Below are 71637 nucleotides of genomic sequence, written 5' to 3'. Positions count from 1 at the left end.
GGTGCCCTGTGCTTACACCTCTTTCCCTTGGAGCTTGACCTCAGTCACAATGTACTTGAAGAAGAAACTGGAATTTTATGAGTGCAGAACAGGTCAGTTTCAAAGTCCACTCCTCCAAACTCCTCTCTTTGCCCGTGCAGCTGACCAGAGAGTGATGCAGGGGGGTAACATGGCTCTCTGCTGCCTGGAGATTCCCCTGCCAGGAGCTGTTTCTCTCTCCCCTACATCTCCTCCCTGTCAGTGCTCACAGACCGCATGCCACCCACTGTGAGCTGAGCTCCGGGCACTGTCCAGGGCCATCTCTGTTTCTGCAGGTCCTGAGGAGCAAGCAAAGGTGATGGTGTTGTCTGCAGGTAGAGTGGCAGAGACAACTGCCATACCCAAGGAGGCAAAGACCTTGGCTGTGTTGGAGACTTTCAGCTTTGCCACAGCCCTCAGGCAAAGATGAGGCTTTCCTAGTGTGCCACACCTTGGCAGGCTGTAGACCTCTACTATGCTACCCCATCTTGCTCTCTTCTCAGCACCTTTCTAACCTTTACTTTACTTTTGCATGTGGCTATTATATGACACACAAAGCCTTGGGCTGATCCAGACTCCCTCAGGGGGACCTCGCGGTTCACAGTGGCACTGCTCTTGGAGTGACCTTTCTTTCTCCTTGTGTCCAGTCTACACCTCACTGGCTGCACTTTGAAGCACTCCTCCTTTCCCCTACTCTTTAGCACACTTACGAAAAGCTGGGACAGAAAGATGAGCATTCCTGTTTCACCTTGTCATTCTGGTTCAAGGCCTGGGAGCCTGAGGAACTGCCCACTGCTTACTAATCACTGTGTGCCACCCAAGTCAGACTGGTGGGTCAAATGAACAACTTGTCAGTTTTCAGTGACAATATTTAAAAAAGATACCTTTCTGACTCACACAGAGCCTATCGCATCCCAAAGCACTCCTTGCCTGGGACTTGCAAGGACAAGAGTGAGTCACACACTCAACATTTCTCACCTTACAGAGGGAAGCAGGTGACCAGCTTCAGAGAAATGCTCTGAATAGCCAAATCTCATCGTATCTGTGTTACAGTGACTTCTTCAGAAAGCTTTGAGACCATCCAGCCACAGTCCCTTTCCATTCCCTGCAGGAAGTACAGTCTGTGTGTGAGAGGGACAGGTGCAGTTTTTCTGCAAAATATTACTCTTTTTACTACTATTATTTTTTCCTATTACTACTACCACTTGTATTTTGAGGAACTATTATATTTTTATTAACACAGCTGATCTCTCTTCTCCTGTGTCTCTGTCCTTTCTTCTTCTGCCTCTCCTGCTTTTACAGAGCTCTCATCAGAATGATTCATTGACTGGTCGAGTCACTCCAGGTGGAAAAGACCTCCGGATGCCATGTAGTCCAAGCCCTGTGCTCAGTGCAGAGGAAACTAATGAGGTTTCTCAGGGGTTGCCCTCAGTTTGACACTCTCCAACAAGGTGCAGAGAGTACTCCATCCCCTTGTCCAAACTGTCCATAGTTAAACTGTGTAGCCCAAGTGTTGCTAACAGAGGGGTGTCACCGGGAACCAGCCACTGGTTGAATTTTGAACCACGGATGACAGCATTTTGGCCTGATTGCCTCTGACTTTCCATCCACCTATGGTCCATTTCCCCATTGCAGATCTCACCAGTCTGGCCTAAAGGAGTCTATGTGTGACTGTGTCAAAGGCCATGCTAAAGAAAAGGTACATAAAAAACCCTGCTTGCTACTTGTGGACACGGCCATTTATCTCCTTATGCGTGGCAACCAGGCTGGTCAGGCAGCCTTAGTCAGTCCGTGCTGGCTTTTTCAAATCTCATCCTTTGTATGCTTGAAACTGGCACCCAGGAAGATTTGTTCCATCACCTCCCCAGGGGCTGAGGGGAGGCTCCGCAGCCTGTACTTTCCCACACCGTCCTTCTGTTATACAAAGGAATAAACAGGGGAATCAAATGTGAAATGATAAATGAGATGACTAGACTGTTGCTGTTGTAGGTATTTTTGTAAGGCCCTACCCTTAACAGAGTCAAAAGTTTTGTAATCTTGTAAGTTTAAAATTAACTACAGAAACTACGAAAGAAGATTTTTAATAATGTGTTATTGTTTCACTAGAAGGATGTCCCTTTCCAAAGCAGAACCAGAGAGTGATGTATCGAAAGAATAGCTAATGAGGTCTGAAAAGCTGCTGAGGTTGCCGAAAGGAACAGGCAACTCGGGGAAAGGTAACTGCGGCAGGGGGAGATCACAAACATTAACTCACAGATCACCTACCCCATTTCTACCCCACACTCAAAGGATGAAGAGACTGTGCAAGGGTACTAATTTACATGCTGGACAAAGAGACTTTAACCAGGCATTTAATAGAATAACAATGCATATGTATTAAGAAGATGAATCTGAGAATGTTAAGCGTATAAATTATTGTCGATTTGTGAATGAGGTGTGCTGTCTTGGGACAGACACCCACATCTGCGCTAATATTAAATAAAACATCTCTGCTCTCTGTGTGCATTGGCATCCCTCACACCAGGTAAACAAACCCTGATTTTTGGGACAACTCTTCCTGCCCTTCTTAAAAATGGCTGCAATGTCTGCCTCCCCAGACACCACAACCCTCCCTCAGCACCCTGACACTTCAAAGGGCATCAAGAACAGCCTTGCAGTGACACCAGCCAGTTCACCCAGCACCCCTGGGTGCTTCCATTAGTTTCCCAATTCCCCTGTTCCAGCCCAGCCCTGCTGCCCCACATGCAGACCCACAGCCGCACTGTGCCAAAACCACATGGGGTTGGGCGCATCAAGGGCTGAGAAACATCCCTCCAGCAAGGTCCCTACAGCAGGCCCTTGCTGCCCTATCCCACCACAGTCCTTCTACTTTGGCAGGCCCCCTGCAGCACCCAGCCCCTGCCCAGACCCAGCCATGTTCCACACACAGTTCACAGGCAGCCCTGCTCTGGGTTGTGCTGGGGTCTGGATCGGGAGAGAGGCCAGGAAGGACTGGCCCAGCAGGAGCAAGGAGATGGCTACAAAGCAAAACTCACCCAGAACCTGGGGATAGTGGCCAGAGCTGGAAAGGGCTGATGGCAGAGGTTGGGGGGTGACAAACGCCCTGGGACACCTTCCCAGGCTGTCCGTGTGACCAACGACACGAACTAGCCTCCTCTCTCCTGTGCCTGCATGTCTCATCTGCCTTCCCAAGACCTGGCTCTGTACAACAAACCCACTTCTGTGAGTCCTCACCCTGTACATTCACACAGCATTGCTGAACATTGGACTATTCCTCTCCCGGGCACTTTCCATCCCAGTCCAGCCCCTCCCAGTGACAGAAGAGACTGCTCTGAGCTGGTGCAGCCAGAAATGTGGTTTTCTTTCCCCTTCATTCCTGCTCCACACACACTCCCCCGCGCTGCTCTTCTCTTGGCATGTCACTGTTCTGTGGAGAACTTTCCCCATGTGAATGCTTCTGTGCTGGCCTGGTTGGCTGTTCTGATGCTCTGCAGGGTGAGGTGGCTGTGGTGCCCTGGGGCCATGGGATCACTAAATATTGGCTGTGCTCCTCAAGCTGGAAACAGACCCAGAGAGACAGGGATCATTGCACTTCAGAACCATCTCACTGGGGACCTGTGGCTGTGGCATCATGGCTTCAAAAAGTCATGATGTGTTCAGATGTGTTCCTAGATCCAGGCCATGGCTCTTCCTTGAAGGTGATGGGAATCACACTCTAGGCTCCCTTCCCTGTACCCATTGCATCTCCCCTGCCTCTCTTGGGATTGCAGAGCCATCATTAGCCTGTGTATTCTTTGGATTAGCCCTTTGTCTTTAGGTGACTCCATTTGGCTTTTGAAGCTGCATTTGCTGCCCACACCCAGGCACAGGGGGTCTGAGAATATCCGCTGTGTTCTCCTGGTGGGACAAAGGATGACAGGCAACTCTCAGCAGCCCTGTCATGTGTGGGACTGTCATGAGCAGATGCATCCGGACAATTCACCATCTCCAGTGGCACTGGTCATCCACAAATTAGAGCTGAGTCAAGCCCTCCTTCCCTAACACCTTACCCTATGAACTTATCCCCATGAGCTCATGGAGTACCCAGGCATAGCAGCAGGCCCTTTTAGAGCACAATTTCTTGTGGGTATTCCTGACTCCAGCTAAAGGAAGAAGGCCTCAGTCTTTGCAAACTGCACTGAAGACATACCCATTTATTGGAGGCTACATTGGAGGCTAGCTCTGACATACCAATCAGCACATTTAAAGAAGGGTCATATGGCCTGGGTTCGTGCTGCTGGATAAGTGGAATAAAATCAATTGTTTGTGTACAGACAGAATAATCACAGGACAAATAACCAAAGCAAAGAAGGTGCCTGAGAATAACTGGAAATCACTTGTGAAGAGACATGGGTAGCTTAGTCCTACTGAAATCTGACAAAGCAAAACACTTTCTTCAGGGCATCCTTGAGCTCCTTGTTCCTCATGCTGTAGATGAGGGGGTTGACTGCTGGAGGCACCAACGAGTACAGAACTGCCAGCACCAGGTTCAGGGATGGGGAAGAGATGGAGGGGGGCTTCAGGTAGGAAAATACAGCAGTGCTGATAAAAAGGGAGATCACAGCAAGGTGAGGGAGGCACGTGGAAAAGGCTTTGTGCCGTCCCTGCTTAGAACGGATCCTCAGCACGGCCCTGAAGATCTGCACATACGACAGCACAATGAAAACAAAACAGGCAAAGACTAAACAAAGACTAAACACAAGGACTCACACCTCCCTAAGGAAGGAGTCTGAGCAGGAGAGCCTGAGGATCTGCGGGATTTCACAGAAGAACTTGTCCACAGCATTGCCATGGTAGAGTGGCAGTGAAAATGTACTGGCAGTATGCAGAACAGCATTGAGAAAACTACAGCCCCAGGCAGCTGCTGCCATTTTGAAAGAGGCTCTGGTGCTCATGAGAATCCTGTAGCGCAGGGGTTTGCAGATGGCAACATAGCGATCATAGGCCATGAGAGTGAGAAGGAAATATTCTGCCCCAAGCAAGAAGAAGAGAAAAAAGATTTGGGCAGCACATCCCCCATAGGAGATGGTTCTGGTATCCCAGAGAGAATTGGCCATGTATTTAGGGAGAGTATTGGAGATGGAGCCCAGGTCGAGGAGGGCGAGGTTGACGAGGAGGATGTACATGGGTGTGTGCAGGCAGTGGTCGCATGCTACAGCGGTGATGATGAGGCCATTGCCCAGCAGGGCAGCCAGGTAGATGCCCAGGAAGAGCCAGAAGAGCAAGAGCTGCAGCTCCTGGGTGTCTGCAAATGCCAGGAGGAGGAAATTCGCCACAGAGCTGCTATTGGACGTCTGGTGCGTCTTTGCACAGGAGCATGTCCTACAAGGAAAAACACAGTGACAAGTTAGGGTAAAATCCTCTGTGGAAAAATCTTCTTCATTTTTTGTAGAAATTCCCCACAGTGCCTCTTTCCTTTCAGTAACACCTTTGTGCAGCTCCCTTTTCCTCAAGCTGGGCTTGGGATTGGCTGTGGCTGCCAGGAGAGCAGGGGTTCTGCTGAGGGCTCTGGAGAAGCCACTTCTGCCCTGAAGCAATTGTTAAGTAGGAACATGGAGGGACTTCAGATTAAATCTGCTCATGATGGAAAAGAGCTTTTCAGTATTGTTGACCTCAATTCACTCGTCTACAAATAAGTGCCCTGGGGATTTTTGCTTCCTTATGTTGTATGAGTTGTCCCACCTCACTGTACAAGCCTTTTTGAGGCAGAGGTTTTTTAACGTTTCTGCTGTACTGAAAGTGAAATATAGTGGGTCCTGAGTGACAAGGTGGTTGTCCCTTAGTGCAGGGTGTGGAGAGGTGTCTTCTCCATAAAGTTCCTAGATAACATGGAAATGCTCTGGGAGAGCTGTGCCCTGGTGCAGGGCAAGCTGCAGCCCACCAAGACCCCCCAGGGAAAGAGAGGAATGTCCTAAACTTGGATTGTTCTGCTCATTGCCAGCCCCACACCCTGCAGTGCCCAGAGCCCACAGTCTAGGTGGGGATAAAGGCAGCACGAACTGACGGGGAACCATGTACAAATGCCTCCATGTTTCTGCAGCGGGAAGCAGGACAGGGACAGGCACAGGATCACTCTACAGTTTCTCCTCCCCAGGGTTCTGGTTGCTAATGAGGTGACTCAGACAGAAAATCTGCAGCCTTGAGGGCAGAGGCTCTGCTGGTTGGGAGAGGAGACCACGGGCATTCTCCAGGCAAGGCTTCTCAACTGCAGGTGATGGCAGGGAGATCCCCAAATCCCTGCTCCCTCAGCATTTTTGGTAGCAGCTCCCTCTCCCTCCCTCCCTCTGCATATTCTGCCTGGAGCTGTCCCTGCTGAGAGCTGCTTCTCAGTCACTAATTCTGTGCCCTGTCATCACTCACAAAATCCCATCCCACTGTCAGTGTGCTCAGCTCTGCTTTGCAGACGCCTCCCAAGGGCAGGGCATTTCCCATGGCCTTCTCCACGTTAGCAGGCAGCAAACAGCATGTCACAAACCCTGACAGAGCTGGAAAGGTGATGCTGGTGCTATCTGCAGAGCCATGGCTGGTGAAGGCACTTGCTGAGATCCCTCCTAAAACCCATAATGATGGATTAGGAGCCCCTGCCGTCTTCTAAAACGGGCAGCTCTATTTCCATTCCCATCCAGACCAACAAGTGATAACTCCAAGCACAGACTCAAGAAAGAACAGACTTAAGTAGGACAAGGCTGCCCTGATTATACTCCTGTAAAGTCCCCTCCAGAGAAGTCTGGGTATTCAGCAGGAGCTATGAGCACCCATGACCCTTGCAGCACCCCCTTGACAGGCAGAAGGACCCTTCCCTTCTGGGGGTAACTTCTTCTACCCAGAGCTTCTCTCCAAAGTGCCTAGGGGAGCTCCCGGGGCAGGCTGAGTGCTGACCCTGGCAGACAGCAGACTCCCTGTCCTATCATACAGATCCCAGGAGTGAAGGGACACTGCTGTGAAGGACAGCCATGCGAACCCTGGGGTGCGTACACTGGCTGCTAGCTGTAGCAGCCGTCCATGGGAGAAGGGAGATGTCATGCCCTGCCCTTCTGATGGTATCAGCAGATCATAGAATCGTATAGAATTATAGAATTGTTTGGGTTGGGGGAGACCTTTAGAGGTCATCTAGCCCAACACCCCTGGAGTGAGCAGGGACATCTTCAACTACACCAGGATTCTCAGAGCCCCGTCCCACCTGACAGATAATCACTACTCAGAAAATATCCCTTTCCTCTGCGCTAGAGAAGCCAGCAGAGCCGCTGAGACATATCATATCAGCCACGGGATGTGCCAGCTCTAGAAGAGCGCTCCAGGATTCTCATCTGCCTTGCCCTGCAGCAAGAGACTTACCATGTTAAGGACTATTGGGGGATTTCTCCTGCAGTGAGCTTTGAGTTGCCTTCCCACTTCAGAGAGCTGTTAAAATCTTGATCCTTCCTTCCCCCTTGTCACCTGCAGGCAGTGTCTTCAGCCCTGCTGCATTTTGCAGAGGAACTGCTCCTGCGCAGATCTGTCTCACAGCAGTTACCATGAGCTCCCCCTGTCCTAGCAGCCCAGCTCAGCTCAGGAGAAAAGACCCAGCCCAAGCTGTCACTGTCCCTGCCCCGCCCCTGCCCCAGCTCTTTTGAGATTTCCCAGTTACTCCAGGGCTGACAGCTCCTGAAAGGCAGCAGGTTCACCCCTGGGGAAGGTACTTGGAACTCAACTGAAGTAATCACCAATTGTCCTGCTCTAAACAGTGGAAAGACTGATTCCAGCCACGTGCTTTGTCCTACTGGAACATGGTTGCCTTCAAAGGATGTAAATTTCCCCCTCTGGAAAATGCCATTTGCCTGTCCAATAAAAGGACACACAGAGTGGGACGAGAAGGGGGTTGGTTTCCACTGCGTAGGGCCAGGATTCATCTGAGGCAAGGCAGGCATCTCATCCAGAGCTGCGAGCTCTTGGACTAAAGCAGCATTCAGCTCCCCTCAGGCACCCCACAGACCTGGGTGACCTCGGATCTTCCCTTCAGTGTAGCTCTGCACAAAAGCATTACCTGGGTGTGAGTCCCTGTTCTGAGCCCCTTGTCTTTATTCAGTGGGCAGCTGGTTGCTCACATACAGAAATTCACGATACCAAGGTGGTCCATGCTGTGCAAGAGCTTGCAAGCTCTCATGGAAAGTCTCTGAGAATGCCCACATCCTTCCTGCGCATCTGCTGAAGCCAGAGGGGCACAAAGGATATCTTCGGCCATCCTGAATGCTGTGTTTAGGGTTCCTGAATGTGCCTTTGCCAAGTACCTCCCTGGAGCATGCAAAGGTATTCCGCTGACTAAATTCCGGAGTGCCCCAGAAGGGCCCTCTAGGCTCCATCCACTGAATTCACTAGAGTTCCAGGCACTACAAAGCTAAGACAGGTCCACACCTTTGCCCTGAAGACACCTCATTTTAATGGCATAGAAAGAAGTGTAGTGCCATGGCAAGTGCCTGGGGCTCCCAGCACACACACATGCAGTTGGCAAGTGCAGCAACAGGGCCTGCAGGAAAGCCATACTCTTATCCAGAGCATGCAGGGCACATATTCCAGGGCCTTTCAAAAGAGTCTGGTGCCTGTGTACCAGCATCTGAACACCCATACCATTGCACAGAGGCAAGGTCCCTCCTGGCTGCATCCAAGGACGCTGCAGGAATGGGAGGCGATAGGAATGGGAGGTTCTCTCAAGTGCATGCAGCATGCCGAGTAACCATGATGAGTTAGAGACCTGTGTGTAGTTGAGTGCTCCAGTCTTGCTGGGATCATGGGGCAGTGGTGGGATGGCTCCCATGGCTGGGGTGTTGCAATAGAGGCACACAGGTTCTTTACAAAAGATAGGCTGGGAAGACAAGAATGGGGAGCTTCTCTTTATATGAGAGAGCAGCTGGAGTGCATGGAGCTGGCGATAGGTGAGGATCCAAATGAGAGCTTATGGGTGAGGATCACAGAGAGGACAGGTAAAGGTGACATTATAGTAGGTGTCTGACCTGAGCAGGAAACACAAGTGGATCACGCCCTCCAACAGACAGCTACAAGAACCACATGATGATGGAATTCAGGATCCTGAGGGCAAATAGGAGGGTGAAAAGCAAGCTTGCTACCCTGGCCTGCAGTAGAACAGACTTCAGCCTTCTCAAAGATTTGCTTGGAATAGTCTTGTGGGGTAAAGACCCTGTCAAGAAGGGGGGTTCATGAAAGCTGATTAGTATGTCAAGGGCAACAAGAAGAACTTGTAGAAGTGCGTAGGTGATAAAAGGAAGCCTAGGGAATAGGTATGTCCTCTGCTGAATGAGACGTGGGACCTGGTTACACATACGATGGAAAAGACTGAACCACTGAATGTCTTCTTCACCTCAGTCTTTTCTAACAAGACCAGCCTTCATGAGACCCAGGTCCCAGAGACCAGAGGGAAACAAGATGTACGTAAACCCGTGGGCCCTTATTGGATTCACCCATTAGTGCTTACAACTGCTGGCAGGTGTCATTGCAATGCCACTCTCAGTAATCTTTCATTTATCCTGGTGATTGGAAAGAGTGCCCAAAGACTGGTGGAGAGCAAATGTCAGCCCTGTCTTCAGGAAGGGCAAGCTGGAGCATCCTGGACACTACAGGCCTGTCTGTCCCACCTGGACCCGTTGGGAGGGTGTTGGAGCAGGTAATCATGGAAACTGTTTCTTGACACATGAAGGGCAAGAAAATTATCAGGAGTAGTCAGCATGCATTCACTAAGGGGAAGTCATGACTTGATCAGCATCAATGATGAAATGACTGGCCTCATGTACAAGTGGAGAGCAGTGCATATTATCTACCTAGACTTCACTAAGGCTTCCAACACTCTCAGAGAAGCTGATGAAGCAGATGTTGTGTGTATTGAAAACCTTCTGAACAGCCGGGTTCAGAGGGTGGTGATTAGAGGCATGAAGCCTCCCTGAAGGACAGCAACCAGCATTGTATCCCCAGTGTCAGTATTGGCTCTGATATTCTTTAACAATTTCTTCAGTGATCTGGATGATGTGGCAGAGAGTACCCTTAACAAGTTTACTGATGACGCAAAATTGGGAGAAGTGTCTGAGACACCAAAGACTCACAATACTGTTGACCTCATGAAGATCAGCAACGGGAAGTGCAAAGTCCTTGCGCCTGAGAAGGAGCAACCTCAGGCATCAACGTATCCTCAATGTTTTCTACATTGCAGCAATGTTATCTACCCGGACCTTAGTAAGGCCTTTGGCCCTGTTCCCCACAGCATCCTCCTGGAGAAACTATCTACGTATGGTTTGGATGGGTGTACACTTTCCTGCATGAAAAACTGTCTGGATGGCCAAGCCCAGAGAGTGGTGGTGAATGGAGTAAAATCTGGCTGGCGGCCAGTCACGAATGGTGTTTCCCAGGGCTCAGTTATGTGGCCAGTTCTGTATAACGTCTTTATCAATGATCTGGATGAGGGGAATGAGTGCTCCCTCCAAGAGTTTGCAGATGACACCAAGCTGGGCAAGAGTGTTAACCTGCTCAAGGGTAGGAAGGCTCTGCAGAGGGATCTGGACAGACTGGATTGATAGGCCGAGGCCAACTGTATGAAGTTCATCAAAGCCAAGTGCCAGGTCCTGCACTTTGGTCACAACAACCCCATGCAACGATGCAGGCTTGGTGAAGAGTGGCTGGAGAGCTGCCTGGTGGGAAAGGACCTGGAGGGTGTTGGTCGACAGCCAGCTGAACATGAGCCAGCAGTGTGCCCAGGTGTCCAAGAAGGCCAATGGCATCCTGGCTTGTATCAGGAATAGTGTGGCCAGCAGGAATAGGGAAGTGATTATCCTCCTGTCCTTGGAACTGGAGAGACTGTACCTTGAGTACGGTGTTCACTTTTGGGCCCATCACTACAAGAAAGACATGGAGTTGCTGGAGAGTGTCCAGAGAAGAGCAATGAGGCTGGTGAAGGGTCTGGAGAAGAAGTCATATGCAAAGCAGTTGAGGGATCTGGAGTTGTTTAGTCTGGAGAAGAGGAGGCTGAGGGGAGACTTTATCACTCTCCACCACTATCTGAAAGGAGGTTATAGTGAGGTGGGTGTCGGTCTCTTCTCCCAAGTAACTCACAATAGGATGAGAGGAAATGGCCTCAAGTTGTGTCAGGCGAGGTTTAGATTGGATATCAGGAAAAATTTCTTTACTGAAAGAGTGGTCCGGCGTTGGAACAAGGGAAGTGGTGGAGTCCCTATCCCTGGAGGTGTTCAAAAAAAGTGTAGATGTTGCACTTCAGGATATGGTTTAGTAGGCATCATGGTATTGGGTTGATGGTTGGTTGATGAGCTTAGAGGTCTTTTCCAACCTTAATGATTCTATGATTCTATGACAACTCATGTCACTGCCCAGAATACTATCTTGGGCCTTGAAAAACAAGTTTTATGGCAATACAACGGCCCTGAAAGAGCTGAACCAGGCAACGGGACTCCTTTCAGAAACAAATTCCTCAACATCTGGGCCCAGGAGCATGGTGTTGACTGGCTGTTTCAAATCTTCTATCACACACCAGACTCCAGGAAAACTGAACGATACACTGGACTGTTAAAAACTACACCAAGAGCAATGTCTGCTGGGACATTGACGCATTGGGTAACAAATTTAGCAGGAGTCACTTGGCTAATTAACACTAGCAGATGTGCCATATGACCTCCCTTGCCAAACTAAAACCCCTGCGCACTGTGGAAGGAGACAAGATCCCCACAGTACACATCAGGAACTGTCTGGGGAAGGCAGTCTGGGTTCTTCCTTCCTTGGGAAAAGGCAAACGCGCTCATGGGACTCTTTTTGCTAAAGGACCTTTCATCCTAGTAGTGTGGTTGGGGCTGTGTTTTGGGTTTGTGCTGAAAAGAGTGTTCAGAAAAGAACAAGGCATGGGAGGACCAAAGTGCCCTCCACTTCCCCAGACTGCATGCCCTCTAAGTCCTCCTCACTACTTACATCCAGCTCTTCAAGTCCGATTTCCTCCAGAATTGCCTAGGTAAGGAGAGCAAAGGGATGGTTTGCATTGGACCTTGGCAGGGCAGTGGGTGGGGCACAGGTGTCTGCAGACCCACCCACACCCATGGCTTCCCGCTGCTTTGAGCAGGTCTATCCCACCAAGGGTCCTTGTCCACACGAAGGGACCCTTCAATGCCCTGGTCCTTGGCCAAGACCAACACTGTCCCTGAGCAGGATGTGGCCATTCAGAGGGACACGATGAAAAGGGCCCTTGTCCCCAGGCAGCCACTCAGAGCTAATTGTGGGGATGAAGCTCTCCTGGCAAGTGGAGGGATGTTTGTTCCGACAGCACCTCTGAGAAGCCATGTTTGCTCATGATTCGTGGCACAAGGAGTGCATTCATCAAGCTATGTTTGTCACTAGCTTGTTTGACTGAGGGGGGAGTGTGGGGTTGGTTGAAGCAGCCTGGGTGCATTGGAGTCCCTCCAGCCCTGGCAGCAGGCAGAGCTCACAGAGGAGGACAGCACTGGACGTACCGGGAATGGAGCAGGTCCTGGGGCACACTGCTTGCCAGGGCTCCCTCACTCCCTTGGGGACAGGGTTGAGCATAGACATAGGGACAGTGCTGGGGGACCAGCCGGAAAGCTGGGGTGTCACTCTCCTCTGGGAAAGCCTGCTGTCAGGGGAGTCCTCAAGAGTGGGGCTTACAGCAGCCTGGGTGATGGAGCTGTCTACCCAGGGGCACTGCATCCCTTACCCTCTCCCCCTCTGCCTGCCCTGCAGTTATCCCTCGCTTTCCAGGGTGATTTTCTTCACAGCACCCCATTCCCCAGCATCACTATCCTGGGGACCCTGGGCAGCATCCTGTGGCCTGTGTGGGATTGTACGCAAGTGGTTCAGCCCTCCACTCCGAGTGAGGAGAGTCACTGGGTGAAGCTGTGGCCTGGCTTGCACAAGACAAGCAAGACCTTTTCCAGCCATCCGCTATTGATACACACATTCTTTCCAGTTGTGACACTCACACGATCTGCCATCACTGCACACGTCAGGGATGCAGGTGCCCCAAACAGCAGAGGGAATAGCTGGTACCTGTGTTATCAGGGACACATTTACAATGAAGGTGGACGTATTTTGTATCAGCAAGCTCAGGCGCCCCTCTTTTCCCTCCTTCTAAAGGCCCACAAGTATCAGAAGAGATAGACAACAGGACAGGTATTTATTTTATTTCTGCATAATTAGAAGGCCAGCATTATTGCTGGTGGTATGAGTTAGCCCTGAGAGAAGACAGGGCTACTAAAGTCTTCATGCATCAGGTGTTTACTTGTCTCCTTCGGCAGCTGATTGTCCAAAGTAACCACGTGGAAAGACCAGCAAATCCACTAGCCGCACAGAGCGACAGCAGCATGGAATGCGTTGGACTCGCTGCCTCTACTGAGTTCATGGGACATCAACATTATGGTAGCAGATCCATGGATACTTCACAAGGCTGGCTCAATCCTCTGTAAACTCATCCTCCATTTGCTATGTGCCACAGTAATTCATGCTACCACGCTGTGCTTCCCAATCACCATTCACTTCCAAACACATCCAGCAGTCCAGGTCACACGTCTGACAGCAAACTCGAGCTCTGCTTTAGTCCTCTGTCTATGGAGGGTGTTAGAATAATTTATTTTCACGAGACAGAAGCTGGGAATCCAAGGCTGGTGGTAAAAATCTGGTTTAGGGATTGAAGTCATTGGGAGGTTTGTCTGAGTTTCAGTGAAACCAAGGTGTCCCTGCTTTTGTTCCATGAAGATACAGAGGCCTGTCACACCTACAGAGGAAAAAAAATATAGTGAGAAGTAATTCACGAGAACAGTAAATGGCTGAGATTCCTCACTGACCTTATCTGTCATTTTTAAGCGTTATGACTATAGCTATATCTTTACGGGACGTTAACTAGAAATAAAAGATCGGTTGTGGATCGGTTGTGAAAAGATTTAAGGCAACTGACTTGAATATTTGCTTTGGAAATTGCCCAAGGAGCAGGCAGTCACCTGGAAGATTGTCATCTTGACTGTTTCTGCTTTCTGTGCAATTAATTAGATAGCAAAGTCACACAGTGTTAAATTATTTCTCCTATTAAAATATGCTGTGACGTTCTTTGTGTTCTGAAATAATGTTGAGCAGAGTTGATGATTTGTGTTGCACTGTCATAAATGAGGAATATTGACTGAGGAGAGGTCAAGGCTGCCTTTGAGATCAATGCAATTCCAGCAGATGGCATTTGACAGCCAATTAACATGTGCCAACACACTGGTGCTAATGAGCCAGACAGAAGCAGAGGCAGTGACTGTGGATGGATTGGGCAGCCAGCTCCAGGAACTGAAAGAGTATCTCACTTCCTCGCTAGGGCCCTGTGTCTCAGCTGTGGGGAAACTGTCCCAGCAATTGTCCGAGCACAGAGAATAGAATGTCTTCCGCTCTCACACCGACCCATGTCTCAGCTGTTACGAGTCAGCCTTTTTCTCCTCAAGGGGAAGGGTGCCAGTGGCCACCCTGTAGTTCCATTTGCGTGACAAGGGCGAGGACACAAGCAAGTGGGATGGTGAACCTACCTCACCGGTTTCTGTTGGACAGAGTAGAAGGGCTTATCTTACTTTCAAACCCGATGAAGGGAATTGTGCTTTACAGTTACAAAGACCAAGCAATGAAGATGCTGACCAGGGATAAAGGGGCCCTGTCTCCAGCCAGGCAGAGCAAGGGGACAACCGACTTTACTGGACTGTGTGGTTCAATGGCCTGGCACATCAGCCCCGCAGGAGTATAAAATTCTGGTGACATTGATGCACATTATACTCTATCATCAGATAGAGAATTTATCATCAGATTACAAAAGGCCAAAATCCACCTGTCCTTCTGGAGTGATGGGAGAATCCAAAGAACTGTCTTTGTTGGGGGCTGAGGAAAGCTTAACTGGGAAAGAGTGGCAAAAGCATCCTATTGTGACTGGCCCAGAGGCTCCACGCCTCCTTGGCATAGACCATCTCCAGAGGGGGCAGTTCAAAGATCCAAAAGGGTACCGGTGGGCTCTTTGTAGAGCCACCTTGAGTATAGAGAAGATCAAAGAGTTGTTTGTCGTGCCTGGTCCCTCAGCGAATCCGTCAGTGTTCGGGATGCTGCAGGTTAAAGAACAGCAGGAGTCATTTGCTACCATGACAGGACACAAGCAACAACATCACACCAACCGAGACTCCCTGGTTCTCATCCATAAGCTGATTCAGTGACTGGAAAGCCAGGGAGTAACCACCAAGACTCACTCACCCTTTAACAGTCCCATCTGGCCAGTGCAAAAAACTAAGAGACAGCGGAGACTGACAATGGAATATCGCGGCCTCAATGAAGTCACATCACCACTGAGTGCTGCCACATGGGATGTGCTAGAGTTCCAAGATGAACTAGCGTCCAAGGCATCCAAGTGCTATGCAACAACTGATATTGCTAACATGTTTGCATTGATCTCTTTGGCAGCACGGTGCAGGCCACAGTTTGGTTTCACCTGGAGGGGAAATAACTATCACCTGCTGCAGGGGTGGAAACACAGCCCTACCATTTACCATGGACTGACCCAGACTGTGCTGGCTTTGGGTGAGGCTCCTGAACACCTGCAGTATATTGCTGTCTTCAGTGTGTGGGCAACACAACAGAGGAAGTGACAGGGAGCAGAATAATGTAGATTCTTCTGAAAGCTGGATTTGCCATAAAATCAAAAAAGGTGAATGGACCTGCCCAGGAGGACTGTGGACTGGGAACATGAGGGTGAACCGTGTATAACTTGGTGAACCCATAACACATCAGGCCATTTAGGAAGGGATGCAGCATACAGCTGGGCTCAGGACTTAGGGGTGGACTTGACCATTGATGCCATCGCACAGCTTATCCATAAATGTAAAACATGTGCCATAATCAAAGACACCAGGCAGCTAAAGCCTTTTTGCTCTAGAGGACGATAGCTGAAATATCAGGATGGGGAAACCTGGCAGAGACCCTGGGCAGACAGCTCCATCACCCAGGCTGTTGTAAGCCCCACTCTTGAGGATTCCCATGTCACCAGGCCTTCCTGAAGAAGAGTGACACCCCAGCTGTCAGGCTGCTCCCCAGGCACTGCCCCCATGTCTGGGCTCCAGCCTTTCGCCAGGGAAGTGAGGGAGCCCCAGTCTGCGGCGTGCCCCAGGACCTGTTCCTTCCCCAGTACCCCCAGCACTGCCCTCCTCTGTGGGCTCTGCCTGCTGCCAGGGCTGGAGAGACCTCAAGGCATCCAGGACGATTTACCCCACACACACACTCCACCCAATCAGGCACACTAGTGAAGCATCCAGCTGTCTGAATAGACTCCTTGTGACACGGGACATGGGCAAACACGGCTTATCAGAGGCGCTGTCGGAACAAACATCCCTCCTCTTGCCAGGGGAGCTCCATCGTCCCCGCAAATAGCTCTGAGTGGCTGCCTCCCACCTCCCAATATTCCCTAATCCCAGGGTCCATAGTGCTCAAAGAAGAGGGGTCAGTCCCACCCTTGACAGTCCCCAAGGGGATGGATAGGGCTCAGAGACAATTTTGCTTAGAGACCCCTGGACTGAGGCTGGCATCATCCCTGGGGGAGTTCTGGAGACAAAGACTGGGATGCGAGGTGAGCAACACTGGGAGATGGCAGTGCTGTATGGTAGGGGATAGCCAGAGATGGGGGCTATGGCTTAGGGGGCTGTTGGAGGATGTTTTCGTGTTGGAGCAGTGGATCATGAGCATGGGGCGTCCAGCTATAACGGACGCACAGCCCACCCCATCTCACCACCCACCGATGCCTGGGCCCTGCCTTGTGAAGCTGTTCCATGCAGGAAGCTGGAGTGATGTCAGGGAATGTGGCTGGATCCGTGCCGAATGTGGGGGCAACAGTGTGCTGGGGCCAGGCTCGTTGCCAGGGCTGGTGTCTCTGCCAAGCCTGGCTTTGCCCCGGGGCTCTCAGGGCGGGGCAAGGAGGAGTCCTGGGAGGGATAAATCTGCCCCTCACCTCCTCCAGCTTCACCCAGCACCGGCCACACCGCAGAGGAAGATGAAGGCTGCAGTGCTCAGCGTGGCCCTGCTCTTCACCATGATGCTGTGCACCCCAGGAGATGCTCAGGTGAGTTCTCCATGCCACGGGGAGGGGCTCAAGGCTGGGGATGGGTCTTGGCTGCAGGACATCCGTTCCCAACACCTTTCTTTCCATGTTTCCCCTCTGGCCTTTGCTTTTCACCCCGTCCACTATGGCACTGTCCCCAGATCCCCTTCCTTGAACCCCTACTCCCAAACACTCTCCCAGTCCCCTTGGTTTGTTCCTCTGCAGTGCTCTTCCTTCAGCCCCCGCCAGTCACCTCGCTTGAGGTTCCCTTGACCCCTCATTTTCATTGCACCCAGACTTGTCCTTTCAGTACCCCCAGACCAGTCCCTTGGGGTTTGCTCATTTGCCTTGGTGCCCTGTCTTTGGGTCCCCCCCACACCACTCCTCTTTGCAGTCCCCAAATTGCCAACACTGTCCTTGACTGCATCCCCAGCCCCTCTTCCTGCTTGAACGGGGATCTCAGGTGAATCTTGGAGGAGGCAGCAGAGGGGATAGACACGCTCAAATCAGGGGGAAGCCATGGGTGTGAGGGGGTCTGGGGACACCTGTGCCCCACCCACTGCCCTGCCAAGGTCCGATCCAGACCATCCCTTTGCTCTCCTTCCCTAGGCACGTCTAAAGGCAATTGTACTTGGTGACCTGGATGTAAGTAGTGAGGTGGACTTAGAGGGCATCAGGTCTGGGGAAGTGGAGGGCACTTTGGTCCTCCCATGCCTTGCTGGGACGGGGGACACCTGTGCCCCCCCCACAGCCCCACCAAGGTCCAACCCAGGACACGCCTTTGCTCTCCTTCCCTAGGCATCTAATGAAGGAAGCGGACTTGAAGACCTTGAGGTAAGTAGTGAGGTAGACGTGGAGGGTATCCACTCTGGGGAAGTGGAGGGCACTTTGGTCCTTGCATGCCTTGCTGGGACTGGGGACACCTGTGCCCCACCCACAGCCCCACCAAGGTCCAACCCAGGACACCCCTTTGCTCTCCTTCCCTAGGCATCTGATGAAGGAAGCGGACTTGAAGACCTTGAGGTAAGAAGTGAGGTAGACGTGGAGGGTATCCACTCTGGGGAAGTGGAGGGCACTTTAGTCCTCCCATTGCTTGTTGGGTCTGGGAACACCCTAGTGACCAGTCAGGCCTCGAGATCTCTCTACAGCTTTCTGTGCACCACCATACACACTCATGTACCTGATTTTCTCCGAAGGCAAGTTCCCCAAGGACCCCATTGATTTCCCCTGCCTCCCAGTACACCCCAGTACACCTAAGCATGTTCCATAACTCTCCCTTTCTCCCCAGTCCAATCTGCCTCTCCCGGATTTGCATAATCTGCTTGTAAGACGTTTGGCTTCAAGTCTTCGTATCTAGGTGAGAAGCATCATGGCATCTTCAGCCCCACAGAGGATCCTTGGCCCCGTGGGATCCCTGAGCCCTCTGGGGTGGGCACAACTTGGGTATGGGAGAGGGAAACAGAGGGGACCGCCCGTGATCCATGTGCCACGGTGAGCTGGACAGAGATGCCCCCCTGCCCTTCCTTGCACCCAGTGGGGCTCTAGGCACCCAGTGGGTCACAGTGGAGGCCAGGAAGGGCCTCTGGTGCCATACAGACCCCCAAGGTAATCATGAGGTCTTGGGAGGGTTCTGGGAGGTTTAGGGGCATCTTGTGTTAATGAGACACTGGTGGTCATAGGCAAGTCAGGAGAGCCAACTCCAGTCCTTGGTGTTTTGAGGGCTGCAATTGCCTTCTCCTTCCCCGTGTCATGCTCTCATGTCCCAGCAGACACTGTGGGTCTCATTTTGGGTTCTGTCTTTCAGGAGTGGATCTGGTGATGACACTGCTGTCTTGTCCCCCTCCAGCGGCATGAGGAGTTGATCATCCCTGGATGACCCCAGCTGATCCCCTGGGAGCCCTGGCCCATTTCCCTCTCATGATCAATAAACCCCTGCAGCAAATCTATGCTCTTGCATGTGTGTCAATGTCCATGTCCCTTCTCCCCTGCCAGCACCCGGATGCCTGGGTCCTCTCTCGCTGTACCACCATGACGAGCAGAGTGGCTGAGGGAGCCCAGAGTCCTGGTGTGTCTCTGTAAAGGAAATGCCCTTCCCACCCACCAGGTGCACCCAGATAAGGGCAGATTAGGGCAAACTGGAGTGACCCCAGGGGTCTGGGAGAGGCGAAGGATAGACGGTGCCAGCCCTTGGGGCAGCTGTTGTTTTCAAGGCATGGTGGGAAACATGTTCTTACTGGAGCTGTAGTGAGCATCATCCCCCCACAGCACAGTTTGGTGTTGGGGCCAGGAGAAGACCGTGGACAGGCAGCCCAGACCCATGGTCTATCTGTCCCATTCTGGGAAGGGCAGTGGTTCCCTGGCCTGTGGACTCAGCACTCCTGGGTTCACAAGCCATTTCAGAGCCTCATGCTTGGCCCATGCACCTTTCTGGCTCCCCAGCCCACACCCTGCACTGGCACAACCCCCATCACATTCCATGAAGACATGACAGAGCAGAGACTGCCCTCATTGAATACCTCCTTTATTTGCTAGTTTGGGTCAACCATTCCCTCTGTGTCCAATCCTGGATTTTTCTGAAAATTAAACCTAGACTAGCCGAACCCAGGACAGTTCTTTCCAAGCCAAACCACTCTAGGATTCTAGGATTCTTTTCTCATGGTTCCCTTTAGATGGGAAATGTCAATTTGAACTGTGCGGATACAAACATACCGTGAGAACAGTTTCTCCTTTCCAAGTGTCTGGAGGAAATGTGTTTCTGGAAAGGGTTGCGTAAATCTGTACTTACACTGAGGGAGAGAAGGGGTCATCACATTGCTGGTCCATACGCATGGCCTATGAACAAATCTGTGAGGATTTACAGACCAGTGTCAAAGTTCTGGAAAGTCCCTTTTTACACATTTATTACCCGAAGATATTTTCTGCATGTGTTTCTGCTTTTGCCTAAGGTTGTCATTCACCAGTTGATTCAGTTGCCAACAGAGGGCTTACCACTGCCTCCAGGATATGCAGGGGTGCCTGAAGTCCCCATGTGGGACTGAGAAGTGTGACCCGTGACCCACAGGAACATTTCTGGAGCAGCAGCTGGTCACCAGACAGGGCGTGTCAAAGCATCCCGTTTGAGAAAGCTGATTTGTCTCTCCTGAGTAGGAAAGGAAGCCTGGGCGATGGCAGCCAAGGTGTCCCACAGTAGAGAAGATCACTCTCATCCCTGCCTAATTCTACACTTGAATTGGTTCAGTTTTGGAACTTCACAGTAGAACATTTAATGAACTTTGTCTCTTTGCTGCTTCTATGAATTGAGGGAGCTCATGAATTCCCGTGTGACTCCAGGTGTGCAAAAACGTGACTATCGGCAAACAGCAGGGAATGTTTTGGTGGGTCTTGGGATGTGCTCAACAGAAAACCGTTTCCACTGGTCTAAGGCTGCCTATTGTGAGGAGTGGGCTTCAGAGAAGGTAGCGTGGACTTCATACGCAGCAGAGGAATGTCATTTTTTGCTGGACGATATCTGGCTCTGGTTTTGGTTTTGGCAATGAAGAAACATCCTCCTGTGCCTGTGTACAGCTCGTTCTGTAAGTGAAGCAGATGGGAGCTGATGGCAACAGAATGAAACATGCAACTGCAGACTTCAGTGGGACGAAGCCAAGATTTGAAGACGGCTTCTGGAACTCCCAGCTGTACGCAAAGAGAAATCATGGTCTTGGGGTGAGCTCTTGATCTCTCTCTATGTTCATACTCCATTAGGAGATGCTCAGGAAGAGCATCATTCAGATTGCTGATATCTCTTAATCTGCAAGCAGAAAAAAAAAGGATAACTAGAAAGGGAAGGAATCCTTTCTTCTTGTTATTTCTTATTGCTATCTTTTCGCTTTGACTACACGTATGAAATCTCTCTAGTCAGCCACAAAATACCTGAGGAATTAAAGAAAACTGTGCTCAGAGACATGGCTTGTTAGGGTTTTTTGAGTCTTTGTGAGCCCTCTGCTGTCAAATTTCTGAACTGCAGTTATTGAAACATTGAACCAGCCTCTGCGGAAGTAAAAGTCGGCGGAATCAAACCCTTAAGTTTCAGTTGTGTTAGTCAGCCCCCCTGAGGGCCATCACTGAAAAGACCGTGAAAGGAATGACTGGAGAAGGAGACCATTCCTGCAGACTGTGAAACATGAAATCAGAAGAGCTGGTTACAGCTGGAAGGTTAAACGTGAACGTGACTGTGAAAGCCCTTGATGTGTTTCACCAAGCAGGATACCCACGCCTTTACTCCCATACCCTGAAGAGGAGTATCCTTTCCCTCATGCTTGTCTCAGGGGTCATCTTAAGAACAGCGTGATGCTGGAGTGCGGGTTGTGATAGTGGTGCAGGGCAGTGAAGGGACGCATCCCAGGTTTTATGGAGGTGAGGAGCAAAAGAGGTGCTGCAGTACTATGGAAAGGGTGTCTCCCATGGATGTCGGCAAAAGAGAAAGCAGTCGTACCCAAGAAGTCAGTCTCATGAGGTTCAACAAGGCCAAGTGCTGGGTCCTGCACTTGGGTCACAACAACCACATGCAACGCTACAGACTTGGGGAGGAGTGGCTGGAAAACTGCCTGGTGGGAAAGGACCTACGGTGCCGGTCGACAGCGGGCTGAACATGAACCAGCTGTGTGCCCAGGTGGTCCAGAAGGCCAATGGCATCCTGGCTTGTATCAGGAGTAGTGTGGCCAGCAGGAGTAGGGAAGTGATCATGCCCCTGTGCTCGGCACTCGTGAGGTCTCGCCTCCAATTCTGTGTTCATTTTTGGCCCCCTCAGTACAGGACAGACAGTGAGTTGCTGGAGCGTGTCCAGGGAAGAGCAACAAGGATAGAGAAGGGCCTAGAGCACAAGTCTTAAGAGGAGTGACTGAGGGAACTGGGGCTGTTCAGTCTGGAGAAGAGAAGGACGAGGGGAGACCTTGTTGCTCTCTGCAGCTACCTCAGAGAAGGCTATAGTGATGCGGGTGTTGGTCTCCTCTCCCAAGTAACTAGCAATAGGATGACAGGAAATGGACTCAAATTGTATCAGAGGAGGTGTAGATTGCATATTAGGAAAAATTTCTTTACTGAAAGAGTGGTCAGGCATTGGAACAGGCTGCCGGGAAAGTGGTGGAGTCGCCATCCCTGGGGGGGTTGAAAAAACATGTAGCTGTTGCACTTCAGGTCATGGCATAACAGGCATGGTGGCGTTAATGATTTTAGCGGTCTTTTCCAACTGTAATTTTTCTATGATTCTATGTTTCTATGAGGACAGCTACCTCAGTGCTGTGGGGGAGTTTCCAGCCTGACCAAGGCCCTTGGTTGCCCCCACCACAGGCTGTCCAACACTGTCCTGTGCCTGTGCCAGCTTCCTGGCAAACATTGACCATTCCCCTGCTTCCCCACCTCCCTGTCCCTCACAATGTCCCACGCTTTACTGAGGCCGCTCTGTCCTCACTGGCTGTTGCTTCACACACAAAGGTGTGCTTCTCAGAGGATTTGCCAATGCCTGAGAGGTCTCCGGAACCTGCCAGGTTCTTTCAAGGCCCTGCAAATAAACAACGTCACCTCGTGGGGACTACTGAGCACAGTCGTCACCAGCAGCAGTCGTTCCCCATCTGCCAGGCTGAGGCGTGAACACATGGTGCAAATGTCTCTGTCATCTGCCATTTGCACATGAGGGTGCTGTCCTTTTGCCAGGTCCCAGAACAAAATGACTTCTCCTTCTCCTCTGACAACAGACGTCAACTTCTTTCCATTTCTAGGCTCACACATGGTTATAAGGATTTACTAAAGCCCTCAACCACCACTGTGTCATTTACAGACACTCCCTGAGCCACGTTCCCAGACATAATGTCTTGGGTTTTTGTAGCATGGTTTTGGGAGAGGGGGCCCTGCAGGGGCGGCTTCTATGAGAACATGCCAGAAGCTGCCCCCATGCGGTGCAGAGCCAGCTCTAGCCAGCTCCAACATGGACCTGCCGCTGGCCAAAGCTGAGCCAGTCAGTGATGCTGGTAGCATCTTTGTGATAACATGTTCAAGAAGGGGGGAAATGTTGCTGCGCGACAGCAGCTGAGAGAGAGGAGTGCGAATATGGGAGAGAAACCACTCGGCACTCATTCAGGCCAGTGAAGAAGGTGAGGGGAGGAGGTGCTCCAGTTTCCCAAATAAGACATTCTCTTGGAGCCTGTGGAGAAGACCATGGTGACAGCTCATGGAGGTCCATGGTGGAGGAGATGTCCACCTGCATTCCATGGAGAATGCCATACCAGAGCAGGTGGCTGTGCCCTGAAGGTAGTTACAACCCTGTGGAGAGCCCACTCTGGAGCAGGTTTCTGGAAGGAAGCTAGGGAAGAGCCTGCAGAGTGGCAGAAACAATTGGGAAATGACCACAACCACCATTCCCCATCCCCCTGCAAAGGTCAGGAATAGGCAAGTCAGGAGTGAAGCTGATCCTGGGAAACAGGGACAAGTGGAGGGAATGTGCCTTTAGATTTTGTTCTAATTTCTTATTATCCCACTCTGAAAATTAGACTTCTTTCCCCAAGTCGAGTCTGTTTTGCCTGTGAAGGTAATCAGTGAGCGATGTTCCTGTCATTACCTTGACCCACAAGCTTCTCATTTTATTTTCTCCCCCTGCCTTCCTGAGGAAGCAGAGTGATAGAGCGGCTTGGTGGGCACCTGGCAGCCAATCACGCTAAACCTATCATGCATACACCCAGCCAATCACTGCTGCTCATGGCCATTCACGCTTCTGAAAATTTCTTGAGATTTTTGGAACTTGTTGGCACTACTTTCAGTTTTCTAGGCTTCCTCCAAAGCTCAGGGTGATCTTTCATGTCCTTGAATAGGGCCTTTTTGACCATCTTGTGTGAAATGGTTGTCATCTCATGACATTCTCTGTGGAAAGAAGAGTCACGGGAAAGCACCAAATGCGTAACAATGGATGCTGAGGAAAGTGCTAGGAACAACCTGATGAATCACAGAAGCAGAGAATGTTTGGTGTTGGAAGGCACCTATGGGGATCACCTAGTCTAACCCCCCTGCCAAAGCAGGGTCACCTAGAGAAGGTAGCACATTACCTTGTCTAGATGGGGTTTGAAGATCTCCAGAGAAGCAGACTCCACAACCTCTCTGGGCTACATGTTCCAGAGCTCCGTCACCCTCAAAGTGAAGAAGTTCTTCCCCCTGTTCAGCTGGAACTTCCTGTGCTTCAGCTTGTGCCCATTTCCCCTTGTCCTGTCACTGGGCAACACTGAAAAGAGTCTGGTCCCTTCCTCCTGACAACCACGCTCAAGATATTTATAAGCATTTATTAGGTACCCTCTCAGCCTTCTCTTCTTCAGGCTGAACAAGCCCAGCTCCCTCAGACTTTCTTCGTAGGAGAGATGCTCCAGTCCCCTCATCATCCTTGCAGCCCTCTGCTGAATTCTTTCCAGTAGTTCCTCATCTTTCTTGAACTGGGGAGCCCACAACTGGACGCGCTACTGGATGCTTCCCGCATGCCTGTCGCTTCTTGGCAAGGAGTCTGTCCTGAGAAGTGGATCCAGCCTCTGCTACTCTGGAGAGAGAAATCATGGACTCATAGAATCAGAGACACGTTTGGGTTGGAAGAGACTGTTATGCCAACGGGTTTCAAGGAGTCTGATAAGCGGCAAGGGGGAGGAAAACCCTCCCATTAAGTCATGAGGATCAGAGTGGACCCCCTTGCTTTCTAAACTCTTTCTCAGAGAGGAGCCTAGGTGCAGCTGAATCCAGTTCTAGTCCCAGACTTGGTCAAGGATTTATGTCTAAGGGTTTAGACAGGCAGCCACTTATCAGAGATGATGTTTGCCTGTCAGAGCCCTTCCAAGGTCTTTCACAAAGTTGAAACAATAGGTCATTTTTTCAAGGGACGGGTATCACGGATCTGGGATTGCCATTGATAAATGGCACCGTCTACAAAAATTCAGCTCAAGTTAATAGTTTCGTGCTTTGGTTAACAATGTGTTGGCAGGGATACGTCCAACAAAGTCAGAGGCACGACTCTTTGCAAAAGGCGACCCTTTTTAGGGGGAAGAGACGTTCAGACTCATTGACTAGTCCGTCAGGTACGGTTTTTGTTTGGCTCCTCTTCCAGAAGAGGGTTTTCAAGTGGCTGTTTTTATACTTCTGATATATCTTTGGCAGTTCTTGATGAGGTGGGACTAAGTCAGTTATCATGTGACGATTGACTCCTGGCATGGTGTCTTGTGTTGTCAGAAGCAGGACTTGGCGATTTGGCACGCCTTTGAGGTGGGGAGCTTAGTACATGCTTACGAGGTCTTCTGTATTTAAATTGAAGCAGCATCTGACTCTGCAGCCTTCTTTGCATCCTAGGTGCCACCCAGTTGATAGTGGTGGGCCATCACCTGTTACTTCTGTCTGATAAGACAAGCAAAGCTCCTTGTTCAAGTCAGACCACTCCCTTTTGTTAACTCTTCAGTGCTTGACACACGAGTGCAAGCAAGTCTTTCTTTGGCATCGGCAAGGCCAGCAAGACCACAGGGACCTTTCAGGGTCATCCAGTCCAACGCCCCTGCAGTGAGCAGGGACATCTTCTCTAGACCACGTTGTTCAGAGCCCCGTCCAACCTGGCCTTGAATGTTTCCAGGGATGGGACATCTACCACCTCTCTAATAAATCTGTTTCAGTGCTCCACCACGCTCATTGTAAGAAGTTTCTTCCTTACATCGAGTCTAAATCCACTCTCTTTTACTTTTAATCCATTGTCATACAGTTTCAGATTCATCACTTCCCGTCAAACAGTGTGTTATTATTCAAAATATCTTCTGATGCTTCAGCAGGCGCTTCAGGGTCTTTTGTGGTTGCCTGTTGCTTGTCTAGCGCCAGCTTAACGCACTTCGCTGGGAACCATTTAGGTCCTTCATCTGTGGAAACACAAGCATACCTGCGCCCCACATTAATAGTTCCCTCTCTGTAAAGATAGAAAATGAGTTAGGATAGGAGGCGATTCTCGAGATGCCGGAAGCGTTAGGTGGTTCCAGGTGAACAAGGCTTTGTGCAAACAGTCATGTACCCAGAGGTTAGTTCCTGGGAACTTTCTATCCTGATCAGGCAGTTATTTACACGAGGGTCTCTGTTCTACTTCTGTCCAATCTGTAGCCATATCACACGCCAAGGTCAGCCAATGAGGTTGCTGATCGCCCGCCGTCCATGAGCTGGCTGGCAGTACACAACTGCTGCTTTTTACCTCCTGATCATGTACTCGGCTCCTTCAGCACATCCACAAGTCCTGTTTACTTCAGCATTTTTCTCTTCTGTTTGTTACAGCAAACTGCTTTTGTCCCATTCCTCTACACCTCCCCCGTTTTTATTTAATGAGTTTAAAGCAAGCGCTACATTGACATGCATAAGCATCACTATTGGCATTATGGTCCATTAACAGCCCTGCTACAGTGCAATATTAAAAACAAACATAAGAATGCAAATGGTAATAAAAAGACATATAGATGTGAAGTGCATACCATAACCTGTATTCATAGTAATCACCTAGGCTAAAATCGATGTATCTAAGGGTATAACTCATTAACTATATACCATACCTGCAGAGCTCACCAAACAAAACACGCAAAGGCAGTTACTTAGTCCAGACAAATCCATTATATCACAGAAACCAAATAAATCCATCAGATCGCAGAAATACAAACACTGTGACAACAAACACATAAAATCACACATTTGTAGTCGTGACCACACACACACAGGCACACCAAGTTTTCAACATAAATCTAAATATCGCAAAGACTTATGAACAGACAAGGACTTACAATAATTTTCAACTTTTAACAGACAAATTCCCAAGCCTCAGTTTCAGGAAGAGTACTCTCTTTTCAACTCTGTTTTAGGAAGGGCACTTTCTCTTCTCCCCAGGGATACAGTGCAATGCTGTGAAGCTTTCACTACGACTAACAGGCAGGCAACAAGAAACAATACTGGAAGAATGCTTTTGTCTTATTAATGGTTCCTGCTCAGAACTTTTGTGGTCCAGGGATCAGAGGTTCTCCCCGAGAATCCCTTGGTTCCGGCTGGAGGTCCTGCGATCCCTCGGACCATTGATGTTCAAGAGCAGGGTCCTACCTGGGTACCCAAAATCTGTTACTAGAAAGCAGCAAAATAATTTACTTTCCAAAACTTAACCCCAGAGCCCCAGAAAGCAGGCACTCTCGAGAACTCATTAGCATACATTAATATCATAATCAGCTAAAACGGTTTGCAGCGATAAGGATTCTCTAGTTAATTCTACAAAGTCCTCTGTAGCCAGCAGCAGGTAAATAGCATCCGAATCTCGTCGTGTGAATTGCTGACAATGATCTGACCCTGTGCTACTAAGGACATGATCATGTCTACCTTTGTGGTTAATGTTTTCCTGGGCGTATGAGACAAAAAGATCCATTCAAGAATCTTCAACTCCTGTGCATTAGCACACCACCGACCTAAAAGAGCATAAGGCCGGGAGAAAAAACAGTCCATAAATTACATACAAGTTTGTCGGTAAATTGACATTAATTCTGGAGGTAAAGGCAATTGCAATTCTATCCGAAACTTTTTGTAAGACAGTTTTTGCTGTTGGCGTCAATCTTCGGGAAAATAACAAATCTGAGTCCCTTTTAATAAGGTAAATAGAGGGGACAACTCTTCACTCGTGATGCAAATATTTCCACCTTTCAGGCGCCAGCATTCTCGTCTGCACAACAAGTCACTGGAGTTCCGGGAGACAGCGGCGTAGGCAGAGGAAGTGAAGGATACAATTGCGGTTCAGGATCTGGTAACATGGGACGATCGGAAGGGGCGGCGGCAGCGGCTGGCCAGTCTGCGGGCGGTGGCAGATCAGCACAACCGTCTCCGCGGCCCGGTGGTGGTGGCGGTGACTTTGACGGTAGGGGTGGAAACTCCTGCGCCAGCGGGTCGCTCCACGCGTGCTCCTTCTCCTGGACCTCAGGTTCCCCTACCTCCATGGGCCGCCGACTCTGACCCCCTCCTGCTTTCACAGGCAGCACGGGGATGCTGAGACCTACGAACAGCAGACTAGTCACCAAGCAGGACCCTCCCTCGGGCATTAACGCAGCAAAAGCAGAAGCTGCGGCTCCCCTCTCAGCTCTCATAGCTTTTAAAGTCTCATGGATCAACCTCCACAAAGTGGAGAATTGGCTCGCTTCCTTGGATCCCATATTAATTTCTTCCCACAGTTTCGCTCCTATATCACCCCATGTCTGAACTTCAAAGGCAGCGTTAACATAGGGGATTAAGTCATTTCTCCATGCCCAAAGCAGCAGAGACTTCAAGGTAGCTGAGTCATATTGTAATCCTCTCATGGAGAGGATGTGTTGGAGGAGCTTAACCACTGCTGACTCTTCCTTCGTCAGAGTGGACCCCATCTCCTCCCTGGCCACCTGCTTGATCAGGGCAGGATTTTTTCCTAATTCCGTGCTAGCGTCTTCCCAAGTGCCGGGGCAGCACTCACCTTCAGCCGGGTTCCGCCCCCTCAGTCTTCGGTCTCCCTGGAGAAATCAGCCGTCCATGCTAATGCCGATCTGAGGGTCCCTGTTCGGGCGCCATTTGTTGCGACGGGATCTAGGACTCTATCAATATGATCAATAACAGTCAACTTTATTAGCAGAGCATCTGGATTATATAGACAGCACTCGGTACAGCACTCGGTTATGATTGGTCATTATTTATAGAACATCTATTTATAGAACACCCGGATTACATAGACAGTACTCGACTATGATTGGTCACTATTCATAGAATGTCTGTTTACGCGCAGCCGGCCTTAGAGCATCTGTTTATCCACAGCCAGCCTCTCGATGTCCTTGAGGCCTGTACTACTACAGCCCGATCAAGTCCATATTCAGAGTGTCTGGGTTTCTCACAATAAATCCCTGTTCTTCCAGGAATCCCAACAGGAGCAGATGTCCACCGTGCCACCCGTGGAGGAACCTGTGTTGGAGCAGCCTCCTGGCAGAATGCTGTGGCCCATGGAAAGGAGTCTACACAGGCACAAATTTCTGACCGGAGCTGTGACCCGGCAGGGGACCCATGCTGTAGAAGTCTGTTTCTATAGTGCAGTGCTCCTGCACTCCATGGAAAGGACCCATGCTGGAGCAGTTTGTGAAAAACTGCAGGCCCTGAAAAGGTCCCGTGTTAAAAAAAGTCATGAAGAATGGACTCCCATGGGAGGGATTCCACGCTGGCACAGGGCAAGAGCGTGAAGAGTAAGGAGCATCAGAGACAAAGCATTACTACATGACCACAATCCCCATTCTATATCCCGCTGTGCTCCTCAAAGTGAGGACATAGAAGTATGGGGAGTGAAGTGGAGCCCAGGAAGAAGGGAGGGGTGGGAGGAAAGTGTTTTCGAATTTGTTCTTGTTTCTCTTTACCCCACTCTGATTTGATTGGCAGTAAACTAATTTTCCCCAGCTGAGTCCATTTTTCCCGTGATAGCAAATAGTGATCTCCATGTCCCTTTCTTGACCCGCCAGTTTTTTATTGCTTTTTGGTCCCCTGCTCTGTTAAGGAGGAGGAGTGATAAAGCAGCTTGGTGGGCACTAATGGCTAGCCAAGGTCAACCCGCCACAGAGGGTTACATACACACCTCAGGAGAGACAGGCTGGAAGGCTGCGGAGTGGTGTTCCTTCAAAATGAAGAGCTGTATAGAGATCCTCCATGTGGCTGGTGACAAGTTGGGTGAGTCCACCTTTTGATGAGGGTCAAAGGAGAGGCCAGTAAGGGTGGCATCATTGTGAGACATAACCTGCAGTCAGGGTGAGGAAGGGGAATATAGTCTTTTCTAAGCAGCCTAAGGAAGTCTCTGGATGTAGAATCCTGGGTCTCACAGGGGACTTTACTGAGCCTGGCATTTTCTGGAAGAGCAACACAGGGGGATGCATGGAATCCAGGCAGTTTCTGGCCTATCTTGAGGCTACTGCGTAGCACAGCTGACAGAAGGGCAAAAGAGGTTACTGCAAACCTGGATCTGATACTTGCAAGTCAGGTGGAGCTGGTCAGGGATGTGAAGGCTGGTGTAAGCCTTGGTAGTCTTGACCCTGAAACACTGAGGTCCCGGCACCCAAGGGAAAGGAAGAAGGAAAATAGCACACTACAGATGATGAACATCAGAGGAGCAGACTTTAGCCTGTTCTGGAAATTTTACTGGGGATCTCATGGTCAGCAGCACTGAAGGACAGCAGAGCTCCATACAGCTCATCTAGAAGGACAGCATTCTCTAAAAATAGAAATGGTCTATATAAAAATTCAGCTGAAACATAGAAGGGAATTTAAGGGCTTTAGGGACAGCTAAAGAAGCCACAAAGATAACACAGGATCACTGTGCAATTGAGTAAGAGTAAGTGTAGACAGAGTTGAGATATTCTGTGTGTTCTTTGTCTCCGTTCTCACCAGCAAGGTCTCCCAGACCTCTGTGCCTCTAGGCAGGACTCTGGAGGAGAATAGCCAGTGACGGATGGGAATCAAATCAGGGGTTACTTGAACAAACCATGTAACCATCGACAATGGGAGCCAATCCCTTACGCTGCCAGTGATGGGAAGCGTGATGCCATGGGTAGGAGGTGGCATTGTCAATGTCTGTGTCTCCTGCAGTTGGGCCATCCTGGGACACAGCACTCTCTCCACCTGTAGCATCTGCAAGAGACAGATCTCTGAGTGTGGAGATGGGAAAGGCTGGAGCTACAGGCCTGAGTCCGTCCAAGCATCTGTGAGCACTTGACTTCCCACACCCTGAGTGCATGTGAGGGAGGCAGCTGAGCTGTTGTCTTGAACATCAGTAGTGATGTGCAAGGGCACAAAACTATGGTTTATTCAAGAAAAACTGTGAAGCTGAGTGGCTGCCCTTCCCCCTCCCTGTCCCTCCCCATTAGCTACAAAAAAGAATCATGGGTGTGTGTCAAAAACCTTGAGAATCATTTTATACAACAAATTCTTCAGTGAGGGAGAAACTGCTAGCTGTGCAGCTCATGGAGCTGGGCAGACCAATCAGGAGGTGTATGTGTGGCTTAGCCCAACTTTTGGCTGTGTGAAGAGGAAAAAGCACTGTAAAAAGATGAAAGAGTTGTGAAAGGTTGGACCTGGCTTCAATGCATGTAGTCAGCCCTGGTAGTGGGGGTGCCTGGGGTAATGATGGTGAATGTTTAGAGACTGGTAACATGACAGTATCTTGCTTATTCTTACATATGTGTGTATGTATATACACATCTGTATATATATTTATTATTTTCTATAACATTTCACCTTAGTCACCCTACATCTTGGACAGAGACTGATGGACTGGGACTGGCTGAGAGGATGATTTTCTTCATAACAGTCCATAAGGTGCTGTGCTTTGGATTAATAACAGAAACAGTGCTGATAACACACCAGTGATTTTGCTGTTGCTGAAAGGTGTCTGCACAGCATCAAGGACTCTTCTGGTTTTCACTCTGACCCTCAGTGAGTAGACCAGGGGTTGACCAGCTGTGGAGAGGGAACACAACCAGGAAAAGTGACTGGAACTGACTGAACAGATCTTCCATGCCATACAGCATCTCCGCAGCAACAAAAATGAAGGAGAGGGTTTTTTGGGTGGGTAGTCATTGCTTTGGGACTGCTCACAAATCAGTGTACTTGTGGACAGTGATGAGTGATTGCCTTTGCATCACTTCTTATTTTGGTTTGAGGTGGGTGGGGGTGTGGTGTTCTTTTTTTCTAATGTTCTCTTTCTTTCACTTATTAAGCTCTTTTTATCTTGACCTATGACTTTCCTCACTTTTGCTCTTCCCGTTCTCTGCTCCCATCCTATTGGGGTGGGGAGGGAGCAAGTGAGGGAGCAGCTGTGCAAGGCTTCACTGGCAGCCGGAGTCAACTCACTTCACTCAGTTCATTCAGGGCCCAGGGCACGGATGGTCACTGAGATGTGGTTCTCCTCAAATCTCCACCTTTTCAGTGGTCTTTGCTATGGGAGCCAATTCATTGATAGCCTTTGCCTCCAGGGCACAGTGCGGACTCCCCTTCTGCTTCCTCACCACTACATGTGTCTTTTTTCCTCTTCTCCCTGTGAGTGGGGGGATAAACTCGCAGTATAACTGGAATCTATTAGACACATATGCTGGTTTTAAATGCTGCCTTCTTGGTGTCCAGGGGCTGTGGAGATGTTGCATGAACTCTCCATTAGTTCTTTAGGCTGCAATATGTTTGACAGGGTTCATGGCATGTATTGTTTTCTCTGTGTTTTGGTTTCGGTTGCTGCCGGCAACAAAAGCGCCACGCGGCAACCCCTCCCCCCGCCAGCGTGCGGAGGAGAATAAAAAGAAACAGGCAGAAACTGGTGGGTCGGGATAAGGGCAGTTTAACAGAACAGCAAACAGAGGGAAACAGGAACAACAACGATACAAATAAGGAGAAAACACGACAGAAACAGACCCTCTCTCTCGGACCGCACCGGCGCCGCGCGCTCCCGAGCCGCGAGAGAGTTCCCGCCGCGCCACCCCCCCCCCCCCCCCCCACCGGAACCCAACGTGACGTCCAATGGTATGGAATACCGGGCTCTCTTTGGCCAGGTGGGGTCAGCCCCCACCCCCCGGCTGTGCCCCTTCCTGGAGTCCGGTGAAAATTAACCCTGTCCTGGCCAAACCCAGGACATTATCCACCCCTTATTCCATACCATCTACGTCATGCCCAGGTCCCCCATTGTCCAGTTGATCACCACCACTTCTCCTGTCTCCAGATATCATTCCCTTAGTCTATGGATCATCACTCTAAAGTGTCCATTGAGTTCATTTAATCCATGACTTCAGGCTTCATCTGTCATAATGGTCTTCCGTGGCAGGGGAGGTGATGTGTGGTGATGGGCGGTCACTTGCTGCATCCGGAGCTCACGGCTGATGTATCTGGTGCGGCCCGTGCCCACAGTCTGCAGGAGATGTTGATCTTGATGAAGTTGCTGGATGCTAGTTGTTGAAAACCAGGTCCAGTTCCATCATCGCTGTGCTCTGCTAGGTTTTCATTGAGAAAAAGTCCATCCTTCTTTAATCTGGACGATTCTTACTATGCTACTACTGGTACAACATATAACAATTATAACAGTGATAACAGAGAGTGACAGGGTTATTTAACAATTAACTTTGTACAATTTATGTATGGACTATTCTCGCCCAAAATCAAATCCCCATGAGGTACACGTCGGACTTCCCCATCCTTCCGCATTACCCGCCAGGTACACCCAGGTCCTTGAGCAAAAGCTATCCCCCGGACGGGCTTGCCTTTGCCCGAGGCAGGACTAACCCAAACCGTCTTCCCTAACATGTTCCGCATGTGCACTACAGGGACTTTATCCCCTTCTACGGGGCGCTGAGGTTTTGACTGGGCAGGACCAGCCCGGTTGGTGGACCCTCTGGTGTTAACCAACCAGGTGGCCTTTGCTAAATGGGTATCCCAGTTTTTGAAAGTCCCACCCCCCATTGCCCTCAAAGTGGTTTTTAGCAGCCCATTGTAACGTTCAATCTTTCCAGAGGCTGGTGCATGGTAGGGGATGTGATACACCCACTCAATACCATGTTCTTTGGCCCAGGTGTCTATGAGGCTGTTGCGAAAGTGAGTCCCGTTGTCCGACTCAATTCTTTCAAGAGTGCCATGTCGCCACAGGACTTGTTTTTCCAGGCCCAGAATAGTATTCCGGGCGGTGGCATGGGGCACAGGGTAGGTTTGGCACAATGGCCTCGACCATTGTGAGCACATAGCGCTTGCCTTGGCGGGTTTGTGGCAGTGTGATGTAGTGAATCTGCCAAGCCTCCCCATATTTATATTTTAGCCATCGTCCTCCATACCACTGAGGTTTTACCCGCTTGGCTTGCTTGATTGCAGCGCATGTCTCACATTCATGGATAACCTGTGCGATAGTGTCCATGGTCAAGTCCACCCCTCGGTCACGAGCCCATCTGTATGTCGCTTCTCTTCCTTGGTGGCCCGAGGTGTCATGGGCCCACCGAGCTATAAAGAATTCACCCTTATGTTGCCAGTCCAGATCCACCTGAGCCACTTCAATCTTAGCAGCCTGATCTACCTGGTGGTTGTTTTGATGTTCTTCAGTGGCCCGACTCCTAGGGACGTGGGCGTCCACGTGATGGACTTTTACAACCAACTGCTCCAGCCGGGCAGCAATATCTTGCCACAATGGGGCAGCCCAGATAGGTTTGCCTCTGCGCTGCCAGTTGTTCTTCTTCCATTGCTGCAGCCACCCCCACAAGGCATTGGCCACCATCCAAGAGTCGGTGTAAAGATAGAGCACTGGCCACTTCTCTCGACTGGCAATGTCTAAAGCCAGCTGGATGGCTTTCACCTCTGCAAACTGGCTCAACTCACCTTCTCCCTCGGCAGTTTCCGCGACTTGTCGTGTAGGGCTCCATACAGCAGCCTTCCACCTCCGCTGCTTCCCCACAATGCGACAGGATCCATCCGTGAACAGGGCATACTGTTTCTTATCTTCTGGCAGCTGGTTATACAGTGGGGCCTCTTCAGCACGTGTCACCTCCTCCTCTGGCGATGCTCCAAAATCTTTGCCTTCTGGCCAGTCCATGATTACCTCCAGAATTCCTGGGCGACTGGGGTTTCCCATTCGGGCGCGCTGGGTGATCAGCGCGACCCACTTACTCCACGTAGCATCGGTGGCATGATGCGTAGAGGGGACCCTCTCTTTGAACATCCAGCCCAGGACCGGCAATCGTGGTGCTAGGAGGAGCTGTGCTTCAGTGCCGACCACTTCTGAAGCAGCTCGAACGCCTTCATATGCTGCCAGAATCTCTTTTTCAGTGGGAGTATAGCAGGCCTCGGATCCTTTGTATCCCCGGCTCCAGAACCCCAGGGGTCGACCTCAAGTCTCCCCTGGTGCTTTCTGCCAGAGACTCCAGGTTGGGCCATTCTCCCCGGCTGCGGTGTACAGCACGTTTTTAACATCTTGCCCTGACCGGACTGGACCAAGGGCTACGGCATGAACTATCTCCTGTTTAATCTGCTCAAATGCCTGTCGTTGCTCAGGGCCCCATTCAAAATCATTCTTCTTCCGGGTCACGTGGTACAGAGGACTCAGAATTTGGCTGTAATTTGGGATGTGCATCCTCCAAAAACCCACAACACCCAGGAAGGCCTGTGCTTCCTTTTTGCTGGTTGTTGGAGACATAGCTGCTATTTTGTTGATGACATCCATTGGGATTTGACGGCGCCCATCCTGCCATTTTATTCCCAAAAACTGGATCTCTTGAGCAGGTCCCTTGACTTTACTTTGCTTAATGGCGAAACCGGCTTTCAGAAGGGTCTGAAATATTTTCTCCCCTTTCTCAAAAACCTCCTCCGCTGTGTCACCCCATATAATGATGTCGTCGATGTACTGCAGATGTTCTGGAGCCTCACCTTTTTCCAGTGCAGTCTGGATTAGTCCATGGCAAATGGTGGGACTGTGCTTCCACCCCTGGGGCAGTCGATTCCAGGTGTACTGGATGCCCCTCCAGGTGAAAGCAAACTGTGGCCTGCACTCTGCTGCCAAAGGGATGGAGAAGAACGCATTAGCGATGTCAATTGCCGCATACCACTTGGCTGCCTTTGACTCCAGCTGATATTGAAGTTCTAGCATGTCTGGCACGGCAACACTCAGCGGTGGTGTGACTTCATTCAGGCCACGGTAGTCTATTGTCAGTCTCCACTCTCCAGTAGATTTTCTCACTGGCCATATGGGACTATTAAAGGGTGAGCGAGTTTTGGTGATCACTTCTTGACTCTCCAGCTGACGGATCAGCTGATGAAAGGGGAGAAGGGAGTCTCGGTTGGTACGCTACTGTCGCCGGTGCACCGTTGTGGTCGCGATTGGCACCTGTTGTTCTTCAACCTTCAGCAACCCCACAACGGAAGGATCCTCCAAGAGACCAGGCAAAATGGACAGCTGTTTAATTTCTTCCGTCTCCACAGCAGCTATGCCAAAAGGCCACCGATATCCCTTTGGGTCCTTGAAATACCCTCTCCTAAGATAGTCTATACCAAGGATGCACGGAGCCTTGGGGCCAGTTACAATGGGGTGCTTCTGCCAGTCCTGCCCAGTGAGGCTCACTTCAGCCTCCAGTACACTCAGCTCTTGGGACCCCCCTGTCACTCCCGAAATGCAAATGGACTCTGACCCTTTGAACTCTGATGGCATTAAAGTACACTGTGCACCAGTGTCCACTAGAGCTTGATACTCTTGTGGATCTGACGTGCCAGGCCACCGAATCCACACCATCCAATAAACACGGTTGTACCTTTCCTCTACCCGGCTGGAGGCAGGGCCCCTCTAATCATGGTCAGAGAATTTGCTGCTCACCTGCTGTAAGAATGACTTGGAGGTCCCCTCCAGAGGATCGGAATCAAGGGCAAACTGTCTATCTGGTCTGAGAGCTGGCTTCTGGAAACTGGAGCAGCATTTTTCCTAACAGAGTCCCCTTTTGCGATTGTTTTACCTCGCAACTCACGCACTCGTGCCTCTAGACTTGAGGTGGGTTTTCCATCCCACTTCCTCATGTCCTCTCCGTGGTCACGCAGGTGAAACCACAAAGTGCCCCGTGGTGTATAGCCTCTGTATTCCCTCTCCTGAGCAGGGAAACGCTTGCCCCTAATAGCTGAGACACTGGCCCGTACAGGTGGGGAGTAGGACATGTTCTCTTTGATTTGCCGCACCTCCCAGGCCAGTTTCTCCACAGCTGAGACAATGGAGGAAGAGAGACTTTGCTCATATTGCCGGAGTCTGACAGCCACCTCATCCACTGTTGGTGTCTCCTTACCCTTCCAGTTTACAACTGCCAGTGAGTTGGCATATGAGGAGGGTGCGCTCCGCACAAACTTCCTCCACATAGATGCTGTGCACTGGACTTCACCTGGGTCTGTGGGTAACTGGTCATCGTCTGGTTCATAGTAAACCAGCTCCCACACAGCTAATTCCCTCAGGTACTGAATACCCTTTTCCGTATTGGTCCACTTGCCAGGATGACATACAAAATCGTCACTGAAGGGGTATCTCTCCTTCACCCCTGAGAGAAGTCTCCTCCAGAGGCTGAGGACTTGTTCCTTTTTCCCAATGGCCTTGTCAATGCCCCCAGTCCTGGCCAGGGATCCCAGCTGCTTGGCTTCCTTGCCCTCTCATTCCAAGCTGCTGGCCCCGTTATCCCAGCACTGCAGCAGCCAGGTGACAATGTGCTTGCCTGGGTGGCGGCTGAAATCTTTCTGCATGTCCCGCAGCTCGCCCAGGGACAGAGACCGGGTGATGATCTCTGTCTCTATCTCCCACGATGACCCTGGCTCATCGTCATCCCTCCTGGAGCGATCTGCTCTCTTTGCGTCTTTCTTTAGTTTTACGGGGGCGACTGCTACCGCCACAGGTTGGTCATTGGGCTGAGCCGCGCTGCCTGCAGCTGGAGCTGGGGCTGGAGCAGCTGCTGTGCCTGCCAGAGAAACCGAGGCAGACCCTGCAGCTGTGGTTGCAGCAGCCGTGGTGCCGTTTGGGAGGGCTGTGACTGCCTGCTGGGCTGGAGGGGCCGCAGGGCCGGCTGGGGGGGCAGCGCCAGCTGCACTGCCTGCTGCTTCGTTTCCCCCCCTTTCCCCTTTAAGGCACTGAACAGTGTTGAACAGGGCTCGGTAGGCGTGGGCCAGACCCCAGCACATTGTCGTGATCTGTGTCTCTCTGGAGTTCCCAGGGTGGCAGCACACTTTTTGCAGATATTTTACTAGACTGTCTGGATTCTGTATTTGTTCAGGGGTGAGTTTAAAACACACCGCAGGTGCCCACTGCTCTAGACATCTACCCATGCTGTCCCACACACCCAGCCACTCACAGCTCTCCAGCCCCGGGGCAGGCCTCTGCACGATGTTCTTAACGACTTGCTTAACCCTAAAGAAAACCCAAAACCCATTCAGGAGGCATAACAAAAGGAGAGTGCTGGCCTGAGCATCCCACGGGTACTTGAAATTCTCAAAAGCCGTTAGAACCAGCCTGAGGGAGAGAGGGGGGGCGAAAGAGTGGGGGAAGGTATCCCCTCCAGTTTTCCCCACAGATTGGGTTTGATTATTAACAAAATCTAAGACATAGAATCCGAGGTACGGAAATGAGCGCAGTGCCGCATGCAAATACAAGACTAATTTCATGCACAGTGATGTTATCATATCATAAGTCAATATCGTACAGTACAGCAAAATCATCATCTTAATCCTTTTTCCAGTGATGATGAACAGCATGGCAGTAAACACATACTGCAAATAAGGGTTCAAAAACCACAGTCATCTGAACAAAGTCAGCAACATTTTTACCGGAGACTATTTAACTAACACAGAAAAATGCCTATAACAAAATTTAACAAAATCTAAGAAAGCAGTTTTAACACCCGCTGCTCAGCCCTGCCGTTATCCGTGCCCCACGCTTGGGCGCCAAATTAATGTTTTGGTTTCGGCTGCCACCGGCAACAAAAGCGCCACGCGGCAACCCCTCCCCCCGCCGGCGTGTGGAGGAGAATGAAAAGGAACAGGCAGAAACTGGTGGGTCGGGATAAGGGCAGTTTAACAGAACAGCAAACAGAGGGAAACAGGAACAACAACGATACAAATAAGGAGAAAACACGACAGAAACAGACTCTCTCTCGGACCGCACCGGCGCTGCGCGCTCCCGAGCCGCGAGAGAGTTCCCGCCGCGCCGCCCCTCCCCCCCATGGTATGGAATACCGGGCTCTGTTTGGCCAGGTGGGGTCAGCCCCCACCCCCCAGCTGTGCCACTTCCTGGAGTCCAGTGAAAATTAACCCTGTCCTGTCCAAACCCAGGACACTCTGGAAAGGAGTCTGGAGGAGTTAGGAGAGGATGGGGATTCTCCATGTGCCCCAGGGTGGGCAGTGAACGGAGTCTCCGAAGAGTGATCGTGGTACAGAGCCCAACAACAGATGAACTGGTCTGTGCCATGGTCCCTGGACACCCTGGGGAAGCCACCCCAGGGCAATTGGGATGAACCAGTTGTGCACACTGGCCATTTCCACCTCTGGCCATACACCCCAGGCCCAGGGAGAGACCTTTGTTGCGCGGCCAGCTCCATCCTCCTACTGGGCTCAGTGCTTGCAGGGGGCGTGGCCAGACCTGGGCCATTTCAGCAAAGCCACCGAGGCGAAGGGCTCCGGAGTGGACAACCGCACCGGGGAACCCTTTCCTAAAGCGGCAATATCATGAAGTCGAAAGCGTAGGGAGGGAGAAGGCACTCCAGCCCCGCCCCAACTCAGAGCAGGCAGGAGTCAGCTGCTAACGAGCGGGCGGCTCTGACTCTACGGGGGTGGGAGTCAGGGGTGACATGACCCTCCTGAGTACAAGAGCAGACCCTAGGAAGCGCGAGCGAACAGGAGCGTGGCAAACAGGGTGTGGCGCGTCAGAAGGGTGTGGCACGGCAGTTTGCGTGGCAGATGGCGCAGGCAGGGCGTGCAAGGAAGGCGGAGGCCCTCCCCCAGCCCCCGAGGCAAGCTCAAGAAACCCATCTGCAGGAACGAAGCCCAGCCATGGCACCCCACCGTCAGAAGGCTGCTTCTTCTCTGCTGGTCAGAAAGGAAGCCAAAACCCAGATTGAGGTCCCTGGAAAGCACGCGGCTGTCCAGTTCTCTGGCTGCAGCGAGTGCCACCAGCTAGCGCTGGAAATAGACAACAGCAAAGGGAATAACTTCATAAGGTGCGACCAGGTGGACTATCTACTCTGCCTGGTGGCAGAGCTAAGAGAAGAGGTAGATAGGCTACGGAGCATCAGGGAGGCCGAGCAGGAGATCGACTGGTGGAGCCATGCCCTGATAACCCAGGAGTTTACCCAGGAACAACCTGTAAAAAAGGCCTGGGACCAAAGGGCGCTAGTAACCTCCCCCCATTGGGCTGAAGGAAGGGACGCAAAGGAAAACAGTGAGTGGAAGAGGGTCCGCAATTGGGGCAGGAGGCGAACCCTTCCCTTGCCCACCACATCTCCACAGGTGCCTCTGCATAATAGGTATGAGGCTGTAGATGTGGAGGACAAGAAGGTGGATGTTGCAGGGATTGACCCATCCACATCGGAGGAGGCACAAAGATCAGAAGGACCTCTCTCTCGTATTACTACCAGCTCCACAAGGAGGAAGAGATGAGTCATAGTTGTAGGAGAGTCCCAACTGAGGGGAACAGAGGGTCCGATATGCCAGGCAGGCCCTCCTCTCAGGGAAGTCTGTTGCCTCCTGGGAGCACGGGTCAAGGACATTGCTAGGAAACTTCCTAGACTGGTCCGACCCTCAGACTATTATCCTCTGCTGCTCTTCCACGTGGGTGCGGACGAAGTTGCAGTAAGTAGCCCGAGGGTAAAAGAATTCAAAGCCCTAGGATGATTAGTAAAGGAATCTGGAGCACAGGTTATCTTTTCATTGCTCCTTCCAGTGGTGGGCAGAGATGTTGAGTGACATAGGCAGACTCAGTCTGTTAACATATGGCTACGTGACTGGTGTCACTGCCACAACTTTGAGTTCTTTGACCATGGGATGACACACAGAGCACCAAGCTTGCTGACATCAAATGGGAACCAGCTTTCTCAAAGGGGGAAGAGGATCTTTGCCCAGGAGCTCGCGGGGCTCATTGACAGGGCTTTAAACTAGAGGTGAAGGGGGAAGGGGAACCTATCAGGCTTGCCAGCGACAGGCTAGGGGAGGATACACAATGGTTAGAGGGGTGGGGGGCTAGTAGGAGCCCTCAACCCGTTGCCCAGCAGCATGCGAGGGACACTGCAGCAATGTGGAAGTCTTGCGGAAGGGAGCTGGAGGCGCCTGAGGTATCAGGTGCCAACAAAAAAAAACCCATGAAACACCTCAAGGGAAAACAGGGGTGCTCAGCTATGAAGGTAACGAGGCCGACAGCTCAGATGAAATGCCTCTATACAAACGCATGCAGCATGAGAAACAAACAGGAGGAGCTGGAAACAATCGTGCTGCTGGAAAACTACGACCTGATTGCCATCACGGAAACTTGGTGGGATGAATCCTATGACTGGAATGCAGCTCTTGATGGTTACAGGTTGTTCAGAAGGGTCAGGCGAGGAAGGAGGGGTGGGGGCATTGCCCTTTACATCAAGAAAACACTACAGAGTGAAGAGCTGTCCCTGAAGAAAAACCACGAGCAGGTAGAAAGCTTATGGGTAAGAATCAGAGAGAGAGGCAACAAAGGGAACCTAGTGGTTGGTGTCTACTACAGGCCGCCAGATCAAGAGGAGCTGATAGACGAAGTGTTCTTCCTCCAACTCCAGGAGGCTTCGCGCTCGCAGGCTCTTGTCCTACTGGGGGACTTCAGCTACCCCGACATCTACTGGAAAAGCAACACGGCAAGCTGTAGGCAATCCAGCAGGTTCCTAGAATGCATTCAGGACAACTTCTTAAGCCAGGTAATAAGCACCCCTACCCGAGGGGATGCAATACTAGACCTGGTCGTCACCAGTGCGAGTGAGCTCGTTGGGGATGTCAAGATCGGAGGCAGCCTGGGCTGCAGTGATCACGCGCTGGTAGAACTAATGCTACTGAGGGAAATGGGAATAATGAAGAGCATAGTCAGGACCCTAAATATTAGGAGGGAAAATTTCCAGCTCTTCAAGGAGATAGTCAGAAGGACTCCCTGGGAAACAGTCCTCAGGGACAGGGGAACAGAACAGAGCTGGCAGGTCTTTAAGGATGTATTCCACAGAGCGCAAGAGCTCTCGATCCCCAAGTGTAAGAAACTGGGCAGAGAAGGTAAGAGAATGACATGGCTGAGGCAAGAGATGCTAGTCAAACTAAGGAAGAAGAGGGAACTGCACAGGCAGTGGAAGCAGTGACTGGCTTCCTGGGAAGAGTATAGGGAAGCTGCCCGGTTGTGTAGGGATGGGGTCAGGAAGGCCAAGGCACAGCTGGAGCTGAACTTGGCAAGGGATGCGAAAAATAACAAGAAGGGCTTCTACAGGTATGTCAGCCTGAAAAAGATGGTCAAAGAAAGCGTACCCCCACTCATGAGCGAGACTGGTAAACTGGTAGTAGCAGATGAGGAGAAAGCTGAGGTACTCAACAACTTTTTTGCCTCAGTCTTCACTGGTAAACTCTCTTCTCACCCCTCCCGAGTCAATGGATAGCATGAAGGAGACCAGGAGGATAAAATCCCTCCAGCTGTAAGTGAAGACCAGGTTCGGGACCTCCTGAGGAACCTAAACATGCGAAAGTCCATGAGACCTGATGAGATGCATCCCAGAGTCCTGAGGGAACTGGCTGATGTAGTTTCCAAGCCACTCTCCATGATCTTTGAAAAGTCATGGCAGTCAGCGGAAGTTCCCAGTGACTGGAAAAAGAGAAACATTGTGCCCCTTTTCAAAAAGGGTAGAAACGAAGACCCTGGGAACTACTGACCTGTCAGCCTCACCTATGTGCCTGGGAAGATCATGGAACAGATACTCCTAGAAGATATGCTAAGGCACATGGAGGCCAGGGAGGTGATTCAAGAAAACCAGCATGGCTTCACCAAGGGCAAGTCCTGCCTCACCAATCTAGTGGCTTTCTATGATGGTGTAACAACAAGAGTGGACAAGGGAAAACCAGTGGACGTCATTATCTGGATTTTTGTAAAGCCTTTGACACTGTCCCCCACAATACGCTTCTCTCTGAATTGGAGAGCCATGGATTTGATGGGTGGACTGTTCGGTGGACAGGGATTGGTTGGATGGTCGTGGCCAAAGGGTCAACAGCTCAATGTCCAGATGGAGAGCAGTGACGAGTGGAGTCCCTCAGGGGTCCGTACTGGGACAGGTGCTGTTCAATATATTCATCAATGGCATGGACAGCAACATTGAGTGTACCCTCAGCAAGTTGGCAGATGACACCAAGCTGAGTGGTACGGTTGAGACACCAGAAGGACGGGATGCCATCCAAAGGGTCCTGGACAAGCTGGAGAGGTGGGCCTGTGTGAACCTCATGAGGTTCAACAAGGCCAAGTGCAAGGTCCTACACCTGAGTTGGGGTAATCCCCGGTATCAATACAGGCTGGGGGATGAAAGGATCGAGAGCAGCCCTGCTGAGAGGGACTTGAGGGTACTGATAGACGAAAGGCTGGACATGAGCCAGCAATGTGCACTGGCAGCCCAGAGGGCCAACCGTGTCCTGGGCTGCATCAGGAGAAGTGTGGCCAGCAGGTCGAGAGAGGTGATTCTGCCCCTCTACTCTGGCGAGACCTCACCTGGAGTACTGCGTTCAGCTCTGGAGCCCTCAGCACAAGAAGGACATGGACCTGTTGGAGCGGGTCCAAAGGAGGGCTACAAAAATGATCCGAGGGCTGGAGCACCTCTCCTATGAGGACAGGCTGAGAGAGTTGGGCTTGTTCAGCCTGGAGAAGAGAAGGCTGTACAGAAACCTGATTGCAGCCTTTCAGTACTTAAAGGGAGCCTATAGGAAAGATGGGGACAATCTTTTTAGTAGAGACAACAGTGACAGGACGAGGGGTAATGGTTTTAAACTAAAACAGGGTAGGTTTAGGCTGGATATAAGGAAGAAATTCTTTACAATGAGGGTGGTGAAACACTGGAACAAGTTGCCCAGAGAGGTGGTATAGGCCCCATCCCTGGAAACATTCAAGACCAGGTCGGACAGGGCTCTGAGCAAGCTGATCTAGTTAGCAGTGTCCCTGCTCGCTGCGGGGGCATTGGACTAGATGACCTCTAGGGGTCCCTTCCAACCCAAAACTTTCTCTGATTCTATGATTCTATGCTCTCTTCGAGTCACTGGACCTTCTGGGACAATTTCTCCATGGCCGAAAAGAGGGAGGAAGAGAGGCTTTCTTCATATTGCCAGAGTCTGACAGCCACCTCATCCACTGTTGGTGCCTCCTTACCGCTCCAGTTTACAACTGCCAGTGAGTTGGCATATGAGGAGGGTGCACTCCGCACAAACTTCCTCCACATAGATGCTGTGCACTGGACTTCACCTGGGTCTGTGGGTAACTGGTCATCGTCTGGTTCATAGTAAACCAGCTCCCGCACAGCTAATTCCCTCAAGTACTGAATACCCCTCTCCATATAGCTCCACTTGCCAGGATAACACACAAAATCGTCACTGAAGGGGTATCTCTCCCTCACCCCTGAGAGAAGTCTCCTCCAGAGGCTGAGGACTTGTTCCTTCTTCCCAATGGCCTTGTCAATGCCCCCAGTCCTGGCCAGGGATCCCAGCTGCTTGGCTTCCTTGCCCTCTCATTCCAAGCTGCTGGCCCCGTTATCCCAGCACTGCAGCAGCCAGGTGACAATGTGCTCGCCTGGGTGGCGGCTGAAATCTTTCTGCATGTCTGGCAGCTCACTCAGGGACAGGGACCGGGTGATGATCTCTGTCTCTATCTCCCGCGATGACCCTGGCTCACTGTCATCACTCCCGGAGCGATCTGCTCTCTTTGCGTCTTTCTTTAGTTTTACAGGGGGGACTGCTACCAGCACAGGTTGGCCATTGGGCTCAGCTGCAATGCCTGCTGCTGGAACTGGGGCTGGAGCTGCAGCTGCAGCAACTGCCGTGCCCACCGGGGAAGCTGGGAGAACACCAGTGGCTGCAGCAGCCGTGGTGCTGGTTGGCAGGGCTGTGACTGCCTGCTGGGCTGGAGGGGCTGCAGGGTCGGCTGGGGAGGCAGCACCAGTAGCAGTGCGTGCCGCTTCGCTTCCTCCCCTTTCCCCTTTAAGGCACTGAACAGTGTTGAACAGGGCTCGGTAGGCGTGGGCCAGACCCCAGCACATTGTCGTGATCTGTGTCTCTCTGGAGTTCCCAGGGTGGCAGCACACTTTTTGCAGATATTTTACTAGATTGTCCGGATTCTGCACTTGCTCAGGGGTGAGTTTAAAACACACCGGGGGTTGCCCACTGCCCTAGACACCTGCCCATGCTGTCCCACACACCCAGCCACTCACAGCTCTCCAGCCCCGGGGCAGGCCTCTGCACAATGTTCTTAACGACTTGTTTAACCCTAAAGAAAACCCAAAACCCATTCAGGAGGCATAACAAAAGGAGAGTGCTGGCCTGAACATCCCACAGGTACTGGAAATTCTCAAAAGCCGTTAGGACCAGCCTGAGGGAGAGAGGGGGCGTGACAGAGTGAGAGAATGTATCCCCTCCAGTTTTCCCCACAGAATGGGTTTGATTATTAACAAATTCTAAGACATAGTATCCGAGGTACGGACATGACTGCAGTGCCGCATGCAAATACAAGCCTAATTTCATGCACAGTGATGTTTTCATGTCATAAGTCTACATCATACAGTATAGCAAAATCATCATCCTGATCCTTTTCCCCGAGGTAATGAACAGCACCACAGGGAAAACATAGTGCAAGTAAGGATTCAAAAAGCACAGCCATCTGATCACAGACAGAAACAGTTTTTACCAGCAACTATTTAACTAACACAGAAAAATGCGTACCACAAATTATAACAGAATCTAAGAAAACTGTTTTAACACCCGCTGCTCAGCCCTGCCGTTATCCCCGCCCCATGCTGGGTGCCAAATTTAATGTTCTGGTTTGGCTGCGGCCGGCAACAGAAGCGCCACATGGCCACCCCTCCCCCCGTCAGGGTGCGAAGGAGAATGGAAAGAAACAGGCAGAAACTGGTGGGTCGGGATAAGGGCAGTTTAACAGAAGAGCAACAAAGGGAACAGTAACGACAACGATACAGAAAAGGGGAATACACAACACAAGCTGCAGAACAGAACCATTCTCCCGGACCGGACCGCCGCTGTGCCCTCCCGAGCCAAGAGTGAGTTCCCGCCCCCAGCTCCCCCCCACCGGAACACAGCATGACGGAACATGGTATGGAATACCCTGCTCTGTTTGGCCGGGTGGGGTCAGCATGCCTGGCTGTGCCCCTTCCTGGATTCAGGTGAAAATTAACCCTGTCCTGGCCGAACCCATGACACTTCAGAGGTTTCTTCAACTTTCTCTTACTGTGTGTGATTCACGGACTGAGCACCAAAACCACCAGAGAGGTCATTATAATACCTTGGGCTGGTCCTCTGCTGCTGAGCTCATGCAGGTTCCTGTGATGGAGGAAACTTGTGGCAAGCGGGCAGTGCTGCAGACAGACAGCTCCGCCCAGAAGCAGCTCCTCTGCCAAGCACAGCAGGGCAGGTCCCGAGCAGATCCGAGCAAGGCAGAGACAGGTTAAAGGCAGTTAGGAGTGGGAGGGTGTGGAGAGCTCACTGGGAGAGAAATCTTCACAGCCCTCTACACGGTAAGTCCCTAGGTGCAGGGCAATCCAGCTGCAGTTCCTGCAGGGATCTCGTGAAGCTGTCATAGCCCAAAATCTGTGGCATCTCGCCACAGTGTAGAGGAGGAGGCTACGTGCTGTGGATCAGGGATTCGCTGCTGCATCATCAGAGGCGATGGACATGATTGCTGCCTTCTGCTGGAGACAGTCACGGGGGTGTTATGGTGTGCGTGCAGCCACAGCTGCCCAAGGCTGTCCTGCAGAACAGCGTTTGCCCCAGAGGGCTGTGTGCTGGGGAATGACTCTGCCCCCTGCCAGGGTCAGCACTCAGCCTGCCCAGGGAGCTCCCCACAACACTGCAGCAGAAGGTGTGGGTCGAAGGATTGACCCCTGGCTGGGTAGGGCAGGGCAAGGTCCTTCTGCTGTCAGGAGGGCGCTGCATGTGTCAGGTTTGCTCACAGCTCCAGATCACCCCAGTATGTTTCCCAGGGCACTTTTCCAGAAGCACATCAAGACAGGGGCTACCTTGGAGCAAAGGTGCTTTCCAGCATCTTTGCTTTCTCTTTCCTGCTGAGGTGGTGGGGTGATGGAGATGGAGCTCTGAGGTTTGCACCAGAGTAAGAGACAGCGATTGATCTGTTGAGCTTCAAAGAACCGACAAAGTCCCTTCGCCCACCTCAGCCTGCAGAAAGCACAAACAGCACCTTTGTGATCTCTTCAGAGTTTATCCGATCTACACTTTAGGACTCGCCAATGTCCTAAAGATGTGTGGACAGCTTCTAGCAGGGACAGCTGCAGGCAGATCCCTTCCCCAGACCAATTGCTTGGTCTTCTCTCATACATAGCAGAGCCTCTGGTATCAATGTAGTGGGATCTGGGGCTGAGTTGCCTGCTCCGCAGCCTTGTCCCCGAGCAGGAGAAACTTCCAAGCGCTAGCTCCGTGTTACTGTCCTCCCTCAGCAGGAGCATTGGGGTCATTTCTCCACCTTGCTCTCCTGTCCGTGCTGCCCTCGCTCTTCCCCTCAGACTCTCTGTGGACAAAGGGGGTCAGGGGCAGCTCAGACACCCAGGCTGCAGGTACTGCCAGGCAACTGTGTCCACAGGAGCAAAGCCTTTCAGCCCAACCTAACCTGGGAGTCTCTCTACAGTGTAGCACATAGGGTTTGGGAGCAAGCTGGCTCTACTCACATCACTAGAGTTTCAGGACATCCAGGAGTTTCCTTGAGGTTGTCCTGCAGGAAGTTGAAGTGAATTACCGATGAGGTAAACAGTCAATTCGAGAAGCTGTCATCCCCTTTCCCAGATCCCTGCTACTGTGGAGCAGGGATGACTCCATGGAAGCCCACAAGCAAAGCTCTGCTTCTCATGGCACACTTGGCCAGCATAAACCAGAGGTCCAAGGAGGGAGGTGCCAGAAGTTGCTAAAACAAAGGAGAGAGGCAATGTGAGTTTTCGAGGGTTGGGTTTTGATGGGCAGGGAATTGGAATAGATTTTCTCAAACCTGTCCTGACTTGTGAGTGTACTTTCTTGCTTTGGCAGTACACCATGAACAAAGGGATCAAAGGGATCAGATCTCCAACAGCAGCTCCATCACCCAGTTACTCCTCCTGGTGTTTGCAGAGACCCAGGAGCTTCAGGTCTTGCTCTTCTCACTCTTCCTGGGCATCTACCTGGCTGCTTTCCTGGGAAATGGCCTCGTCACCACCACCATAGCCTGTGACCACAGCCTCCACACCCCCATGTACTTCTTCCTCCTCAATCTCTCCTTCCTTGACCTCGGCTCCGTCTCCACCACTCTCCCCAAAGCCATGGCCAACTTGCTGTGGGACAGCAGGGCCATCTTCTATGGGGGATGTGCTACTCAAGTCTTTCTGTTTCTGTTTTTGATAACATCAGAATTTTAAATTCTCGCTGTCATGGCCCATGACTGCTGCGTTGCCATCTGCAAACCCCTGCACTATGGGACCCTCCTGGGTAGTAAAACTTGTGTCCACATGGCAGTAGCTGCTTGGGGAGTGCATTTCTAAATTCAGTGCTGCACACTGCCAGTACATTTCCAATATCCCTCTGCCAAGGCAATGCTGTGAATCAGTTCTTTTGTGAAATTCCCCAGATGCTCAAAATCTCCCACTCAAACTGAGACTACCGCAGTGAAGTTGGGCTTCCCATTTTCAATGCATCTTTCAGCTTTTCATGCTTTGTTTTCATTGTGCTGTCCTATGTGCAGATCGATCTTCAGGGCCGTGCTGAGGATCCCCTCTCAGCAGGGACGGCACAAAGCCTTTTCCACATGATTCCCTCACCTGGCTGTGGTCTCCCTGTTTATCAGCACTGGCATGCTTGCCTACCTGAAGCCCCCCTCCATGTCCTTTTCATTCCTGGATCTAACGGTGTCTTTTCTGTACTCGGTGGTGCCTCCAGCAGTGAACCCCCTCATCTACAGCATGAGGAACCAGGACCTCAATGATTCCATGAGGAAACTGTTGCAACACACTGTACTTCGACATTAGTGATGCAACTGCCTTTCTCCTAGCATATTCACAAAAACCAGTGCTATGATCTCTTGTTCATAAGCTTCTTTCTTTCTTTTTCTTTCTTTCTTTCTTTCTTTCTTTCTTTCTCTCTTTCTTTCTTTCTTTCTTTCTTTCTTTCTTTCTTTCTTTCTTTCTTTCTTTCTTTCTTTCTTTCTTTCTTTCTTTCTTTCTTTCTTTCTTTCTTTCTTTCTTTCTTTCTTTCTTTCTTTCTTTCTTTCTTTCTTTCTTTCTTTCTTTCTTTCTTTCTTTCTTTCTTTCTTTCTTTCTTTCTTTCTTTCTTTCTTTCTTTCTTTCTTTCTTTCTTTCTTTCTTTCTTTCTTTCTTTCTTTCTTTCTTTCTTTCTCTCGCTCTTCCTCTCGCTCTTCCTCTCTCTCTCTCTCTTTCTCTTTCTCTCTCTCTTTCTGTTCTTTTTGTTCTTTCTTCTCCTCTTCAATTTGTCACCCGCCACTATTCCAAAGTCCTTCCCTGCAGGGCTGCTCTCAATCTCTTCATCCCACAGTCGGTGTTATTGGTCATTGCCCTAATCCAGGGGCAGGATCTTGCACTTGGCCTTGTTGAATTTCATGAGGTTCACATGGGCCCCTTCCTCCAGCCTGTCCAAGTCCCTCTGGATGGCATCCCTTCTCTTTAGCATATTAACTCCACCACTCTGCTTGGTGTCATCTGCAAATCTGCTGAGGGTGCACTCAGTCCTACTGTCTATGATGTCGTTCATGAACATATTAAATAATACTTGTCTCAGTACAGACTCCTGAGGGACACTGCCTGTTACTGATTGAGCCATTCACTGTATTGGACACTGCTGTACAGCCAATTCTTTATCTATCCATCAGTCCACCCATCAGATTCATATCTCCCCAACTTAGTTGCAAGAATGTTGGGAGGGATCATGTCAAAGGCCTTACAGAAGTCCGAGTGGATGACGTTCATATCTCTTCCCCTGTCCACTGATGCAGTGATTCCATCATGGAAGGCTGCTCTCTGGGCTACGTGTTCCAGGGTTCTATCACCCTCAAAATGAAGAAATCCTTCCTTGTGTTCAGACAGAACTTCCTATGCTTCAGTTTGTGCTCGTTGCCCCTTGTCCAGTCGCTGGGCACCACTGAAAAGAATCTGGCCCCATCGTCCTGACACCCACCCTTCAGATATTTATAGGCATTTCTAAGATCCCCTCTCAGCCTTCTCTTCTTCAGGCTAAACCAGCCCAGCTCCCTCAGCCTTTCCTCATAAGAGAGATGCTCCAGTCCCCTCATCATCCTCTTAGCCCTCCGCTGGACTCTCTCCAGTAGCTCTTCATCTTTCTTGAACTGGGGAGCCCAGAACTGGACACAGTACTTCAGATGGGGCCTATCTAGGGAAGAGTAGAGAGGGAGGAGAACCTCCCTCGACCTGATGGCCACACACTTCTTAATGCATCCCAGAATACCATTGACCTTCCTGGCAAAAAGGGCACACTGCTGGCTCATGATCAACTTGTCCACCAGGACACCCAGGTCCCTCTCCACAGAGCTGCTCTCCAGCAGGTCCACCCCAAGCCTGTACTGGTGGAAGGGATTGTTCCTCCCCAGGTAAAGGACCCTGCACTTGCCCTTGTTGAACCTCATCAGGGTCCTCTCTGCCCAACTCTCCAGCCTGTTCAGGTCTCGCTGGATGGCAGCACAGCCTTCTGGTGTGTCTACCACACCTCCCAGTTTGGTGTCATCAGCAAACTTGCTGAGGGTACATTCTAACTCTTCAACCAGGCATTTGATGAAGAAGTTAAACAAGGCTGGGCCCAGTACTGACCCCTGGGGGACACCACTAGTTACCAGCCTCCAACTAGACTCAACGTCACTGACGACAACCCTCTGAGTTCTGCCATTCAGCCAGTTCTCTATCCACTTCACCGACTACTCATCTAGCCAATACTTCCTGAGCTTCCCTAGGAGGATATTATGGGAGACTGTGTCGAAAGCCTTGCTGAAGTCTAGGTAGACAACATCCACGGCTCTCCCTTCGTCTACCCAGCCAGTCATGTCATCATAGAAAGCTATCAGATTGGTTAGGCATGATTTCCCCTTGGTGAATCCATGCTGGCTACTCCTGATAACCTTCTTTTCCTCCACTTGCTTGATGATGGCCTCCAGGATAAGCTGCTCCATCACCTTTCCCGGGATGGAGGTGAGGCTGACCTGCCTGTAGTTCCCTGGGTCCTCCTTCTTGCCCTTTTTGAAGATTGGAGTGACATTGTGTTTTCTCCAGTCCTCGGGTACCTCTCCTGTCCTCCAGGACCTCTCAAAGATGAGGGAGAGTGGCTCAGCAATGACACCCGTCAGCTCCCTCAGCACTCGTGGGTGCATTCCATCGGGGCCCATGGATTTGTGGACATCCAGATCACTTAAGCGATCCCTCACACAGTCCTCCTCGACCAAGGAAAAGTCATCCTCTCTGTGCGCTTCTTCTCTTACCTCTGGGGCCTGGGATTCCTGAGGACCAGTCTTGGCACTGAAGACTGAAGCAAAGAAGGCATTCAGTAGCTCTGCCTTCTCTGCATCCTCCGTCACCAGGACACCCGCCTCGTTCAGCAGCGTCCCCACACTGTCCCTAGCCTTCCTTTTGCTGCTGATGTAGTTGAAGAAGCCCTTCTTGTTGTTTTTGACATCCCTTGCCAGCTTCAATTCCAGGTGGGCCTTGGCCTTCCTCGTTGCATCCCTGCACGCTCCCTGCACGCTCTCACCACATTCCTGTACTCTTCCCAAGTGGCCTGCCCCTCTTTCCACATTCCATGGACCTTTCTCTTCCACCTGATCTCCGCTAGAAGCTCCTTGTTTAACCATGCAGGTCTCCTGCCTCCTTTGCTCAATTTCTTTCTCAGGGGGATGCATTGCTCCTGAGCATGGAGGAAGTGTCTTTTAAAGAGCGACCAGCACTCATGGACCCCGCTGCCTTCGAGAGCCCTGGCCCACGGGATTCCTCCCAGTAGCTCCTTGAAGAGGCCAAAGTCAGCCCTCCTGAGGTCCAAGGTTTTGATCCTGCTTATCACCCTGCTTCCTCCACACAGGATCCTGAACTCGACAATTTCATGGTCACTGCAGCCGAGTCTACCTCCGACCTTCACATCCTCCACCAGTCCCTCCTTGTTTGTTAACACAAGGTCCAGCAGAGCGCCTTTCCTTGTTGGTTCCTCCACCACCCGCATGAGAAAGTTGTCATCGATGCTCTGTAGAAACCTCTTGGATTGCACCTGCCTAGCTGTATGGCCTTCCCAGCTGATGTCAGGGTGGTTGAAGTCCCCCATGAGAACCAGGGCCTGTGATTGTGAGGCTGCTTGCAGCTGCCTGTAGAAGGCCTCATCAACCTCCTCCTCCTGGTCAGGTGGCCTGTAGTACACACCCACCGTAACGTCACCCTTATGAACCTGTCCCTTAATTCTAAGCCACAAGCTTTCAACTTGTTCCTCATTTACCCCCAGGCCAAGCTCAATGCATTCCAGTTGCTCCCTCACATATAGAGCAACTCCACCACCTTACCTTGTTGGTCTGTCTTTCCTAAAGAGTTTGTAGACATCCATGACAGTATGCCAGTCATGCGAGTTGTCCCACCATGTTTCTGTGATGGCGACCAAGTTGTAACCGTCCTGCTGTACAATGGCTTCCAGCTCCTCCTGTTTATTGCCCATGCTACGTGCATTGGTGTAGACACACTTGAGCTGGGCTGTCAACCTCACCCCTGGCCTTGGCACTCCAAGCCTAGGCTCATCCCTAGTGAGCTGGGCAATATCCCCTTCCCCCTTCGAACCTAGTTTAAAGCCCTCTCAATGAGCCCTGCCAGCTCGTGGCTAAGAATCCTTTTTCCCCTTTAGATAGCTGAGTTCCACCTGTCGCCAGCAGGCCCCGTGCTGTGTACAACTCCCCATGATCAAAGAAGCCAAAATTTGACTGATGGCACCAGTCCCTGAGCCACCTGTTAACCAGGTGAGTTTTCCTGCCCCTTTCAGTGCTGTTCCCTGCCACTGATGGGATGGAGGAAAACACCACCTGCAACCCTGATCCCTCATCCAGTCGTCCCAGTGCCCTGAAGTCGCTTTTGATGGCCTTGGGACTTCTCTCTGCGATCTCGTCCCCGCCAACCTGCATTACCAAGAGGGGGTAATACAGAGAAGGCCGCACCAGACCAGGGAGTTTCTTCGCAACATCCCTAACCCGGGCCCCAGGGAGGCAGCAGACTTCCCTGTGGGATGGGTCCGGTCGGCAGATCGGGCCCTCTGTTCCCCTCAGAAGGGAATCACCTATGACAATGACCCTCCTTTTTTTCAGACCCTTCTCCTCAGGACCACTCCTGAACACTTCAGGTCCCCACCTGCCCACATATTTTTGAGTTATTCTCCCCCACCAAACGATTTGCAACTTCTTGTCAAACTTCATCAGGCTTCTACTACCAAATCTATAAGTTTCTCAGAGTTCCCCCTGGAGTGAAGCTCTGTTTTGACAGCTTTTAATGTGTGCGTACCAGATTTCCGGTGCCTCTGACAAGACAGCTGCATGAGGAATTGCAGGACACTACTGGTGAATTAAGGAGGTCCCTGTTCAATGGAATTGCTGACCAAGGGAGGAATTGCAATGGTGATAAGCTTGGAAACGCCAAATGAAGGTGCAAAGGAAGCCAGGCTAGGGACATTGAGGAAGGGGTAAATAGAGATGGGCTGTTCACAGGGGAGGGTTAAAGGATGGTCAAGCGGAAGAAATTGTGATTGAGACACAGCTGACACCAGGACAGTATCCACCCCTTAGTTTATACCATCTACATCATGCTCAGATCCCACACTTCTCAATAAATTACCATCACTTTTCCTGACTTTTGATTTACACACAGAGATAACATTCCTTGTCATATGGGCCATCCCTCTAAAATGTTCATTGAGTTCACTTAGCCCATGACTTTGGTCTCCGTCTGTCAATAACAGTCTTTCAGGGCAGGAGAGATGGTGTGTGCTGTTCGATTGTCACATGTCGCATGTGGGATGACAATGGAAGATTGGCAAGGAGGATTGTCAACACGCTCAAGTGACTTGCAGCTGGGGTGTCGAAAAAGACATGTAGCATACTAATCATTGTTTAGTCTTGTGTGCTCAACAAGTAGAACACCTGTGTTTACATAACATGGGCCTGTGATAGACTCCAAGGCAATCTTTCGAACATGCTTGAGATTCCTACCCTGCTGCGGGAAGGATCAAGGCACAGTGGAAAGTTATGTCTGAGTGAATCCCTGATACATCCAGGTGAAAGACCCAAGTTCAGTAGCTCTCACTCTTTCTCTAGCAGGGACTGAGCTCTGTGATGTCTGCATTCCTGCTTGGCTTCTGTGCCTCTGCACAGGGGCTGTATCAGAGACCCCCTGATTTGCAAGATAATGAAAATAAATCTACTCTTTACATTTCATCCATGGTTTTGTGGTTGTTGCCACATCTTGCTGTTTTGGCTTACACAGCCCCATGGACAAAGCCTGCGCAGCCTCTCTGGGTGACCTGTTCCAGCACTTGGCTGAGCTCCTGGGGAAAAACGTTGTCCTTACTTCTTGGTTGAACCTCTCCCATTTCACCTTTCTCCCATTGTCTTTTGTCCTCAGCCACGCACCGGGGGCGAAGAGACTGACTCTGTATTCTTCATGACTTCCTCGTAGGTACTGGCAGGCTGGGATGAGGTCCCCCTCAGCCTTTCCTTCTCTGGGCTGGACAAGCCCATCTACCTCAGCCTCTCCTCGCAGGCCTTTTCCTTCATTCCCTGGCTGTCCTAGGGCCCTTTGCTAAACCCTCTCCAGCTGGCTGGTATCTTTCCGGAATTAGAGATATGAAATCTGGATGGATTATTCCAGAGAATCCCTTCCCTCGATGTCCTGGCGGTGTTCGTAGTTCCACAGCCCAGGATTCTGATGGCCTCCCTGGGTGCCAGGGGACACGGCTGCCTCCCATCCAGCTCCCTGACCACCAAGACCTTTCCCACAGGACTGCTCCCAGCCAACCAGCCCCAGCCTGTGCCATTGCCAAGGTGATTCTCCCGCAGGAGCACAAACTGGAATTTGTCCTGCTGGCAGTTCATGAGGTTCCTGCCAATATGTACTGCTCCTCCTCCTTCTGCTTCTTCCTTGAGCAGAGAGGCCTGGGAGACCTTTTCACGAAAGACGCAGCCAAAGAAGGCATCGAGTCCCTCAGCCCCGTTGGTATCTGCTGTTCTTCAATTCCCCTCCCCATCCAGCAGCAGCCCTGCATCTCCGTTTTTCAGCCTTGGTCTCTGCCACAGTAATTGAAGCTCTTCTCTTTGTTCTTGACTTTTCTTGCAGCCACAACTACGGGTGAGTTTTGCCTTTTCCAAAGTCATACCTGCTCAGCAGAGGCAATGCACATAAATTCCCTATCTGTACCTGTCCTTGCTGTCACCCCATGGCAGCTGTTTCATGTCTGCACTCTGTCCTGCAACATCCCAGCCCCACTGCCTCAGATGTGGTTCCACGGCCCAAACTGTGCAGGCACAGCACAGGAAAGGGTGCATTCAGAGTGGGGAGTGGTCACTCTGACAAGGTGCCCACAGCAGTTCTTGGTGCTTTGTTATCCCATGACCTTCCTATCAGGCAACTGCTCCAAGCTTCTAGATAGGCCATGTCACATGTGGGGCTTCACAGACAGCCCTGCTCCACGGTCTGCCAGGGTCTGGGCCAAGATAGAGGCTGGGCAGGGCTTCCTTGATACAAGCACTGAGCCCAGCAGGAGGATGGAGATGTCTTACAGCATAATGTACCCAGAAACCCGCGGTAAGCGGCCAGTTCTGGAAACGGATGGTGAGACATGGCCAATGCCTGAGTAGTGGCAAAGGCCCTGGGCCACCTTCCTGGTCTATCTATGCCACCAAAGGCACAGACAAGCCTCCTCTCTCCTGCACCTGCATGGCTTCGAGCCCTTTCGTAAGCCCTGGCTCTGCACAACAAACGCCCTGGTGTGAGTCTTCAGCCTGTATGTTCACGCAGTATGAGTTATGCACTGATGGTTTTCTCTCCCATTCAGTCCTCGTACTCTGAGGATGGATCTCAGATAAAAAAAGTTTCTGCAGGTTTCTTTATTTCACTTAGATACAACAGGATACTCTCTATTTATACAAAGTCTCTGGGTCATACGAGATGGGTGAATATTTAAGAAGGCGGGGAAGAAATATGACACTACTTCAAAGACAAGAAAATCACAAGTGGAAAAAAATATTGTGAAAACAGAAAGACAGACCTGGCATATCATGACCTGCACTGAGTAACATTTGTAGAGGGAAGTAGGGAGTCTACGGCTGCTGAAAAATATGTAGTCATCAGTTTCCTCAGAGCAGCCTTTAGCTCCTTGTTTCTCCTGCTGTAGAAGAGGGCGTTCTATGATGGAGTTACCACCAAGTACACATCAACCATCACCAGTTCCACGGATGGGGAAGAGATGGAGGGGGGCTTCAGGTAGGCAAACATGACATTGCTGATAAACAGGCAGACCACAGCCAGGTGAGGGAAGCATGTGGAAAAGGTTTGTGTTGTCCCTGCTGAGAGGTGATCCTCAGCACGGCCCTGAAGATCTGCACATAGGACAGCACAATGAAAACAAAACATCCTAAAAAAGGAAAAGTACTAAAAGCAAGAAGCCCAGCTTCCCTGAGGTAGGAGTGTAAGCAGGAGAGCTTGAGGATCTGGGGGATTTCACAGAAGAACTGCTCCACAGCATTGCCCTTGCAGAGGGGTATGGAAAATGTATTGACAGTGTGCAGGAGGGAATTGAGATTCCCTGCATGGGCTCAGAGCAGGGCTCGTGGAGACACCCAACACCCACCACAGAGGGACTGAGGTGATGCCCATGGGCTGACACGGGGGCAGAACCAGGGCCTCTGAGGGTGAGCACACAAGACCTCCCCAGCTCCTCTGCACAGCCAGGTTGGGAGTAATGCACCCAGTGGTGTGACTGAGAGAGGATGATAGGCTGGGAGAGGAGGCACCTCGACCAGCAGTGAAGGGCACCAAAGGTCGACCTTCAGTCTGGGGCTGTTGGAGGCCTGTAACTAGTGGTGTCCCCCAGTGGTCAGTACTGGGCCCAGTCTTGTTCAACCTCCTCAACACTGATCAGGATGAGGAACATCAGTTTGTTCTCCTGACTATTGACATGCACAGTCCCCTACTTGAGAGACAGTGTCTTTGAAGAGCTGATATATGAGGAGAGAAGCTTGGGGAAACAGGAAAGTCATAGAGAAGCTCCATGGAAAAAAGGAAGCGTACGAGAGGTGGATGCAAGGGTGGAAACAAAGAATTAATTCAGACGGATAAAAGGGGAACATCCAGCCCAGCAGGCGCCGAAAGATGGACTACTGCTAAAGAAGCATGAAGTTAACAAAGATCTTGGTTTGTTACCAGGGTGGTAGAATCAGCTAACCATGGCAATGAACAATGCTGCTATATTCCTTGTGAAGCCCTACCCACCTAGATATTAGGTCTGGGAACACTGAGACTAGGAAGTAAGTCCTTTGGGATAGATGTAGGTAGCCATTAATGAGAACAAAATAATACACAATGTGTTTATGTCAAAAGAAAATGATGAAGCGTGTTTCATGTAGCGAACAGAGAATGCTAGCTAGGACTGCCAAGATTAAGAGACAAGTAGGTAAAAGGTAATTCCGACAGGGGGAGATTGCGACCACCGATCCATAGACCACCTACCCAAGTAATACTACCTCCTACTAAGGGAACAAGAGAGGAAGACAAATGATTCTGCACAATAATTTACACATGAAGTGAGCAAATTTGTACCAATCACCAAAGAGAATAATAATGAATATGTATAGAAAAAATGCATATGTGTATTTTTGACCTATAAAATCCATGTGGAAAAGGAATGAGGTATGCATGTTAGCTGGAGCTATCCCCCGTGCATCCAGCACTCCAATAAAGAATGCGTGCCTTTTAACACTGCATTGGTGTTACGAGGTTTTATTCCCGGATCTTCGGTGACAAGGTGATGGCTTTGTGGAATTATCACCCAGCACCCACATCTGTGCAAATCTGCAAGACAATACCTCTGCTCTGTGTGTATATTGCCTTACTGTGCACCAGGTAAACGATCACACTTTTGGGACAATCATCTGAGGTCTAAGATCTGCAGTCTTCTATTCTCGTTCCTCTTGGGAGGTGAGACCCCATTATTTCATGGTCACGCAGTCAAGGCTGACACTGGTTTTAACATCCATGAGTAGCTCTTCCTGCCTTCTGAGTTGCAGATGCATATCAACATCACCATCGTTGATCAATCTCACAGCTGAGCTGTAAAGACCAGAGTCCCAAGCTGGGTCTTGACCAAGACCCTCCACAAAACTCCAGCACCGATGGCATGCTGTTGTGGTCCCCTTCCAAGGAATGCCAAGGTGATTAAAGTCAGCAAAGGGACATTAATTCATTCTTTATCTCCCACCACAATGTCACCCTTACCAGTCTCTCCTCTGAACCTGATCCATAAGGGCTTACCCAGCTTGTTCATCCTTTAGAGGAGCTCCACACGTCAGAGCAGCTCCTTCACTCTGAGGACACCTCCCTCCTGATCATTCTGGCCTGTCTCTCCTTCTCATCCTGTATCCACCCATCACAGCACCCCAATCATGTCTGCTGTCCCAAAATACCTCAGCTGTTCTTCCCTCCAAGTGGGATGAAGACATGGCCTGCAGGGCTCCAGCTCCTCCTCTCTGTGCCCCAGGCTGAGGCCACTGGTGCATGGCTGGGCTGCAGCACCTCCGTTGTGGCCCATCTGGGCTGGGAGAAGACTTGCAAAAAGAAACCTGATACCAAGTGCCCAAGACCTTGTGTGTGCAAAGGCTTTGCTTCAGAACAGAGACGTGCTGGAGGGGATGGCAGATGGCAATGTAAAGGAGAAATGAGGTGCCCACCTAGACAGCAAACTCTGCTTTCGTCAAGGCCAGGAGAGGGTTTTGCTGTCTGTTGTGTCTCTGCAGCCCTGAAGGCCTGTGGTGGAGGTGAAGCTGACCTTAGGAAGGAAGAGATGATGTTGAAAACGTCCTTGGGTGTGGACATCTTGTGATCAAGGGACACTGTGAAAATCATTGACTTGATCCACAGAATCACAGAATTACAGAATTACAGAATGGTAGGGATTAGAAAGGACTTCTGTGGGTCATCTAGTCCAACCCTCCTGTCAAAGCAGGGTCACCTACAGTAGGCTACAGAGGACCTTGTCCAGTGGGTCTTGAATATCTCCAGAGAAGGAGAATCCACAACCTCCCTGGGCAGCCTGTTCCAGGGCTCCGTCACCCTCAGAGGGAGGAAGTTCTTCCTCGTGTTCAGACAGAACTTCCTCTGCTTCAGTTTGTGCCCATTGCCCCTTGTCCTGTCACTGGGCACCACTGAAAAGAGTTTGGCCCCATCCTCCTGACACCCACACTTCAGATATTTGTAAGTATATATTAGGTCCCCTCACAGCCTTCTCTTCTTCAGGCTGAACAGGCCCAACTCCCTCAGCCTCTTCTCATAAGAGAGATGCTCCAGTCCCCTCACCATCCTTGTAGCCCTCCACTGGACTCTCTCCAGTAGCTCCTCATCTTTCTTGAAGTGGAGAGCCCAGAACTGGACAGAGTAGTCCAGATGAGGCCTCACCGGGGCAGTGTAGAGGGGGAGGAGAACCTCCCTCGACCTGATGGCTACACTCCTTCTAATATATCCCGGGATCCCATTAACTTTCTTGGCAGCCAGGGCACACTGCTGGCTCATGGTCAACCTGTCGTCCACCAGCACACCCAGGTCCCTATCCACAGAGCTGCTCTCCAGCAGGTCCACCCCAAGCCTGTACTGGTGCATGGGGTTGTTCCTCCCCAGGTGTGGGACCCTGCACTTGCCCTTGTTGAACCTCATCAGGGTCCTCTCTGCCCAACTCTCCAGCCTGTTCAGGTCTCACTGGATGGCAGCACAGCCTTCTGGTGTATCTACCACACCTCCCAGTTTGGTGTCATCAGCAAACTTGCTGAGGGTACATTCTAACTCTTCATCCAGGCCTTTGATGAAGAAGTTAAACAAGGCTGGGCCCAGTACTGACCCCTGGGGGACACCACTAGTTACCAGCCTCCAACTAGACTCAGCGCCACTGATGACAACCCTCTGAGTTCTGCCATTCAGCCAGTTCTCAATCCACCTCACCAACCACTCATCCAGCCCTCACTTCCTGAGCTTCCCTAGGAGGATATTGTGGGAAACTGTGTTGAAAGCCATGCTGAAGTCGAGGTAGACAACATCCACAGCTCTACCCTCATCTACCCAGCCAGTCATGCCATCATAGAAAGCTATCAGATTGGTTAGGCATGATTTCTCCTTGGTGAATCCATGCTGACTACTCCTAACAACCTTCTTTTCCTCCACTTGCTTGATGATGGCCTCCAGGATAAGCTGCTCCATCACCTTTCCCGGGATGGAGGTGAGGCTGACCTGCCTGTAGTTCCCTGGATCCTCCTTCTTGCCCTTTTTGAAGATTGGAGTGACATTGTGTTTTCTCCAGTCCTCGGGTACCTCTCCTGTCCTCCAGGACCTCTCAAAGATGAGGGAGAGTGGCTCAGCAACGACACCCGCCAGCTCCCTCAGCACTCGTGGGTGCATTCCATCTGGGCCCATGGATTTGTGGGTGTCCAGATTGCTTAAGCGATTTCTCACACATTACTCCTTGACCAAGGGAAGGTCATTCTCTCTTGAGGCTTCCTCTCTTACCTCCAGGGACTGGGATTCCTGAAGGCCGAGGAGCAGAACCACTGGGCCAAGCTGAAATACAACTTCATGAACCCACTGGAGAACAAGACCCTCTCCAGCTGAATGCCTGGTAGCCCCCACACCCACCAAGCACCTTCAGCACCCAGAACCCAGCACCCTCCACTCTGCTGCTTACCACTAAACCCCTCAATAAATGCCAGTTGTCAATCAAGCCCTCTCTCCTGGGTGGGGGGACCCTAAATATCTGAGGGTTTTGACCAGGCTGCTAGAACTGAACTGACTCAGGTGGATCTGGACTGGGAACATGAGGGTGAATTATTTCTAGCTTGAAGGCCCCACGACACTACAGACCATTTTTGAAGGGATGCAACATACAAATGGACTCGTGACTGAGGGGTAGGAGGGAACATCGATGCCACTGCACAGGTTGTTCATGAATGTCAAATGCGCGCCATAATCCAACATGCCAAGCAGCTAAAGCCTTTTTGCTACAGAGGACGATAGCTGAAATATCAGGCTGGGGAAAGGTGGCAGGCTGATTATACTACACTTCTCCAAACGCAACATGGCAAGGACCGTGTGCTTACCAAGGCTGAAGCGACTGCGGATGGTTGGAACTCACCCTGTTAAAGAACTGGCTGGGTGACCAAGCCCAGAGAATGGTAGTGAATGGAGTTAAATCCAGCAGGTGGCCAGTCACAAGTGATGTTCCCCAGGGCTCAGTTTTGGGGCCAGTCTTGTTTAATGTCTTTATCAATGATCTGGACGAGCGAACTGAGTGCTCACTCAGTAAGCTTGGAGGTGACACCAGGCTAAGTGGGAATGTCGATCTGCTCAAGGGCAGGAAGGCTCTGCAGAGGGATCTGGACAGGATGGATTGATGGTCCAAGGTCAATTGTATGAGGTTCAACAAGGCCTAGTGCCTGGTCCTGCACTTGGTTCACAACAACCCCATGCAGTACCACAGGCTTGGAGAAGCTGGAGAGCTGCCTGATGGAAATGGACCTGGCAGTGTTGGTGGAGAGCCATCTGAAAGTGAGCCAGCAGTGTGCCCAGGTGTCCAAGAAGGCCAACGGCATCCTGGTTTGTATCAGGAATAGTATGCCCCTGTAGTAGGTGAGGCCACACCTCGAATCCCGTGTTCATTTTTGGGCCCTGCAGTACAAGAAGGACATTGAGTTGCTGGAGCACACCTAGAGAAGAGAGATGAGACAGGTGAATGGAATGGAGAACAATTCTTATGAGGAGCGGCTGAGGGAACTGGGGCTGTTTAGTCTGGAGAAGAGGAGGCTGAGGGGGGACCATATTGCTCGCTACAAATACCTGAGAGGAAGTTATAGTGAGGTGGGTGTTGGTCTCTTCTCCCAAGCAACAGGAGACAGGATAAGAGGCAAAGGCCTCAAGCTGTATCAGGTGAGGTTTAGATTGGATGTTAGGAGAGTTTTCTTCACTGAAAGAGTTGTAAAGCATTGGAACAGGCCGACCAGCGAAGTGAAAATTATAGTCAAGAAATAAAGCTTGAGAAAGGTTTTCCTCACCTGAAGTCCTGCATCCAGCTCTGGAGCCCTCAGCACAGGACAGACAAGGACCTCTGAACATGGTCCAGAAAAGGGCCACAATAAAGGTTAGAGGGCTGGAACACGACTCCTGTGAGGAAATGCTTAGAGAATTGGGGCTGTCCTACCTCGAGAAGAGAAGGCTCCAGGGACACCTTATTGCAGCCTTCCAGTACTTAATAGGGGTTTATAAGAAAGATGGGGACAGACATTATATCACAGACTGTTGTGATATGACAATGGATTAAAAGTAAAAGAGAGTGGATTTAGACTCGATATAAGGAAGAAACTTTTTACAGTGATCAAGGGGGAGCACTGAAACAGATTTATTAGAGAGATGGTAAATGCCCCATCCCTGGAAACATTCAAGGCCAGGTTGGACGGGGCTCTGAACAACGTGGTCTAGAGAAGATGTCCCTGCTCACTGCAGGGGCGTTGGACTGGATGACCCTGAAAGGTCCCTGTGGTCTTGCTGGCCTTGCCGATGCCAAAGAAAGACTTGCTTGCACTCGTGTGTCAAGCACTGAAGAGTTAACAAAAGGGAGTGGTCTGACTTGAACAAGGAGCTTTGCTTGTCTTATCAGACAGAAGTAACAGGTGATGGCCCACCACTATCAACTGGGTGGCACCTAGGATGCAAAGAAGGCTGCAGAGTCAGATGCTGCTTCAATTTAAATACAGAAGACCTCGTAAGCATGTACTAAGCTCCCCACCTCAAAGGCGTGTCAAATCGCCAAGTCCTGCTTCTGACAACACAAGACACCATGCCAGGAGCCAGTCATCACATGATAATTGACTTAGTCCCACCTCATCAAGAACTGCCAAAGATATATCAGAAGTATAAAAACTGCCACTTGAAAACCCTCTTCTGGAAGAGGAGCCAAATAAAAACCACTCCTGATGGACTGGTCGATGAGTCTGAACCTCTCTTCCCCCTAAGAAGGGTCGCCTTTTTGCAAAGAGTCGCGCCTCTGACTTTTTGGACATATCCTCGCCAACACATTGTTAACCAAAGCACGAAACTATTAACTTGAGCTGAATTTTTGTAGACGGTGCCATTTATCAATGGCAATCCCAGATCCGTGATACCTGTCCCTTGAATAAATGACCTATTGTTTCAACTTTGTGAAAGACCTTAGAAGGGCTCTGACAGGCAAATGTCATCTCTGATAAGTGGATACATGTCTAAACCCTTTAGGCATAAACCCTTGACCATGTCTGGGACTAGGAGTGGATTCAGCTGCACCTAGGCTCCTCTCTGAGAAAGAGTTTAGAAAGCAAGGGGGTCCACTCTGATCCTCATGACTTAATGGGAGCGTTTTCCTCCCCCTTGCCGCTTATCAGACTCCTTGAAACCCGTTGGCATAAAAATCTCTTCCAACCCAAACGTGTCTCTGATTCTATGAGACCATGATTTCTCTCTCCAGAGTAGCAGAGGCTGGATCCACTTCTCAGGACAGACTCCTTGCCAAGAAGCCACAGGCATGCGGGAAGAATCCAGTAGCGCGTCCAGTTGTGGGCTCCCCAGTTCAAGAAAGCTGAGCAGCTACTGAAGAGGGTCCAGTGGAGGGCTACAAAGATGATGAGGGGACTGGAGCATCTCTCCTACAAGGAAAGACTGAGGGAGCTGGGCTTGTTCAGCCTGAAGAAGAGAAGGCTGAGAGGGTACCTTGTAAATGCTTATAAATATCTTGAGGGTGGGTGTCAGGAGGACGGGGCCAGACTCTTTTCAGTGTTGCCCAGTGACAGGACAAGGGGAAATGGGCACAAACTGAAGCACAGGAAGTTCCAACTAAACATGAAGAAGAAATTCTTTTCTTTGAGGGTGGCGGAGTCCTGGAACAGTCTGCCCAGGGAGGTTGTAGAGTCTCCTTCTCTGGAGATCTTCAAACCCCATCTAGACAAGGTAATGTGCTACCTTCTCTAGGTGACCCTGCTTTGGCAGGGGGGTTAGACTAAGTGATCCCCAGAGGTCCCTTCCACCACCAAACATTCTCTGCTTCTGTGATTCATCAGGTTGTTCCTAGCACTTCCCTCAGCATCCATTGTTACGCATTTGGTGCTTTCCCGTGACTCTTCTTTCCACAGAGAATGTCATGAGATGACAATCATTTCACACAAGATGGTCAGAAAGCCTTATTTAAGGACATGAAAGATCACCCTGAGCTCTGGAGGAAGCCTTGAAGATTGAAATTAGCGCCAACAAGTTCCAAAAATCTCAATAAATATTTCTGAAGTGAGAATGGCCATGAGCAGCAGTGATTGGCCAAGTGTGTGCATGGTAGGTTTAGCCTGACTGGCTGCCAGGTGCCCACCAAGCCGCTCTGTCGCTTCCCTTACTCAGCAAGGCAGGGGGAGAAAATAAAATGAGAAGCTTGTGGGTCAAGATAATGACAGGGACATCACTCACTGATTACCTTCACAGACAAAACAGACTCGACTTGGGGAAAGAAGTCTAATTTTCAATCAGAGTGGGATAATGAGAAACTAGAACAAAATCTGAAGGCACAATCCCTCCACCTGTCCCTGTTTCCCAGGATCAGCTTCACTCCTGACTTGCCTACTCCTGAGATTTGCAGGGTGATAGGGAATGGTGGTTGTGATCATTGCATAATTGCTTCTGCCACTCTGCAGGCTCTTCCCCTGCTTACTTCCAGAAACCTGCTCCAATGCGGGCTGTCCACATGGTTGCAGCTTCCTTCAGGGCACAGCCACTTGCTATGGTATGGCATCCTCCATGGAATGCAGGTGGACATCTCCTCCACCGTGGACTTCCATGAGCTGCAGAGGAACAACCTGCGTCACCAAGGTGTTCTCCGCAGGCTGCAGGGGAATGTCTCACTTGGGAACCTGGAGCACCTCCTCCCCTCACCCTCTTCACTAGCCTGGATGAGTGCCGAGTGGTTGTTCTCACATATTCTCACTCCTCTCTCTCAGCTGCTGTTGTGCAGCAACTGTTTTCCACCCCCCGCTTCTTGAACCTGTTATCACAGATGTGCTACCAGCACTGCTGATTGGCGTGGCTTTGGCCAACAGCAGGTCCATGTTGGAGCTGGCTAGAGCTGGCTCTACCCAGCACGGGAGCAGCTTCTGGCATCTTCTCACAGAAGCCACCCCTGCAGGGCCCCCTCTCCAAAAACCTTGCTACGAAAACCAGAGACATCATGTCTGAGAAGGTGGCTCAGGGAGTGTCAGTGAATGACACAGTGGTGGCTGAGGGCTTTAGCAAATTCTTACAACCATGTGTGAGCCTAGAAATGGAAAGAAGTTGACATCTCTTGTTGGAGGAGAAGGAGAAGTCATTTTGTTCTGGGACCTGGCAAAAGGACAGTACCCTCATGTGCAAATGGTAGATGACAGAGACATTTGCACCATGTGTTCACGCCTCAGCCTGGCAGATGGGGAACGACTGCTGCTGGTGACGACTGTGCTCAGTAATCCCCACGAGGTGACGTTGCTCATTCGTAGAGCTTTGAAAGAACCTGGCAGGATCTGGAGAACTCACAGGCATTAGCAGATCCTCTGAGAAGCACACCTTTGTGTGTGAAGCAACAGCCAGTGAGGACAGAGCGGCCTCAGTAAAACATGGGACGTCGCAGGATCACAGAGAGGTGGGGAAGCAGGGGGATGGATGATGTTTGCCAGGAAGCTGACACAGGCACAGAACAGTGTAGGACAGCCTGTAGTGGGGGCAACCAAGGGCCTTGGTCAGGCTGGAACCTCCCCCACAGCACTGAAGTCCCTAACCCATAGAATCATAGAACCATAGAACCATTACAGTTGGAAAAGACCTCTAAGATCATGAAGTCCAACTGTTAACCCAACACCACCATGCCTGCTAAACCATGTCCTGAAGTGTAACATCTACACTTTTATTGTACACCTCCGGGAATGGGGACTCCACCCCTTGCCTGGGCAACCTGTTCCAACACCTGACCGCTCTTTCAGTAAAGAAATTTTTCCTAATATGCAATTTAAACCTTCCCCGAAGCAATTTGAGGCCATTTCCTGTCATCCTATTGCTAGTTACTTGGGAGAAGAGACCAGCACCCGCATCACTACAACCTCCTTTCAGGTAGTTGTAGAGAGTGACAAGGTCCGCCCTCAGCCTCCTCTTCTCCAGACTGAACAACCCCAGTTCCCTCAGCCGCACCCCATAAGACTTGTGATCAGGGCCCTTCTCTATCCTTGTTCCTCTTCTCTGGACACGCTCCAGCAACTGAATGTCTTTCCTATAGTGAGGGGCTCAAAAGTGACCACAGAATTGGAGGTGCGATCCCAAGACCCACCAAAAGATTCCTTGTATGGAGTCTGTTTGCTGATAGTCCTGTTTTTGCACACTGCGAGTCACACGTGAACTCATGAGCTCCCTCAATTCATAGAAGGCAGCAAAGAGACAAAGTTCATTAAATGCTCTACTTTGAAGAGCCGTATCTATGCTAATTCAGGGGTATGAGTGTTAAAGGATCCATTTCAAGTAGATTCAGCAGCATCTACACCAACTCGTCTTTAATCCTCTGCAGGGTAAAGTACCTGTGACTCCTTTGTAGATGAAGGCAGGGATGATAGTGATCTTCTCTACTGTGGGACACCTTGGCTGCCATTGCGCAGGCTTCCTTTTCTACTCTGGAGAGACAAATCACCTATCTATCTCAACCGGGATACTTTGACACACCCTGTCTGGTGACCAGCTGCTGCTCCAGAAATGCTCCTGTGGGTCACGGGTCACATTTCTCAGTCCCATATAGGGGCTTCAGGCACCCCTGCATATCCTGGAGGCAGTGGTAAGCCCTCTGTTGGCAACTGAATCAACTGGTGAATGACGACCTTAGGCAAAAGCAGAAACACATGCAGAAATGATCTTGGGGTAATACATGTGTGAAAAGGGACTTTCCAGAAATTTGACACTGGTCTGTAAATCCTCACAGATTTGTTCATAGGCCATGTGTATGGACCAGCAACATGAGGACCCCTTCTCTTCTTCAGTGTAAGTACAGATTTATGAAGTCCTTTCCAGAAACATATTTCCTCCCATCAATTGGAAAGGAGAAACTGTTCTCACAACATGTTTGTATCCGCACAGTTCAAATTGACATTTCCCATCTAAAGGGAACCATGAGAAAAGAATCCTAGAATCCTAGAGTGGTTTGTGTTGGAAGGGACTGTCCCAGGATTGACTGCTCTAGAGTTAATTTTCAGAAAAATCCAGGATTGGACACAGAGGGAATGGCTGACCCAAACTAGCGAATAAAGGAGGTATTCAATGAGGGCAGTCTCTGCTCTGTCATGTCTTCATGGAACGTGATGGGGGTTGTGCCAGTGCAGGGTGTGGACTGAGGACCCAGGAAGGTGCATGGGCCAAGCATGAGGCTCTGAAATGGCCTGTGAACCCAGGAGTGCTGAGTCCACAGACCAGGGAACCACTGTCCTTCCCAGAGTGGGACAGATAGACCATGGGTCTGGGCTGCCTGTCCACGGTCTTCTCCTGGCCCCAACACCAAACTGTGCTGTGGGGGGATGATGCTCACTACAGCTCCAGTAAGAACATGTTTCCCACCGTGCCTTGAAAACAGCAGCTGCCCCAAGGGCTGGCACCGTCTATCCTTCGCCTCTCCCAGACCCCTGGGGTCACTCCAGTTTGCCCTAATCTGCCCTTATCTGGGTGCACCTGGTGGGTGGGAAGGGCATTTCCTTTACAGAGACACACCAGGAATCCGGGCTCCCTCAGCCACTCTGCTCGTCATGGTGGTACAGCGAGAGAGGATTCCTGCGTCCAGCTACTGGCAGGGGAGTGGGAACATGGACGTGGACACACACACACACAGAGCATAGCTTTGCTGCAGGGGTTTATTGATCATGAGAGGGAAATGGGCCAGGGCTCCCAGGGGATCAGCTGGGGTCATCCAAGGATGATCATCTCCTCATGGCACTGGAGGGGGACAAGACAGCAGTGTCATCACCAGATCCACTCCTGAAAGACAGAACGCAAAATGAGACCCACATTGTCTGCTGGGACATGAGAGCATGACATGGGGAAGGAGAAGGCAATTGCAGCCCTCAGTATACCAAGGACTGGACTTGGATCTCCTGACATGCCTATGACCACCAGCGTCTCACTACCGCGAGATGCCCCTAAACCTCCCAGAACCCTTCCAAGACCTCATGGTGATCTTGGGGGTGTATATCACACCAGAGGCCCCGCTTGGCCTGCTTGGTGACCCTGTGGGTCCAAGGAAAGGCAGGAGGGCACCTCTGTGCAGCTCACCCTGGGACACGGATCACAGGCAGTTCCCTCTGTTTCCCTCTCCCATACCCAATTTGTCCCCACCCCAGAGGGCTCAAGGATTCGCTGGGGGACAAGGTTCCTCTGTGGGGCTGAAGACGCCATGATGCTGCTCACCTAGAGATGAAGAGTTACAGCCATACGTCTTCCAAACACAGGACACAACTTCCTAATTGGCAGTGTTAGCTGGGGAGAAAGGGAGAATTAGGGAACATGCTTAGGTGCACTGGGGTGTACTGGGAGGCAGGGGAAAGCAATGGGGTCTTTGGGGAAGCCACCTCCGGGGGAAATGGGTACATGAATTTACATGGTGTTGCACAGAGAGTTGTAGAGAGACCTTGAGGCCTCACTGGTCGCTGGGATCTTCCCAGACCCAGCAAGCAATGGGAGGACCAAAATGCCCTCCACTTCCCCAGACAGGATACCCTCCAAGTTCACCTCCATACTTACCTCTAGCTTTTCAAGTCCACTTCCTTCAGCGGGTGCCTAAGAAAGGAGAGCAAAGGGGTGGTCTGGATTAGACCTTGGTGGGGCTGTGGGTGTGGCACAGATGTCCCCAGTCCCAGTAAGGCATGGGAGGATCAAAGTGCCCTCCACTTCCCCAGACTGCATGCCCTCTAAGTCCTCCTCACTACTTACATCCAGCTCTTCAAGTCCGATTTCCTCCAGAATTGCCTAGGTAAGGAGAGCAAAGGGATGGTCTGCATTGGACCTTGGCAGGGCAGTGGGTGGGGCACAGGTGTCCGCAGACCCACCCACACCCATGGCTTCCCGCTGCTTTTAGCAGGTCTATCCCACCAAGGGTCCTTGTCCACACGAAGGGACCCTTCAATGCCCTGGTCCTTGGCCAAGAACAACACTGTCCCTGAGCAGGATGTGGCCATTCAGAGGGACACGATGAAAAGGGCCCTTGTCCCCAGGCAGCCACTCAGAGCTAATTGTGGGGATGAAGCTCTCCTGGCAAGTGGAGGGATGTTTGTTCCGACAGCACCTCTGATAAGCCATGTTTGCCCATGATTCGTGGCACAAGGAGTGCATTCATCAAGCTATGTTTGTCACTAGCTTGTTCGACTGAGGGGGGAGTGTGGGGTTGGTTGAAGCAGCCTGGGTGCATTGGAGTCCCTCCAGCCCTGGCAGCAGGCAGAGCTCACAGAGGAGGACAGCACTGGACGTACCGGGAATGGAGCAGGTCCTGGGGCACGCTGCTTGCCAGGGCTCCCTCACTCCCTTGGGGACAGGGTTGAGCATAGACATAGGGACAGTGCTGGGGGACCAGCCAGAAAGCTGGGGTGTCACTCTCCTCTGGGAAAGCCTGCTGTCAGGGGAGTCCTCAAGAGTGGGGCTTACAGCAGCCTGGGTGACGGAGCTGTCTACCCAGGGGCACTGCATCCCTTACCCTCTCCCCCTCTGCCTGCCCTGCAGTTATCCCTCGCTTTCCAGGGTGATTTTCTTCACAGCACCCCATTCCCCAGCATCACTATCCTGGGGACCCTGGGCAGCATCCTGTGGCCTGTGTGGGATTGTACGCAAGTGGTTCAGCCCTCCACTCCGAGTGAGGAGAGTCACTGGGTGAAGCTGTGGCCTGGCTTGCACAAGACAAGCAAGACCTTTTCCAGCCATCCGCTACTGATACACACATTCTTTCCAGTTGTGACCCTCACACGATCTGCCATCACTGCTCACATCAGGGATGCAGGTGCCCCAAACAGCAGAGGGAATAGCTGGTACCTGTGTTATCAGGGACACATTTACAATGAAGGTGGACGTATTTTGTATTAGCAAGCTCAGGGGCCCCTCTTTTCCCTCCTTCTAAAGGCCCACAAGTATCAGAAGAGATAGACAACAGGACAGGTATTTATTTTTTTTCTGCATAATTAGAAGGCCAGCATTATTGCTGGTGATACGAGTTAGCCCTGAGAGGAGACAGGGCTACTAAAGTCTTCATGCATCAAGTGTTTACTTGTCTCCTTCGGCAGCTGATTGTCCAAAGTAACCACGTGGAAAGACCAGCAAATCCACTAGCCGCACAGAGCGACAGCAGCATGGAATGCGTTGGACTCGCTGCCTCTACTGAGTTCATGGGACATCAACATTATGGTGGCAGATCCATGGATACTTCACAAGGCTGGCTCAATCCTCTGTAAACTCATCCTCCATTTGCTATGTGCCACAGTAATTCATGCTACCACGCTGTGCTTCCCAATCACCATTCACTTCCAAACACATCCAGCAGTCCAGGTCACACGTCTGACAGCAAACTCAAGCTCTGCTTTAGTCCTCTGTCTATGGAGGGTGTTAGAATAATTTATTTTCACGAGACAGAAGCTGGGAATCCAAGGCTGGTGGTAAAAATCTGATTTAGGGATTGAAGTCATTGGGAGGTTTGTCTGAGTTTCAGTGAAACCAAGGTGTCCCCGCTTTTGTTCCATGAAGATACAGAGGCCTGTCACACCTACAGAGGAAAAAAAATATAGTGAGAAGTAATTCACGAGAACAGTAAATGGCTGAGATTCCTCACTGACCTTATCTGTCATTTTTAAGCGTTATGACTATAGCTATATCTTTACGGGACGTTAACTAGAAATAAAAGATCGGTTGTGGATCGGTTGTGAAAAGATTTAAGGCAACTGACTTGAATATTTGCTTTGGAAATTGCCCAAGGAGCAGGCAGTCACCTGGAAGATTGTCATCTTGACTGTTTCTGCTTTCTGTGCAATTAATTAGATAGCAAAGTCACACAGTGTTAAATTATTTCTCCTATTAAAATATGCTGTGACGTTCTTTGTGTTCTGAAATAATGTTGAGCAGAGTTGATGATTTGTGTTGCACTGTCATAAATGAGGAATATTGACTGAGGAGAGGTCAAGGCTGCCTTTGAGATCAATGCAATTCCAGCAGATGGCATTTGACAGCCAATTAACATGTGCCAACACACTGGTGCTAATGAGCCAGACAGAAGCAGAGGCAGTGACTGTGGATGGATTGGGCAGCCAGCTCCAGGAACTGAAAGAGTATCTCACTTCCTCGCTAGGGCCCTGTGTCTCAGCTGTGGAGAAACTGTCCCAGTAATTGTCCGAGCACAGAGAATAGAATGTCTTCCTCTCTCAC

General features: G+C 50.8%; 2 pseudogenes; one reads left to right on the top strand and one right to left on the bottom strand.

Annotated features, from left to right (window-relative positions):
- Nucleotides 1-4068: 4068 nt before the first annotated feature.
- Nucleotides 4069-5183, bottom strand: LOC142361704 (olfactory receptor 14C36-like; annotated as a pseudogene).
- A 43144-nt stretch (nucleotides 5184-48327) lies between these two features.
- On the top strand, nucleotides 48328-53572 carry LOC142361703 (olfactory receptor 14J1-like; annotated as a pseudogene).
- The last annotated feature ends 18065 nt before the right edge of the window (nucleotides 53573-71637 follow it).

Source organism: Opisthocomus hoazin, chromosome 6 (genome assembly GCF_030867145.1).
Source record: "Opisthocomus hoazin isolate bOpiHoa1 chromosome 6, bOpiHoa1.hap1, whole genome shotgun sequence".
Lineage (NCBI taxonomy): Eukaryota > Metazoa > Chordata > Aves > Opisthocomiformes > Opisthocomidae > Opisthocomus > Opisthocomus hoazin.
This window is presented reverse-complemented; position numbering and strand designations above follow the sequence as displayed.